The 72,089-nt window shown below is 42.2% G+C and overlaps 1 long non-coding RNA gene across 1 annotated transcript; it reads right to left on the bottom strand.

Moving 5' to 3' along the window:
- Positions 1-15,025: 15,025 nt before the first annotated feature.
- Positions 15,026-65,028, bottom strand: LOC126295295 (uncharacterized). Its single transcript, XR_007552452.1, has 3 exons — positions 64,941-65,028; positions 23,774-23,928; positions 15,026-15,530 (listed from the first exon to the last, which is right to left on the bottom strand). It is a non-coding gene; the product is annotated as an uncharacterized LOC126295295 (long non-coding RNA).
- Between the last annotated feature and the right edge of the window lie 7,061 nt (positions 65,029-72,089).

The raw sequence follows: 72,089 nt of genomic DNA, 5'->3' as shown, positions 1-72,089 counted from the left end.
CTGCGGGGGCCTTGTTTCGACTCAGGTCCTTCAGTGCTCTGTCAAACTCTTCACGCAGTATCGTATCTCCCATTTCATCTTCATCTACATCCTCTTCCATTTCCATAATATTGTCCTCAAGTACATCGCCCTTGTATAGACCATCTATATACTCCTTCCACCTTTCTGCTTTTCCTTCTTTGCTTAGAACTGGGTTTCCATCAAACCTCTTGATATTCATGCAAGTGGTTCTCCTTTCTCGAAAAGACTCTTTAATTTTCCTGTACGCAGTATCTATCTTACCCCTAGTGAGATAAGCCTCTACATCCTTACATTTGTCCTCTAGCCACTTGTGCTTAGCCATTTTGCTCTTCCTGTCGATCTCATTTTTGAGACGTTTGCATTCCTTTTTGCCTACTTCATTTACTACATTTTTTTAGTTTCTCCTTTCATCAATTAAATTAATTACATCTGCTGTTAGCCAAAAATTTCTACTAGCCTTCGTTTTTTTACCTATTTGATCCTCTGCTGCCTTCACTATTTCATCCCTCAAAGCTACCCACTCTTCTTATACTGTATTTCTTTCCCCCATACCTGTCAATTGTTCCCTTATGCTCTCCCTGAAACTCTGTACAACCTCTGATTCTTTCAGTTTATCCAGGTCCCATGTCCTTAAATTCCCACCATTTTGCAGTTTCTCCATTTTTAATCTACAGTTCATAACCAATAGATTGCGGTCAGAGTCCACATCTGCTCCACTCCTATGTGATTTTATATTTATAATCCTGTATTCACCTGACCAAAAGTCTTGTTCCTCCTGCCACCAAACTTCACTAATTCCCACTATAGCTAACTTTAACCTAGCCATGTCCCTTTTTAAATTTTCTAACCTATCTGCCCGATTAAGGGATCTGACATTCCACGCTCCGATCCGTAGAACGCCACTTTTCTTTCTCCTGATAACGACGTCCTCTTGAGTTGTCCCCGCGCGGAGATCCGAATGGGGGACTATTTTACCTATGGAATATTTTACCCAAAGCCTAGTCAAGACAAACTTTCTAGCGCGCTAAGTGTTAGCAGCCGCAATTCGATAACATTCGTGCCACCTCCGGCAGTTCGCGGTCCGACAACATGGGGGCAGTCGTCTATTAAATCTTTTACTTTCCAGATGTTGAAAAAATTTAAAAAAGCGAGAAATTTATCGGAAAACCCACTGCTTGGTCCACATACATTGCCGTTGCCTAATCATTTTTAATAATTTTAACTAAGAAATTCTGGCACCCAAATTAAAAGTATTGGAAAAACATATGTCGACACAATACTTCTATCTTGGCGAATATAGATATCTTAGTGAACCTAAAAAGGCCTCGAAGTTGTTAATGTGTTTGGGAGTTGGATACACTCGTAAACCATAAACTCTATGGCCCCTCTCTTTCTGTACATCTGCTCCTTGGGCAACACTAATTACACTTTCGCTCCGGCATCGCTGCAGGCGCGCAACTCTCCAGTGCGACCCGGCAACGTGAGAGTGTGGGCCGGTAACATTCTGAAACGGCACGTAACCGCTCGGAGGCGACGCTCCAAAGCACACCTGAGTTGCAGGCAGATGCCAAGACCTTGTAAGATCTGTAGGATCATGTTCTGTACTAACTTAATGATGACACCTTAGATGCATTACTTCAAATAAGCTTCGACGTTATTGTGGATAGTGGATATGGTGTTATGGGCGCTCAACAGTGTACTCTTTAGCGCCCGAACGGAAACAATAACGGACGAATGTCACTAAAATGCAGCAAGTGCAAAAATAAGACTAAAATTAAAGCGGACAGTGTACACAGGCAGTGTGCACGTGGACAGTAGCAATGTGGAAAGCAGCACGTAAAGAGGAGAACTGCAAGAGAACGTAGGGGAAGCGGTTAAAATGAAACACGTAGCACATGTTTGGAGCTGCCCTGTTACAAGAATAAAAAGGAGTGGCAACACACTAAAAATTCCAACCTAAAACTTCAGGATGATGACCAGAAACATCACAGTACCTTACACTCGCCTCGTCATCGGCTAAAATCGAGGGCAGATCCCCACTAATATTAACTTCCGCCCTGACACAATGATATCAATCACACTCAACTAAAATGTGGCGTACAGTGATTCGTACGCCACAGGCATCACACAGCGGGGGTTCCTCTCGCCTTAGTAAGAAGGCATGCGTAAGAGGACAGTGCCCTATGCGAAGGCGTGTAAAGCCGTCGTCACACGGGCCGTGCTGTCGAACGTTAACGCTGAGCGTGCCAAGTTTAACGTGCTGCTGAACGCTCAGGAACGATGCCACTTGTGCACACGGTACGTGGGCCCCAACGTGGTGTGCGCGATCGCAACGCACTCCAGCGGCAGTTGAGGGAAGTTTCTAGCTCGTGAATCACACTGTTTACTCAACGGGCGCGCGTAAAATTCCCACGTTAGCTGTATTAAAACGCACATTTCTTCCATCGTCTACGAAAAGGAAAGTACCATGTCCAATCAATAAGGACACAGGCTTATAAAAGTTCCATTACAAACAGTGCGGTACAAATTTGGAATCCTTCTGTGCATAAGATAAACATTATTTCATCATTCCCACATTTTAGTAAAACCCCAAGGTCAGTCTTACTTGATCACTGTTCCTACCCAGTAGCACAATCTTCGCAACATGTGAATTACGAAGCGTAAAAGAAAAAGGAGCAAAATATTTTTATACAAGTAGCGCAAGATTTGCTGTAGATTAAGCCAATCGGACAAAGTCATCCCTTAAAAAAAGGTGAACTTATATTTACATAGCATCAACTATTATAGTATATGCTTATACGAAAGAAATAGTAAAGTATCAGAACCTAATAAAAACGGACACTGGACTCGCATTCGGGAGGACGACGGTTCAATCCCGTCTCTGGCCATCCTGATTTAGGTTTTCCGTGATTTCCCTAAATCGTTTCAGGCACATGCCGGGATGGTTCCTTTGAAAGGGCACTGTCGATTTCCTTCCCAATCCTTCCCTAACCCGAGCTTGCGCTCTAATGACCTCGTTTTAGAGCGGACGTTAAACACTAACCACCACCACCACCACCATTAATAAAAACGAGAATGTTAGGAAAAAAAATTTGAAAGTGCCAAGAAACGAACCTCCGCCCCACCAAACATCTTCGTACAGGTCAATGACACTACTCAGTACGCTTTTTTTTTTCAAATCTCATTTTGTTCGTTTTCGTTCGTTTTCTGCTTGGGGCGGACGTCGTGAGACATCCGTTTAAGTTCGATGTCGATCGATGAACTCAGTTTTTTTTTATTGCAGAGGGCAGCTAACCCTATGACCGAACACGATGAGCTACCGTGCCGGCGACTGGAACAACACCATGGCACTTTTATCTAATCACATTCTGTTACAGCTTTCTGAACACCTTACTCGTAGATAACTTACCAATTGAATTTTAATTACAACAAATTGTACCAATAACAATGCGTTTTGGGCAGATCTTCCGTGTGTCACTGCCTTAAAATGGCCTACTCTCATAAAACGCAAGTTACAATAATTTGCTAGTGCTCTGAAACGACATATATACATATAGGCTTGAAATGAATGCCAATATGGCGCCTCACAACTCTACTGAAGGGAGACGGTGTGCGTGTGACGTAATGGCGTTCTGCCGACTCATTGATCAACGCTCAGAATATCTGACAGGCCAGATATTGCACTGCATGTTCGGAAAGACTCCCGAACGTGCTCTTCCACGCTGTGACGCCTGAAACTGGACACGCTCAACGCTCGAATGCACGGCCGTGTGCAGACGGCTTAAGGGTCCGTTCGTCCCGCCTAAGTGGCCGGCAGGAGCAACACCACGGCTGGATGGTGGGTTTCACCAACAGCAGCTTATTTTCCCTCACCGCCAGCTTTCCTCCTCCCACACTTGCAGAGACTTCCGCAGCAGCACAGAAACGACACCTTGCAAAGGAATAGAACATTGTGTCACCTCCGGTACTCTGCAGGCGCCCTTGACAGCTCGATCAGCTGGTTCATTTCCCCGTATGCCCACATGTCTTAGCACCCAGCAAAAGGACACTTGCTTGCCCTGTCGTCGGAGGATGTACAGTTGGTCGTAAATCAGCTGTTCCAACTTCTCCGCCGCTCAGTGAGTCAGAGCAAAATTAGAAAGTGTATGCCCTGAGTACACCGTATCTGCTCCAATGCCTTCAGGATCGCGTGAAGTTCTGCGGAAAAACAGCATATTCCTGGGGAAGGCGAACCCTGATGACACGTTCGGGGAACACTACTGACTAGAGAACCTCCCTATCGCACCCCCCTCAGATTTAGTTATAAGTTGGCGCAGTGGATAGGCCTTGAGAAACGGAACACAGATCAGTCGAGAAAACAGGAAGAAGTTGTGTGGAACTATGAAAAAAGCAAGTAAAATATACAAACTGAGTAGTACATGCGCAAGATAGGTAACATCAAGGACAGTGTGAGCTAACGAGCGCCGTGGTCCCGTTGTTAGCGTGAGCGGCTGCGGAACCAGAGGTCCTTGGTTCAAGTCCTCCCACGAGTGAAAAGTTTCAGACAATTACTATCTGTCCGTCCGTTATGTTTTCATCACGTTTTTGGGAGTGATTATCACATCTACAAGAAAACCTAAATCGGGCAAGGTAGAAGAATCTTTTCACCCATTCGCCAAGTGTACAAGTTACGTGGGTCAACAACATATTCCTGTCATGTGAAACACATGCCGTCACCAGTGTCGTAAGGAATATGTCAGACGAGTTTTCCTGTGGAGGAATCGGTTGACCTATGACCTTGCGATGAAATGTTTTCGGTTCCCATTGGAGAGGCACGTCCTTTCGCCTACTAATCGCTCGGTTTTGCGGTGCGGTCACAAATCACAGACACTAAACTTATTACAGTGAATAGAGATGTCAATGAACGAACGCACAGATCATAACTTTGCGAAGATAAAAAAAGTTTAATTTTCACTCGAGGGAAGGCTTGAACCAAGGACCTCTCGTACCGCAGCTGCTCACGCTAACCACGGGACCACGGCGCTCGTTAGCTCACTCTGTCCTTGATGTTGCCTGTCTTGCCCATGGTCTACTTAGTTTGTATATTTTGCTTATTTTTTTTTTTTCATAGTTCCACAAAACTTCTTCCTGTTTTCTCGATTGATCTGTGTTCCGTTTTTCGAGGCCTATCCACTGTGCCAACTTATAACTAAATCTGAGGGGGGGGGGGGGGGGGATGGAGAGGTTCCCTTGTGAGCAGCCAAGAAAATCCCCCTGTTGGGATCCATTAGTGTGAACTACTGTAAAATCATGATGCCTATCTAAAATATTAAAAAAACAAAAAAACAAAGCTTCGACGTTATTGTGGTCATGTGTTAAAGTCTGTTTGCAGTCGACACCTATAGGGGTCATAGGCGTCGATCAAATGTTCGGGATTTGTTAATAATGAACCAAAAAATACAGTTCAAACAAGCAAGAAATCCACTGCATTCAGGAAAAAATTTGGATTCCAAAACGCAAATTCTTAAGAAGGAAAACATGCAAATTTTTAAGATTGACTCTGGTAGAGGTCGTCAATTTAGTAGCATGTTTGCTCCTGGTATGATAGAATTAGCAGTCTACATTTATCATAGATACCCGGATGCGTAGAAACTGGTAAGCGAAATACACCCTATGTGGAGGCTTCTCTCGTGTCCCCTACACTCCAACTGTGGTGCTATTAAAACAAATTTATCACAACGAATTCTTTCGCGAAAAATTGAGATGAACGCTTTACAACGCAGTAAGAAATAAGTCGACTTAACACGAGAGAAAACCTCGTTTTCTGAGTACTCGTGAAAAAAAAGTTCTAACCTTTCACGTCATAAAAAGCAACCATGCAATGTGAAAAGAAGTAAAAGAAGTTGTCTTTGATATCCGGAATTTCCCCGATATTACCGCGTTTTTGCTACTTATGGGAAATTTACAGCAGCTGAAGCAGTGTCCAGGTTTCTGTGGCAGGTTACGCACTCGTGTGGGGTATCAGTGCCATTGCCTTGTTCCACGCACTTCTTGCACCACTTCCTCACAACTTGCTTCTTCCCTGCAGTAGCTTCCCGCTTTTGCACAACCTGTGTTTGTGATGTTTCTTGCTCACATTTCGTGGAACGTTCATTGGTGGAAGGAAGCCCTTTATAACGTTCATTCTGTAATCGTACGTCATTTTATTTACCGGGTATTTGTCGTACAGATATAGAGAATTGAAAACTAGCATGTCAATGACATGAAAGAATAGTTTTTTCCGGCAAGCGGATAGCCTTTCGTTCACATAAATAATACGATAACATCTGATCTTGTTTGTCAGTCCCAGACATACACACATTGTACCTAATAATAGGCAAAGGTTTCGTGGCTTTTTGCTGGCGCACACTCCGTCAGTTGCTCCGTAACATTTAGATGTTCTGTGGGTGGAATTGTAGGTGACCTCTCGTCGATCCTTCCATTTTCCAATCATTAGAATACCGCGCCATTTTCTCTCCTGTCCCAAGTTTTGCCGATAAAACGTCTTCGGGGGTATATTTCCAACTTAATTTCACAGTACCTGTGGAAAGTGTTTTTAGGTTCAACAGAGTTGTAGCTAAATGAAAACTGTTATAATAATTGTCCAACCTGCAGCTTTTCCGCCATCAAATGCAAAACTACCTTTTCAACGTAACCTCTCCCCTCCCCCCCCCCCCCCCCCCCAAAAAAAAATCTCCGCTACTTCCTGTGTACATGGCGCAAATGAAACCGTCTAGATTGTTGAGCACGTACATCTTAATGTCATTTATTACGTTTGCTTTTCATGTATTGTCTAAATGACAATCTTCCCCTCCAAAGAATCATTGATTCATCTATTAATAAATCTCTTCTCGGGTAATACACTAGACATTCTCGTGTTAAAATAATCCAATATTGGTAGTATCTTATTTAAACGATCGTCTGGTTTCGGGTTTTCTGGAAGTGGATTTTTTGCAAAATGCAGCGAGCGTAATATGATACTCATAAATCACTGGGCCAGAATCCACTTACTTCTTTTGTAAAGCGAAATTTTTTTATGGAAAGGCCGTGAGCTGTTCTTCCCTGTTTTTCGTTCATCGCCACCATGGCAAATTGGTATAACTGATCCACTCGTAAAATGTGTTCATTATTATTTAGATTACACGACTTCATTAACTTATACCTCTTCTTGCTATTACAAATTTCAGCCCTTGTATGGCTCCTATATTAGAATTCCCATATACTACTTTCATGTGGCTGTATGCATACAAGGCATATGGTATGTTGTATCTTTTGCATGAACATTAGAAGTAAGTTGCGATAGGTGCCTATTTGCATTTGTTGCCACATCTGACCGACTCTTAAGAATGTATGCATGAGATTATTGTGTAAATGGCGCTCCAACTTTATACCAAGGATAAAGTGGAGGTTTTACCTGGAGATGACTGAAGTAGTTGCATATCAGTCTGACGTCATTTGCGGTATTGGGATAAGGTATAATTTTATATAAGCCGAAATTTTCTGTTCATACCATTTGACAGAAAATGTGTTTTGAGACATAAAAATCCATCTGCTCATGGAGACTATAGTAAAAATGTTAGTTTTGAGGTGAGCTGTTTTACATAATTTGTAGGGCAACGGATTTCCGAAAGGATGCGAAAACTTGTATGTACAGGAAACACAAACTGTTAAGAGAATTATTTTTGCATTGATTGACGCTATTTCAAATGATCACCACCCAGTAACAATAAAAGCGTAGCGACAGAATGTACAGGAAACCTGATCGCGGACACTCAAATATCGATATCCTTAGCTGAAATAATTCCGTATATAAGTCCATATTTCTTCCCCTTTCAGAAAAAAATATACTACTACGACGAGCAGAAATAAATTTGGTTTATATGTGATGAGAATTAAGCCACCAGCCAGTGGAACCATGATAGGGTTCTCCAGAGCAGTGGGTAGACACTTCTCAGTGCGTATCATGTAACCAGGTTTTGTTGGTGGTAATTTTCACCACGTATGTCCAACAAAATTTACTGATCCTTCAAATTATGCACATATTGTGTGGGAAAGAATAGCAAACCCAATGACTAGTTATTGAACATACGTTCTGCATCTCTTAACACACACAATACTAATACGAAGGCTGCCCAGAAAGTAACAGTAATTCAGATGTTAGACACTCTTCATTACTGCTATTACTTTTACATTCTTATTGTCGGTACTTTTCTAACTTGGGTTACAATTCACCTATACCTGTGTAGAGTTCCGCGTGCGCCATTGTGAAATTCGTGTTTGTTTTTTGTTTCAAGTAGGTAATCTGCCTTCTACCTCAAACACAACTCCAAATACCTTTCTGGTTGTAATTTGATTGTATGAAGTGTATATGATGATAGGATAGAATGAGTTTTCTTTTTTCATGGCTTACCAACAATTTTGAACTGGATTACTGTCTCTTCTCATTACCTTTATTCTTATCAAAATGTGTCTGTTGCATTCCAAAACCAAGTAGTACACAATGAACCATCTCTCTATTCAACAGTAAAATAACGAAAGTTTCGAATAGGCATACGTTACATTGCCACTTTATCACAGCTTGTATGAGACTATAGCTACTGCAAAGTAGTCAGATGTCCCCTTTTTTGACCACTGAGACTGATGACATTGTTTTTACTTATTTTCGCGAATAGGGAAGTTCTATCTGCAAACTTATTTTTAAAATATTATTAGCAATATTGTATTTTCTACTTTCAGAGTGGAACGGCATGAGAACTTAGCCGCGGTGGCTCGAGCCCCAGTAGTTTCTCTGGCGTGTGTTCGACTTCCCAGTAGACAGGTTAAAGGGACACAACGCTTTGAGGACGATTCGCAGTGGTGCACGAGTCGTCGGTTCGTTGGCCGCCAGAAGCGAAAACTGCGCACTTCATGTCGGGCGGCGGTTGACACGTGGAGTCAGCAGGAATTGGCCGGCGCGCCAGATTCTCCGGCAACCTCGTGAGCTGTGGATGTGCCCGCTTCCTTGGAGGGACACGCTGTAATCGTCTTGCGAAGCGAGGGTCTGGCAACATCGCAAAATCGCCCCAGCATCAAGACACTCATTTTAGTTTGCTAATTACTAAGTGCAGTTAATTATTGTATTTACTGTTGATATAGTAACGCGTTGCAAGGTCTGTTTCTTTTTGTTCTGTTTCACTGGAGGCCTCTTACTACCCACAATTTTGATGTATTTACTGGTGTGTGTCAAAGCTTTAGTGCGTCGGTTCTCATGAGCCAGTTATTTCCCACTCTGGGTTTGTTTCGCGTACTGGTTCACTTAACGGAATCACTTGTTAGTAAAACCAGTTGTTATTTAGCCTTGATCTTACATTGTTATTTACCGGTTAATCTTACCCTTTGTACTCGAATCTAAGCCAAGTCAAGGAAAAAAAAAAAAATTTCCCGAATCTAAGCTGCACCTAAAATTTGAGACTCGAAATTCAAGGGGAGAGAAAAGTTTTAGACCCCACCTCCAAATCGAAACAAAGTTGGTCCATTGTAATGTGAGATACAGTTTAGGTCGAATGAATGACGATACAGCTACAGTAGTTTGGTAGTAAGCTTAGCAGTTAAGCTTTACCAGGTAGCCATTGCTATGCGTCAGGCGCTCCATCCGTATGTATACGGGTACCCCCTCCCTTTTCACGTGCTTCGTCTGGTTTGAATCGGTTGCTTATTGTTCTTTGAACTGATAAGTGTCGTTCTCTTTGTTATAGGTGTTTACGTAACTCTAGGCAGAAAATGCATTACTGTCCTGTGTCATGCATTGTTCGTCGCTTTCTGATTGTGCGTGTTTACGACCTGTCGCCGCTCGCGGCATGGCTTGCTTTTATGCGCGCTACCGCTGCTTACATGTTTTTTCTTAAAAAAAAAAGAGTCGTCTCATTAGCGAAACAATGGCAAAAGACTGCTATTTGTCATAGACTTACTAAATAAAAATTTGTTGTTACTTACACCGCTGCTTCCTTTGATAATGACTAACAAGAACCAAGTAACAGACTGCCTATGTTAGAAGATGTTCTGAACGAGAGTTTAGGGAAAGTTTTTCTCCGTTTGAAAATCACTGAAGGCGCCACTTTAGTACATTACATTCTGCACAGAAATAACAGTCATCTCAGATTTAAAAATCTAGTCCATTGCCGTGCTTCGTTTCTGACTATCACTATTAGAAATAAGAATAATACGAATATAAACATGACATGATACGTATATTCTTCCGCGTTTGCTGTTGCCTCACTCTAGTTTCGTAGTTTGATAGCCAGACAGGGTTTAAATGAGATACCTGCAAACACGAAACAATACATGGCAAAATGTTTATACTCGTATTATTCTTGTGGTAAAGAGAATACTGCATGTGATTCACAATTCATAAAAGTTCCTATTAGCAACCATCTCTTCTCACAAGTAGGGAAAAATTCAGAACGTAGAGTTGGCTATATTGACAAACATACCAAACACTCCTCCCAGTCGGGTTTTCGTAGTACATTGAAATGCTGCTACATTCGAAGATGAACAATACGGAATTTGTATTTACTTCGTTGGATAATGTGTGAAAAAGCAGTGGCCGAAACTCGGGGCGGAGAAAAAGGCTCATCTTCCACCTTTTTTTAAATTTATTTACTGACGCAGAGGTTTTGACGCCAGTATTTATCTTCGTGTCTGCAAAGCATGCCTGTGTAGCGCTACATATATTCGACGGCAGAAGTTAGTTGTGGCGGCACCTACCAACATTTTTCAGAACTTCCGATGCTTTGCACTCAATTCTAAACTGCAGGCGGTTTTTTGGAGAACAAATACCGGAAATAAAGTGCGGCTTAGATTCGAGTAAATACGGTAAATGTTAAGATTACCATTTTGTCTATCAAAGGAAGTACTTGTTAGCAAAATTTGTTGTTGATTTTGTAGTGTTATTTACTGGTTAATCTTAAAGGTTCTTCGGCCCCTGTTACGTGCTGTCTGTTCAGTGAGCTGAGGGAGCGGGCAACCACACTGCAGAGTTTCCCTTTAGATTGCAAGTTTGGCTGAAGGGCGGTGGACTTCGCCTGAGCTCGTGTCTTCCGCTTTGGTGGCGTTTGCTTGATTCACATTTTGGTGCGCTAATCTGCACGGCGTGGCGAACAGGGCCACGCTTTGAAATTAAGCATTACCTCCCTCAGTCGCTTCCACCATTCGTAGTTAAACTGCAGCCTCGCAAACTCTGGCCTTGTTTCTGTAATTACACATTTATTGTTGGTGTAACGTTTTATGTCCAAAAAAAGGATCCATCTCATATGTTCAAGTATTTGCCTTAAAATTGAGCCTGCATGTCTTTTTTTTTTTGTGTAAGCTTAAAATTTGAAATTGAAGGGTTTTCAAATAACAGCTTTGTTAAAGTTATGGTGATATTTTGCCTGGAGTTGCATTACTTAGTGTTTGCCAGAACATTTATTAACCTGCTTATAAATGAGTTTTTACATGTTGCGTGATTGGCCGTTTCCAGTGTTTGGGCTGGTCATTTATTAATGTATTTATGATTCTATGTTGTCGTTGTGGTCTTAAGTCCTGAGACTGGTTTGATGCAGCTCTCATTGCTACTCTATCCTGTGCAAGCCTCTTCATCTCCCACTACCTATTGCAGCCTACATCCTTCTCAATCATGATTCTATGTAATTAATTCTTTTTAACTAATCTTGCCTGAGTGGCATCTGTTAAACCTTGTGACATACCTTTAGTGATTGTTTATAAACCCAATGGAATTGTCATGTTCACTTTATTGGGTCAGCCCTTCCACCCCCTTTTAGATTAAAGAAGCAGGTATTAATTAGAACCGTTCCAAGAACATCTTGTAAAGTGACAGTGAATGTACATGTTACCTGATATACGGTAACGGATCTTTAACTGCACTGCAGTACAGCTGTGTGGCAAACGTAAGATCTGAGAATGTGCACCAGTTCTCTTTAGTGAAATGTGAACTAATTACACAGTCCCAGATGATAAGCACATAAGGTGGTCTGAATATTAATACTAAAGTTACATTGTAATTAAACACAGAAATTATTGCCCCATGTGGACTACAGACACAGAAGTCAAGTTAGATTGAGATCAGAGCAGAAAATTCTAATAAGAGTTCACTCAGTAGTAATCTGTCTATGGTACAACTGATGCTGGTTCTACCTAGTATCACGTAGACGAGTCTGAAATACAGGGTGAGTCAAAAAGGACTTGATAACTTTGGAATGATGTAGAAATTTATTGAGTAAGCTTACAGAATTGGTAGACGTAATTTTGTAGCGACCATACTGACGTTATACATAAAGGTGGAAAATGTCATTCTAATTTGATGTGGCTAGCATCCCTACGATGATCGATTTCTTCCCACATTCATTGAAGCACATTGGGCATAATTTGTGCAGAAGCAGCATAGGTTCTATTTTTCAGGTTGTTGAAAATGGTAGAGGAGCAGCTTACACATGCTGTTCCACGCCAGACAAAGAAATTCAGTGGTGTTAAGTCTGGAGAGCGAGGTGGCCATCTGATTTGCCCTTCACAGCCAATCCACCGACCCAGGAAGAGATTATTGAGGAAATCTTGAACCTCTGTGAGAAAATAAAGTGCTGCACAGTCTTGCTGGTAGCAAACCGTCCCATCGGTGACCCATTAATCAGTTTTGATGGAGAGTTCGTTTCCTGAAACCAAAATACACAGAGCACCTCCCCACCAGTGAAAGAAGCAGTTTTAACTGTACACTACACTGGCACTCCTGGTGTCCAAATGAGGTACTGATTTACCAAATGAATCAAACATGAGGTTGTTTTCTACAGAATGACACATCTACTGCATCTGTACGTTGCCTCAATACATTCCTATATCATCTCAAAGTTGTATAGTCCATTTTGACTCACACTGTACTTTCCACAGTTGACATAATAGTGTGGTTGACCTTAGCAGCAATGAAGTGACTTTCTGTTCTGCAAAGTTTGCTGCAGATACATGTTTGGGACATTTTTCTTCAGGGAGAGGTTGTCTCTTTACACTCAAATTAGTTTACTCATATCTCCTTTGATTCAGTTTTATATATCTAAAAACAAAGATGATGTAACTTACCAAACGAAAGCGTTGGTATGTTGATAGACACACAAACACAAAATTCAAGCTTTCACAACCCACGGTTGGTTCATCAGGAAAGAGGGAAGGACGAAAGGATGTGGGTTTTAAGGGAGAGGGTAAAGAAAGAGATGATGTTGAATGACAGGTGAGGTACAAGCGGCGGCAACTTGAAATTAGTGGAGGTTGAGGCCTGGTGGATAACGGGAAGAGAGGATATATTGAAGGGCAAGTTCCTATCTCTGGAGTTCTGATAGGTCGGTATTAGTGGGAAGTATCCAGATAACCCAGACGGTGTGACACTGTGCCAAGATGTGCTGGCCGTGCACCGAGGCATGTTTAGCCACAGGGTGATCCTCATTACCAACAAACACTGTCTGCCTGTGTCCATTCATGCGAATGACTTGCCCCCTTCTTCCAGCGGTGTACCGTAGGTCTCTAGAAGAGTGTAGTGTTCCAAAGGATTGGAAAAGGGCACAAGTCATCCCCGTTTTTGAGAAGGGACGTCGAACAGATGTGCAGAACTATAGACCTATATCTCTAAAGTAGATCAGTTGCAGAATTATGGAACACTTATTATGTTCGAGTATAGTGACTTTTCTGCAAACTAGAAATCTACTCTGTAGGAATCAGCATGCGTCCCGAAAAAGACTATCGTGTGAAACCCAGCTCACGCTATTCGTCCATGAGACTCAGAGGGCCATAGACACGGGTTCCCAGGTAGATGCCGTGTTTCTTGTCTTCCGCAAGGCGTTCGATACAGTTCCCCAGAGCCGTTTAATGAACAAAGTGACAGTATATGAACTATCAGACCAATTGTGTGATTGGATTGAACAGTTCCTAGATAACGGAACGCAACATGTCATTCTAAATGGAGAGGAGTCTTCCGAAGTAAGAGTGATTTCAGGTGTGCTGCAGGGGAGTGTCGTAGGACCGTTGCTATTCACAATATACATAAATGACCTTGTGGATGACATCGGAAGTTGACTGAGGTTTTTTGCAGGTGGTGCTGTGGTGTATCGAGAGGTTGTAACAATGGAACATTGTACTGAAATGCAGGAGGATCTGCAGCGAATTGACGCATTGTGCAGGGAATGGCAATTGAATCTCAATGTAGACAAGTGTAATGTGGTGCGAATACATAGAAAGATAGATCCTTTATCATTTCGCTACAAAACAGCAGGTCAGCAACTGGGAGTACGCACGCATTAGGATTGATTTAAAATGGAATGATCATATTAAGTTGATCGTCGGTAAAGCAGATGCCAGATAGATTCATTGGAAGAATCCTAAGGAAATGCAATCTGAAAACAAAGGAAGTAGGTTACAGTACGCTTGTTCGCCCATTGCTTGAGTACTGCTCGGCAGTGTGCGATCCGTACCAGTTAGGGTTGATAGAAGAGATAGAGAAGATCCAACGGAGAGCAGCGCACTTCGTTACAGGATCATTCAATAGTCGCGAAAGCAGTGGAAGACTCTGCAGGAGAGACGCTCAGTAGCTCGGTACGGACTTTTGTTAAAGTTTCGAGAACATACCTTCACCGAAGAGTGAAGCAGCATATTGCTGCCTCCTACGTATATCTCACAAAGAGACTGTGAGGATAAAATCGGAGAGATTAGAGCCCACACAGAAGCATACCGACAATCTTTCTTTCCACGAACAACACGAGACTGGAACAGAAGGGAGAACCGATGGAGGTACTCAGAGTACCCTCCGCCACACACCATCAGGTGGCTTGCAGAGTGTGGATGTAGATGTAGATGGACAGTTTGATTCAGTTTTGCTGCAGTGGTACTAGAGTGGTTATACATACTGTTTAAAGATAAGTACAAATGAGCGACTGTAGGTGTATTTAATGCATACCTTATTTACAATAAGACAAATACACAGTTAAAATATTTCAATTTTATTGCACAAAGCTTTGTTGATGAATTAGCTCTGTGTGAGTATGTCTATAGGCTGCTGTTTGCAGTACTGCCCAGGTAGATCCAGTGCGGTGTTCCTCCTCTTGTCATCCCTGGTCTCCCCGACAGCCCTTGCCACGAGAACCGCCGTTGCCACCCCTGTGCGGCCATAGCACACCACATAATGCAATGGCGTCCACACGACTGGTGTCGGGTGTCGGCAGAGGACGGCACCGGCTGCTGCTCCACAGGTGTGTACCCATTCGCTCCGGCCCAGTGCAGAAGTCCCTGGCGGCCACCTCCCCGCCGGACACCTCCCAGCTTCGCCGCCTCCGTCGGCTGCTGCACAGAGCAGGTCGGTCATCTCGTTTGCATCCCTCGCCCACAGACCTGCTCCAGCTGTCAGCAGTGTCCACAGCTCCTGCACTGCCCCTTCTTCAGCTGCCTAGACAAGCCTCCTGCCTCTCTCCTCACCAGAAAGCCTCCTGCGCAAAACAGAACATTTCTCAGATTTTACGACACCCGTACGTACCTTACCGAGAAAACTACAATACGTGAAACAATTCTGACAACACACCTATTCGGGAACGAGACCACTGTATCTCCCTGTCCACAAAGTGGGCCACAGACATACTAAGGTAGCGCCTTTTTGAAGTCTCCATAGACTTTCCGATAAGAATTCCTTTTTGCAGTATCTGAAGAAAGTGGTCAAGTTTTCTCACACTTGTTTCTCAAAGTAAATATCCTTTGACCTGAGGATGTTATTACTAACCAGTTGTTTATTGTCACTGAATTATATGGTTCACCTATTGCTAGTTCTCTGTATCCAGGAAACCCTCTCAAACCTTAAAAAGGTAACATAAAACAAATCCCATTTCTCGGAACTTAAATACGAGTACATTATCCTGACAAAGTGCAAAAATGTTCCATTAACTTACTGGCAGATCTTGTAAAATGTGTCACCAGGCTCATATTTGGGAAGATAATGCTTCAAATATGCAACCAGCCATCCAATTTAAGGCTTGCTGGGATTTTCCTGAATACCTCCAAGGCTAGTGCAGGAATGGTTCCCTTGAAGGAGCAGTTGACTTTCTTCCCCATCCTTGAAAAAATTCACAGCTGGTGCTTTACCTCTAATTACATTGATGCCGATGGGATATTAAATGCTAATCTTCATTCTTTCTTTTTCCTTCCTTCCTCACCCCATACATACTATTTCAGCGTGTGTGTGTGTGTGTGTGTGTGTGTGTGTGTGTGTGTGTGTGTGTGTGTGTAACTTAAACACTCACTAACTCGCTCTCTCTCTCTCTCTCTCTCTCTCTCTCTCTCTCTCTCTCTCTCTCTCTCTCACACACACACACACACACACACACACACACAACCTTCTTGTGGCTGCCCCATGTCTAATGGCTACCTAAAAATCTGAGAGACAAAAATTCGTGTTTCATGCAGTGTGCTATAAAATCATCCTGAAAGCAAACACTGACTTTCTGAACACACTCTGCTTCACATTGCTGATTTATGTACTGAAAAATGAATAGTACCACTTGTGTTTTCAACCTCACAACCATCACCCTACCTAGAACGAAATTTTCACTCTACAGCGGAGTGTGCACTGATATGAAACTTCCTGGCAGATAAACTCTGTGCCAGACCGAGACTCGAACTCGAGACCTTTGCCTATCGCGGCCAGGTGCTCTATCGACTGAGCTACCCGAGCACAACTCACGCCCTGTCCTCTGTCCGCAGGAGAGCTTCTGTAAAGTTTGGAATGTAGGGGATGAGGTACTGGTAGAAGTAAAGCTGTGAGGACGGGGTGTGAGTCGTTCTTGGGTAGCTCAGTCGGTAGAGCAGTTGCCCGCAAAAGGCAAAGGTCCCGAGTTAGAGTCTAGGTCCGGCACACAGTTTTAATCTGCCAGGAAGTTTCATCACCCTACCTATTTTCTCATATTAAAAACTCTGTGTTGCATGTTTGTCTCGCGAAAATGGAGCCATTTCTCTATAAACTAAATACAAATAAATACTAAGTACTTTTCCTATTCTGACAGAGCTATTAAACAGATCAATCTAAGTTCATCATCCAGAAACTCCAGTTTCTATACATTTTGATGCACATGGAATGCTAATACTGTTCCAACTAATAGTAATTACATGCAGGAAATCGAAAAATTTACATACGTTTCGTACACTCAAAAAGCTTATCATTCTGATAATTTGCATGAAGCGTTTCCTAATCTTCCCCATCCAATGGTGATATAGCACAGTATTTAACAGCCTGGAAGATGTTTTTGAACCCCATAGTGTTTCCCCAGGTGAGGTCATGGTGGAGCTGGTGCACCTCTGCATGTCTGTGGTGTCCATTGGTTCACACAGACCTGTTGTCTGACACGGAATAGTAACAATGATGATACTTCATTTTAAAACACAGATAGCACTGACTGAGCAGAAACTCAAGTTACATCATGATAGGGTTGTGTGTGAATCAAACACTCGTGTGTGGAACCTGATACTTAGCTATGGCGCAACAATGCCACTTCATGTGCACACATTTAAGTGTGTGTGTATCTATACAGACTAGTGTTTAACATCTGATCGACAATGAGGTCGTTAGAGCAGAAGCTCAGATTAGGGAAGAATGGAGAAGGAAAGCAGTCGTCCACTTTTGAAGGAACAATCCAGGCATTTGCCGAAGTGACTTAGGGAAATCACAAAAAACCTAAATCAGGATGGCGGGTTTGAACCATCATCCTTCCAAATTTGAGTCCACTGTGATAGTCACTGCACTTTCCCCTCCATTCTACAGAGAGTTATTTAGTGGTAATATTCATACCAATGAATAGGAAAAATAGTTATACTAGTATATGGTAATTGCACTCGTTTGTAGTGCTATATATATTTAACAATGTCACTTATAGGGTTAAGTAACAATTGTTTGGCTCCACACCAGTCCCTTTTGGAGGAACCCCCTTCTCCTTCCCAAATTACTTTCAGCATGGTGGGTGACGTATGTGAAAGTCTACATTCTGTGTGCTGGGACATTCGTAATAAGTGGAGTTACACACTTGGTAAAGACCTGGAGAGATGGGAAGAATTCAGCTGGATTTCATGACGATCAGACACATGACTGAAAATCAGATATTGAATTTTAAGTCATATACAGGAACAGATGTTTACTCAGATCACAATTTAGTGATGATGAGTACAATAAAGCTTAAGAGAATTGCCATGAAGAATCAGTGTGTAAATAAGAGGAATACTGAAGGAAAAGAAGGAAGAATTATTTGGGTTTTACATCTCATTCACATCAATGTGATTAGAGAAGAAGCATAAGCTTAGAATGTTTCGAGGGTGGGAAAAATGAATCTGCCATGACATTTTAAAAGCATTATCCAGCATTTGCCTGAAGCTACTTACATAAATCACAGAAAACCGAAATGTGTATGTCCAGTTGCAAATTTGAATCGTCATTGTACAAAATGCGAATTTAATGTTCTAACCACTGTGCCATATTGCTCAGTTAAATATACTGAAGTGCTGAGGAATGACAATATGTGTTGAAGTTCACAGAGACTGCGGGTAATGTGATAATGAATACCGTACTAGGAAGTTCAGTTGAACAGGAGTAAACTTGTTTAAAATGGCAATCACAAATATAGGTGCAAGGAAAGTAACAGCAAAAATCATTGTTAATGAAAAAATAGTTGAACTTATTGACGAAAGAAAGAAGGAAAAATACGCAAGAATAGAAAGGAACATGGCAGAAAAAAAAATCACGAAGGAATGAAATGAATAGAAAGAATACGAAAATCAAGTAAAATGGTTGCAGGGTACATTAGAAGAAGTTTAAGAGAAATGGGTCATCTGACTGGTTCAGTACATAGACAATTCAAAACAATCTTTGGTGAAATTTAATTAAGGATTGTAACATTACAAATGCAGAAGGAATTCTGCCACGATACACATGTGAGTGGGAAGAGTGTATTGAAGGTCTCTATATGGGAAATAAACTGTTTGATGGAGGAAGAAATGAAATTGATTTGGAAAACGTAAGGGATTCACCATTAGAGTATTAGAAAACTTTGGAAATAATGTGAACCAACAAGGCAGAATGGATAGATAGCATTCCTTTGGAGTTTTTAAAATTTTCGGGATACGTAGCAACCCAATGACTCAAGTTGGTGTGTTGATTCTATAGGACCAGAAATGTCAGAAATGTACCAGAAACTTCAGAAGAGAGCAACAGCTCGTGTATCCAAGCTGGTGACAATACACCCAACAACTGAAAAAAGAAATTGTGGGTCTGTTGGAGGATGGTAAGTGTGGATTCAGGAAAGCAAATTCTGATGCTGCTACTGATAATCAAGACTTCAGAAGACTCAAGACTTGGTAATAGAAGCTGTTTACTTGGAAAAAGTTTTTGACAAGATAAAATGGTGAAAGATATTCGAAAATATCAGATCAAGAGAAACAAGATACAGGCAAAGACATGCAACGTACAATATGTACAAGAATCAATAGGGGACAAATACAGGGATGCTGTCATTCTCTCCAATTTTCAACTGCAAATCTAAGAGTTGATGGTGAAAATAAATGAAAGTTTCAGGAAGAGGATTAAAGTTGAGGCTGGAGATTGATAGGATTTATTGATTACATTGCTATCAACAACAAAAATGAGATAGTATTTCTAGGGCTGCTGTATGACATTAACAGTCAAATGAGCACCGAATTTTGATTTATGGACAAAAGAATGACGAAGGTAATGACAAGTAACGAAAACAATATCAGTGCTATGCTAAATATTAGAATTAGGGACTAAAAAATAGAAACAAAAGAATTCTGGTACCTTAAAAGCAAAATTATAAAGTAATAAGGTAATTATAAGGAATAAACGATCACAGGCAAGGAAGTTTACTTATATCAAATACTGGCTTTAATTTGAGGATGAAACAACTCTGAATGTATGTTTGGAGTACAGTGTTTCATAAAGTGAATTATAGACTGTCAATGCTGGAAATGAAGATAAAGCATTTGAGAAGTAGTGTGATAGAAGAATGGTGAAAATTAAATTGGATGATAAACCAAGAAATAAGGATGTTATCCAGGTGATCGCCGAGGAAAGAAACATATGGAAATAATTGAGAAGAAGGTAGTGGATAACAGGCCTCGTGTTGAAATATAAGGAACTGACTTCTGTGGTGCTAGAGGGACCTGTAGAGGGTAACGGGTAACAGCTGAACAAGGATCAAAAGGAGGTGGGCATAAAAGAGGAAGTTGTGGAGTGCCTTGTCAATCCAATCACCTCTGCACCCTCCCCTCCCACCAGCCTACAAGAACTAAAAGGAAAGTCAGTCAGGGAACTCACAGACTGAATGTGTTGTTGAAAATACCACATACGTCATCTATTGAGGGTAAGGATTTAGCTTTGGTTGTTGTGTGGTTACCAGTGGTATCAGCAGCTCCACCTTATGGTAGTGGAGATCAGTTGCTCCACATACTGAGGATGTGTGGGAGAACAGGTTTTCTACACTGACAGAGTATTTTTTGTTAGTAGCAGAACTTTAATGCTAAACTCCTGGATTAATTCTCTCCTCTCATTACTCACACTATCACGCAACTCTTTCTGTATCCGTTCTCTCCACTGCAGCATTCTACTCGTTTTACATACATATGCTCACCCTCCCAGTCTCTTAATTTTTTGCATGTGACATTGACTCTCATATTTCATTTATTGTTGCCACTGATTTGCCACATCGTCCTAACCACAGATAACATTCTATGATGATACCACTCTCTGGTTCTGTGCATATGATCTCATATCTATGTGAGAAGATTTGTGATAAATGAGTGTAGCAATAAGCCTATGGACAAGTAATATCCAACACTTCGTGAACTATGAGGTAATGAAGAAGAGGATAGTCAGTAATATAAAAGAAAAGGGATGCGTCTGATTAAGAGCATTTTCAGGACATGCAAATACATTGAACTGTTACTGTTAACAGCAAAAGTTTAAAGCCCGAGTACCTGCGTCGTTTGATGGAGTATATAAAACGAGTGTGGCAGGCATAATGCAGAAAAATACCCTTTTGTGTAATGTGTCAAGATAATTTCTTTACAAGGAAATGTAGAGCTCTAGCAGTATCCTTTTTGTTTCAGCCATCGTATCTACATTGAATAAGAGGAAATCGAGCGGAATGGTTTACACTACAGGTCGTAAGTAAATTACAAATGGACTAAGAGGTGTAGACAATATTACAGTGAAGAAAAGTTTTCAGTATGTTAGAAGCATATAAGCTGTTACGTAAATATTTGAGTCTGCTTAAAAATGAACGATGATTTGTAAGTGTTATTTGCTACTCGACTGGCACGAGATGTCGTGCAACTGTTAAGTTGGCGTGTAACAAAGAAAAGCTGGATGCGAACATCTCTTTGTTACTGAAGTTATCATAGATGCAATGTCAACAGCGAGAGATAAAATAGGGAAGGGTAGTGACTATACCATAGACGCAACTAATGTGTGGTTACTCTGTCTGCTTTGAGACAACTGAAGATTTCCACAGATCAATATTTACTGCATGCCAACATCAGAATTGGGAAATTGTAAATATTTTGTTGCCCTCCATGCACCATGCTGCAACATGGCACATTGTTCCATATGTCAGTTGTGAGTGACACACCATCTTCATCTCATCTTCCCTTTAAGCTGTATGAAGCCTTTTATACATCTCATTACTAGTAGCAGCAGCAACAACAACAACAGCAACCGAGACACTAAGCAACTTTGAACACTATAGGCTTACAGCAACCTGCAATGTGCATATAACAGGATCTGATCACTAGCCACCCTTGGCTGCAAACTACAGACATCACTCTGTCCTATTATGTGGGCAGTGATGCCTCTGTGTGTCCTCTGTGCAGACATTTGATACAAAAATCTATGTAAGTACTTCTTGTACACATTCAATTTTAAACAAATTGTCACAAATAAGGATGCATTGACTAAAACATAGTTGATAGCAGTACTGTTTATATATAGGATTAAGTTCTAATAGGAAGGTACTCAAAACAATTTTAAGTTACAAGGATTGATCCAGAAGCAAGATTCCGTTTATTTTTGTAAGTAGAGAACATTGTTTATTCTCACAGATATTTACAATGTTGAAAAGAAGAATAATCACCATCATTTTATATGCATTTTTGTAGATGGTGCTCTAATCCCTGTGTGCCCATGTCACAGAACTCTGCTGCCAACACACTGAGAAAGCGTGTCACCTCTTCTTTGACTTCATCCTCGCTCCAGGAGTGCTGGCCCCCAAGTGTCCCTTTAGCTTGGGGAATGAATGACAATCACTTGGCCCAGCGGGTGGGGCATGAAGTCCAACCGTAGTTTTTTAGAAGTTCCTGGGTTTGGTGGGAGACGTGAGGTCAGGTGTTTTCGTGAAGCGGTGTTACACCTTCTGTGAGTTGTCCTTTGGTGGTTCTGGATAGCTCGCCTGAGTTTCCATAGTGTTTCACAATAACTGAGTTGACTGTTGTTCCAAGTTCCATGAAATTTATCACCAGTATCTCACTAAAAACAAACTCCACCTGAAGAGGCCAGTGAGGCCCAACGGTAGCTACCAGCCACGCCATCCTCAGCTCCCAGGCGTCACTGGGTGCAAATGTGGAGGGGCATGCGGTCAGCACACTGTTCTCCTGGCCGTTTTGTCAGTTTACTAGACCGGAGCTGCAGCTTCTCAACCAAGTAACTCCTCAGGTTGCCTCACAATGGCCGAGTGCGCCCTACACCAGTATCCCGTTATGATCCCATAACGCAGTGGTTGTGACTTTGCAAGCAGGAGTAGTTAGTTTAAACTTCTTTGTGACTGGTGATCCTGAGTTACACCAGTTTTCTTTCATTTCGGGAGTGAAACTGAAGCCTCACATTTTGTCTCCTGAAGCATTGAGTCCAACAATCCTTCCCTATCTTCATGAGACATTTGAAAACACTGGCGATCACGCTGAAGGCATTTTCCCTAGTGTTCTGCTTTCAGTATACACAGTACCCATTGAGCGAAATACCTGTGATACCCCAACTTTTCCTTCAAAGTTCCTTCAACTGTACCATAAGGGCTCCCAGGAATCCGAGACACATGTTCACAGACGGTGATCCTCCGACTTTGAAGCACCTCAGCTTGGACCATCTCGATAACTGCCTCCCAAACTGAAGGTGTTCTATTCTGTACTCGATTGTGGAGCAAGTGGCACTGAACTCTCTTCGCCATTTTCGGAAATGTCAGTGAACACACACTTGTCGCGATACACTATGGTCAACTGACGAATAGCCATGCGTGGTGTGACTTTCGTGTGCAAAAACACAATTACGTAACGAATCTCACACTCGGTGGGATCAATAATGGGCACCTACATCGCGGACGACTGCTGAGCGAATACTGGGCAGCGCAGCGAAGCGTTTGGTAGGAATGTAGAGTGGGGGAAACAGCCACGTACAGTGGTGTTGACAGACTTCGCGCAGCACCCTCATGTTGCTGGAGCTCTTTTGGAACTTCAATTTTGGATCAACCCTCGTTCCTGCATACGGCTGCTGCAGCTATTAATGAATATAAATTTGACAGCACAAGCTTCATTAAGGAGACCCAGAGGGAAGCACGCCTGAGTGTACTGAGTGTTGTACACTATAGAGCATATTCGTACTTAGAGCTGGGAAGTGAGCAGCTCGTCCCGTGCTTACCTGGTTTCTGCTGATGGCTCAGGAAGCTTTTGGCTCTTCAACCATGTCTTCAGGCCACACACACACTGCGTCAGACCAGTCCTCTAAGGCCATCACCTGGTGGGTGCCCACGTCCACGGCTGCGCTCTCCTCAACTGGTTCCACTGCAGATGATTCTGAAACATGGCATCACTGAGTAGCCCGCTGTCCTTTCTCAGAATCTGCGAACACTATGGGCGCTTCACTAATGTTGTTCACTGCACCACCTTCGTATCTTCGCTGTATCAAATTGATGTCACCGGCGAACAGCAGCAAATTCTTAACAATAAAATTTTAAAGAATTTCCTTCATGTTCCATCTACTCAACAAGCCCTAAAATGGGGGAAAACATCAGTTCCTCATTCGTCAGTGCAATGTTCCTGGATCGGTATGTCATTTAAAATTGAGACCTAGCACAATAAAATAAAAACTAGTGGGCGAGAAGCAACTACTGTTGCACTTTGGTAAACAGTTTTCCGTTCTAATCTCTCCTGATTCTGAAAACAACAAGTTAACAGCTAGTCAAAAAATGGCTCTGAGCACTATGGGACTCAACTGCTGTGGTCATTAGTCCCCTAGAACTTAGAACTACTTAAACCTAACTAACCTAAGGACATCACACACATCCATGCCCGAGGCAGGATTCGAACCTGCGACCGTAGCAGTCGCACGGTTCCGGACTGCGCGCCTAGAACCGCGAGACCACCGCGGCCGGCTAACAGCTAGTCCTCTAGGTTGACTTACAGGAGTTGGCTCACACAGTCGGCTGACAATCTGTTAGTAAAGTACGAGCTGCCTCACTGGGGGAAGATGCCACAGTCAGACTGCAGGTTCTCCTGTGCACTGCTGGCATTCCAACAGGGCAACGTCCACCAATGTGTAAGACGGAATGTTGAGCTACTAACAGAGAAAGGGCCAGCGATTCAACTAATATACACGCTATTGTTTTCCATCTGAGCTCGTACAATTACAGCAACTGAGATTATAATGATTACAAGATAGCTTTCACAATATAATTTGTTCATTGCAAGCTCTAATTCTGTATAAAGAAATTCCGCATTATAGTTCCTATAACGAAAAGGGAATATCTTCATTTATTGCAATTATTTTGTTTCAAACATAAGTCACCGCCCTCACCAAACATTTGATTGAGTCGTAACAGCACCACAAACTGTACTCGGCTATTAAGCAAATGAACTTCCAACATTTTACCTGTTATTGAATCATTAATCACTGCTGTGAACTGGTACATACATGCGCAGACTGGGCTGTAACGGTTACACGAAAGGATCTCAAAAACAAAAATGTATCATTTTCAGTTCCAAAAAACATGTGGTACTCCCAGAATCATCTTGCAGCATTAACCCATGCATTGCGAGTGCAGTTGCTGAGGTCCATCAAACAGCTTCCTTTTTTAATCCTGGTGTTTGCATTAGTTAACTTTTACACACTAATACTGAACATATTTTCAGTTTTGTTTTCTTTGAGAATGCACAGGTGAGTCCAGTTAATGGCTGCATTATTGCCTTGTATCATAGCCAGAGTTCTCCGTTGGATATATTTTCCTTACATAAGATGGAGAAGTTATAAAACAATTGGTAATGTGCACGACTGCAGCACACTATGGTCACAGATCCCTGCCATCCACCATGCCCAAAAATGTGTCACGAATCTAAAAAGAAACTATCAAAGATCAACTCATAATTATAATATCTGTTCAGCATAAAGTGTTATCTCCTTCACGCTGTTTTTGTGCTGTGAGGTGCTGATATCAACAAGAAATTAAATAAGCATTTCTTGAACTGTTCATTTTCTCACCCTATCATTTTGTAGATGGGCAGTTTCTACTGCAATAAAAAATGCTTAAGACACGAAAAGCTTGTGCATTTCTGTGTTTTATCACTCATACTGGAACAGGAGCAGGTCGTCGTCCTCTACGTCATTACCTCAAAACTTCCACTCATCTGTGAGGCCTGATCGGTAACAGTATTCCTGTAATGCATGGACCAGTTCTTTGACTGGTTCTCTCGATGTGTGTGATTTAACACCTAAACCCAGTGCAGCAGAGATTTCCAGGTGAATCTTCTACGTACATGTTCCACACAAACAACTCTTCTTATTAAACGTGGATACCAGCTGTTACATTAATTTATAATTCTGAAGTCTGTACGATACGAAGTGCTTAACTATGCCAGAGTTGCAGTATTGGCAAGTGGGAAGACGTTCCTCTTCACGTTTCTTTTCCGTTGTTCATTAATTAGCGTCTCGAACAAGGAATATCAAGAGATGATGTCTCTAGGTGTGGAACACTGTTGGAACTGATTCATTGTAATTACCAACGTAGAGCCCAATATAACACAGAGGCGCGAACGGAAACTGGAAAAGCGGATCCCGAACAGCTACTTTTAATACTGTGCCCTGGCTGTGACGTAATAACACACCATTTTCCTTTCGTATCGAAATGTCAAGAGTTAGATATAATTTAACCATCGAGTCAATGAGCTGCGCTGCAAGCCAGCGAATATGTACGCCCAGGATGATGAGATCATCGTTATTTCGTTCGGTGTAAGAATGTGCGCTCGTCTTTTCTCTCTCCTTCAGTCGCGCGCCTTTCCGACAGCATCTTACGCTATCAGACTCCTATTTTCTTCCATTCTGCTCAAATGAACGGAAATCGTATTCCTGTCAGGAATTTGTTTAATTGTGCCATTATTATCGCCAATTACAATTACTGGTACGACTTTACTGTGAATACTGTTTTCTTTCGCTACAGAGTCGGGTTAAGATTATTGTAATTTCTACGCATTTCGCCGAATACCGCAAAATTTCCTCATGTCCAAAATTGTAAAGTTAATGCACGACATGTTATATGTCTGTATAAAAACCTTCTTTCGTTAAGTAATAATTATTTAATTTGGCATTTTGCTTTCACTTCATAGTAATGATCATCAATCCCCAATTTGTAACTGTTACACATTTTGCTTTACATTTTTTCTTACGTTGCCAAAGCGATACCCATGAAATTGAAAGTATTCTGAATTCTCTCACTAGGCGAGGAGACAGTAATTTCCCTGAGATTATAGAAACCCAAATTAAACGTTTTTCAGCACGCCACGGGAAGAAACAAAAAAGGTAAAAAACAATCAGTATTAACTAAGGAGTGAGTGATAATATAGAGTGCATTTTCGGACAAAAAAAATTGTGTGTGTGTGTGTGTGTGTGTGTGTGTGTGTGTGTGTGTGTGTGTGTGTGTGTGTGTGCGAAATATTTATCAATTATAAATATTATATACCGTACACTTAACAGTCACAGTAGTATATTATATGCCTGTGTACAATCTCGGTGGCATTTGTGGTTGGATGCTACAGTGATTCATAACCCTAATACTGGAAGCAAAAATTAGTTTTTAACTAGGTACAGGAACATAGCTTTATGCTCAAGACCTTATCAAGTAGTCAGTATACAGCAGGCACGAAATTTCAACTCTCCCGATAAACAAAACCCGATACAGTACTTCTTCAACTCGTTCCCAGTATAGGGAGTTTAAAGGAGAAGAACTCCTAAAATAGTTACATAAAACAAACTGGAAACTACTTTGAAATGAAGTGCTGTCTTTGCTAACACGTTTTCTAATAAAGCCAAATAGATCTTTTAAGAATACTATTAGTTGTCCCTCAAATGTTTAAAATTACTACAGAATATATCGGTTTATAAGTCAACAATAGAATTTAAGTTACGAAACAATTACTGATTTCACCCTCTAACAAAAGTTGCTAACTAGGAATAGTCAAAATAAATTAGAAAATCAATTACATACATAAAACTAAGCAAAAAATTAGACCAGGTGTTATATGCTTTAAAACTGAGGGCCAACCTTTCTCTTTTATGGAAATGGTAATTAATCAGACTTGAAAAATTGAATTTTAAGGAGGCAGATCGCAAAACAAGAGGGGAAGTAAAAATATCCCGGCTTGCTTCGTCACAGTACACATAATACGATGTCTGTTTAGAACATTCCGGAACTTCGCCCGGAAAATTTTGTACTCTTACCTTTTACTTGCTGTGCACGGGCTCCTTCGAACTACCCTCCCCCACAGCTTGATACATCGCTGCCAACGCCGTTTGCAGTTCTGGAAGCAGTCTTGGTACGTTTCTTGCTCGAGTCCGCGAATCGCCTTCCGCCGAATTTTCTTTTATCACGTCTATCGTTACAATTCTTGGTCCTTTCGAAGGATTTTCAACTTTGGGAATAAAAAAATGTGCTCAGGGGCAGGTATGAGGAGCACGAAATATGAGGCAGTACACTGATTTCGTTTTTTGTGCAACAGTCACACACGAACAGGGATGAATGTGCGAGTGTGTTGTGATGCAAGCGCAAAGAATTGTCTCGCCACATTTCATGCCGTTTCCTTCTCCCATTTTCTCGCAGGCATCGCGACACGCTCCGATTTATATCATCGACTGACAGTTTGCCCTGTGGCACGAATTCATGATGAATTAATATTTCAAAGTCAAAGGAAACTGCGTTTGACCTGAACTGGCAAGCTTTTTTTGGTCTTTGAGAATGTTTCCCGACCCACCGTGAACCTGTAACCTTGGTCTGAACATCATAACCATAAACCCACGTCTCTTCACACGAGTTGCGATTCTCTTAAGGAACATCTCGTTCTCATTTGCGGAAACCAAAAGCTCTTCAGAAATTGTGAGACGAAGGTCTTTCTGTTCCTGACTCAATAAACGTGGGACGAACATAGGTACACGATGCATTCCAAGATGCCTCGTCACGATTTCACGACAGGATCCAACTGAAATGTTACGTTCTTCTGCAGTCTCTCCGACACTCAGTTTTCGATTGGCACGCACAATTTTGTTGACGTTCCTGAACGCGGGTAACCTTCAACTTCTTTTTTTTACTATTAAAAAGTCTTGATCACGATTTATATTTATTGAGGTGACCGGTTTCGACCACTGCTGCGGTATCTTCAGACCTACCAGTAGCATACAAAGCTTTAACTAGAGGGCTACATACATTAAAGAAAATACATAAAGTTATAAAACGATGAATTACCATTGAGTAGGAATCACTAGGCTGGAGAAACCGCTGCACGTCTTACTATATATAATGGAGGCTCCTCTCACTTGTGACGGCATGTGTCATTACTAACCAATGAGTTGTAAGTCGAATAACAATGTAAAAATTCGTAGTTAAAATCGTTTCAATAAAGACATGCTGCTCAATAATATATCGTCTGACGTGACAGAAAGAAGCCTGTTGCCTCATCTTTGGAACGGCGTCCAACTTCACCAGGGCAACCAGTGGTTCCAAATGGTTCACTAACGGGCCTTGAGCGGGAAACGCATGTATTGCCAAATCGAACTTCATTTATCCTACATATTTAAATATTTTTAATGCTTCTTAATTGACAATAGCTGTTTAGTGTGTGTTTATTTTTATTTCTTGACAACGTTCTTTTGTAGTGATTCTCCAGCCTAGGGGCTCCTACTCAATGGTAACTCATCGTTTTATAACTATGTATTTTTTAATGTATGTAGCCCTCTAATTAAAGCTTTGTATGCTACTTGTACGTCTGAAGATACCGCAGCAGTGGTCGAAACCGGTCACCTTAATAAATACAAATCGTGATCAAAACTGTTTTTAATGGTAAATATTTGTAACACACTGATCACTGCCACTCCCATAATATATTCAAAAGTAACCTTGAACTTCTGTGTGGCCATTTGTAAACCGTGTGAACCTATTTTAGCTCCGAGTACGGCTTAAGCCCTGATCGCCATAGGCTTCCTGCATCATTTGGTGTGTGTCTGTAAAGGTTTTCTTGAGTTTCACGTAAAATTTAATGCAAAAGCGTTGCTTCTCAAATTGAGCCATCTCGAAAATCCCCAACTGTGTGACAACGTTCTACCAAATACAGCACTGAACCATAACACACGTACATCAATAAAACTTTCCGATTTTGCACGATAAACACAGACGTGTGCAGGGATGCCAACCGCATCTCGCTCCAACACAACAACATTGGGACGAAATTACGAATGTTCCAGATATTTCTGAACAGACATTGCGCCCCCCTCCCCCCCCCCCCCCACACACACACACACACACAGAGAGAGAGAGAGAGAGAGAGAGAGAGAGAGAGAGAGAGAGAGCGCAAGCATCACACACAGCTTGGGCTGGCCAGTTCGCTATCTGCCAGCACCGCTGGTTCCGCGTCCTTCATTGCCATGACATTATCGGCAGGGGCGGATACGGAAAGCGCCTCGCTAGTTATTACTCCTACAAGGCGCCAGAAAAATTGCGTACGTGAAGTTCGGCTAAAATAAGGCACCATTTTGTTTTGAGATCATTATTGCTTCATAAACCATTACGGGGGTAGGACGTCAAACGGGCCGACTTGGAGCAGGAGAGGCACCACAGGACATTTCAATTTCCACTGTTTATACTTTTACAAATAAATTCATAAAACTCTGTCAGCATGACCAGGACGGATACAGAATTCACACTCATAGCAGTGCAAGTTCGAAAACATAACGAAATAATTTTCTTTACATGTGAAATATTTTTTTCACTTACTAATGCTGGAAACAAGAATCTCCAGTTTTGGATGGTTCCCCCAAGGTACCCGGCCGGGATGACCGAGCGGTTCTAGGCGCTACAGTCTGGAACCGCGCGACCGCTATGATCGCAGGTTCGAATCTTGCCTCGGTCATGGATGTGTGTGATGTCCTTAGGTTAGTTAGGTTTAAGTAGCTCTAAGTTCTAGGGGACTGATGACCTCAGACAATGTTTTGAGGGCGACCATAATCCATCAGTTATTCCCAGCAAGTCTTGTGAAAGCATTGCTGCTCAGGTGCCCCGACATTTCTCAAACAATTTACTTACCATAGTCGAAACAAGATGGCAAAATACATCGATTCAGAAAGATGATTTTTTTACAAAAAAAGAAATTTTAGTAAATATGTCTCAGTTACATCATTAGTAAGAAAACCCTGATTACTTTACTGCTCGCTATAAATCCGGTACCTTATTTGTACGACAAATGTTTGCTTTGCGACATGAATAGCAGTAACATACCATTCAGTTTCCATTTTGGTAATTTTATAGTAATTTTGTTTTATATCGCTGCACGCTTTAGGTCAATCCAATTCAATGAAGCTATGGCAAGCGACTTTCACACACATACAGAAAATACACTCTGTGAAGTATTGCGGCGACGCGGTTCTTTCCGTCCCTTTACGACGGACCTGCACCTACCTTTAAACATTGTCTCAGCTGATCAGCAGGAAAGCAGAGTGAAACCTACTGTACTTAGGCGTCAACCACGCTGCAATTTAAGTCACTAATATACGTTTCGTGAGAAAGTTTTCATATGAAATGAAAAGTTGGAAATTTTGTCCTCAATTAATATATTGTGGAACTTGGGTGAACAAGTGTCACTGCCAGCCCCGTGCCACCCTTAACACAGTCACTCAACAATCCCTTTCACTCGCGTTAGCACGTTTATGGTGTTGCATTTCCCGAAAACGTAAGAGCTAAAAAAATACTGATTGTTTTAGATCGAGAACGCTCGGTAAATATTAAGTCTGTCGGTACCTAATGCAGTCAGTTTTTAGCCACCGACCTGCTCAATATGCCACGCGGAATGTATGTCTATTCTCGTCACAAAATTCACTTAAACACTGCGAAATTTACACACACACACACATCGGAATAATTATGCCATCACTTTCCAACACTTTTGATGTATGAAACACTGCTAGATCCGGCAACTTATCGTTTCCATCGGAACTACTATTATACACGTCCGGACCGTTTCATGGTTAGGTTTAGTGGTGTGCAGGAAATCGCGTATCTGTTAGAAATCTCAGTGATTGAGAAGTCACAGATATCACAATAACAACTTTACAAAATCTAACTGCGATTTCAGTCACAGTTAGCAGTCGCAAGTAGCATTTCACATTCAACGCCGTGAGCCATCTGTTGGCCAAATTCCGTACTGGTTTCTGCGATTTCAGTGACAAGTCGCGGCTAGAAGTCTCAAGTAGCAACTAAAATGCGCAGGTAACAGTGCCATCTGTTGGCCAAAGGTCGTACTACGCTCATCTCTGCGACACGCTATGTAGTCTAACTGCGATTTCCGTGACAAGTCGCAGCTAAGAGTTGCAAGTAGCAATTACAAAGCGCAGTTAACATTCTTTTCCTAGTGCCATCTGTTGAACGACGTACGTACTTCGTCATGGAGAGCCTTGTGCCTCACGAGATCGGTGTGCTGTGTGTGAATGAATTATTTCATTAGTGGTACAAGTCCATTTTTGTTCATTTAGAGATACGGAGTCGTAAAGTTAAATGAGCGCTGAAAAATCTACAGTTGAGATACCAGAAATATTCAAGCATATGGCTTCTTGCTAGAAATGAACCTTTATTAATGTTTGTTTGGATCATTAATTTCAGAAATTTATAGACAGAAAAGTGGTGGTAATGGACTTGTGCCACTATTGAAATAAGCCCTTCACATTTTATGACGACATGCACATTCAGCATGTTATGGTTGGTCAAACAGATCTGACTCTGAATGTATTATATTAATAAGATGCAACATTGCCTTTTTCTCCTGAAAATATCAAGTAACGTAACAAATGTGATTCTGCTTCCAATATGACAGTTTCAGTTAATACTCCACATGCCTACAGGACTTTGCAATGTTAACACAGCAGAACTCAGACGTCTGTATAAGTGCAGTGAAATGAAAACAGCATTATTGAGTCATATGAATGCCTCACTTTTATTCCAACACAGCTCAAGACTCGGGATAAAAGTTTTACACCTGATGTTCTACATGGCAACTTCACACACACGAACTTTTTGCCGACACTACAACCACCTACATAAGTAAGCTTTTCCTGTGTTACTTTCAAGTAATGCACTTAAGCTATTACTGATTTAACTGGAAGATCTGTACTTCCCACTTTTATATCAACAGCCTCAAAATGTATGTTACAGGTCAGTGTCACGCCAAGGTTGTGGAGAAGGGGAAGAGGGAGGGGGAGGGGGGGGGGGGAAAGCGGCATGTCACTCTCCAACTAGTGTTCACCAGTAAATAAGTGGCGGAAAATTACGGGTATAGGACAGCTTAAACATGTGGAAAATGAGATTTTCATTACTCACTCACTGTATTTAACATTTATTATTCCTTTAAAATTGCATAACAACTTCAATAAAACACAGTTTAATCACTCATCTGCACACTTATTTCACAATTATGTCACTTTTAAACTGCATATCCTCTAAGAGCTGTCTTGAATCTTCACGAGTCTCTCTCAACAGCCTTGATGTGGATAGATACGCGCAGCAACCAGTAATCAAGAGTCAGAACTGTGTCTGCAAAATCACAAGGATTATTAAACAATTTTTGCTCTCACTAATTACAAGAAATATAATTGACAGAGTAGATTGCTAATATTTGCTGTAATGAAAGCCACTCAATGGGGTATATTTCACATGTGCAAGAACGATCTCACTGAAGTAATTAAGTCCATCGAAACAGAAACTAACCTCTCGTCTGACGAAAACGGTCTAAACACGCAGTGGCAATTTCTCCAGATCTGTTGACAATGATATTTTGAGTTATCAATTGACTGAGTGACTGAAATGTAGTTCGGGTACCTGTTAACATAAGATGTTAGAATTCATTTTCTAAACACGAACTATTACGCTACTGTATGGCTACTTACATATTAATGACACTATTAATATTTTCACGGTTGTTTCTTTAATACATAATTAAAGCCAACGAAAGAACAAACGTAAAACTTATTTACCAATAACAGATTTGTTGAGATGCAATTTTCTGTGTGGGCAGATGTTAACTTTTTCATTCGGTGGTAAGTCGCAGAAATCGCAGGAGTCACAGAAATCGCAGAAGTAGCAGAAGTCACAGAAATCGCGGAAGTAGCAGAAATAGCAGTGGCGGAGGGATACACGATCTACGTTTCTTAACTGCGACAAATCACAGTTAAGAATAACAGTTACTGAAAAGTAGCATTCACAGAAATCACTGATATCGGAAAATCGCAGTTCAGCCCATCACTAGTTAGGTTCCCACTCTGGAATGCTCTAAGTCTTCTCTACCAGCAGAGAAAGGCGCGCGAAGAATATTGCTTTACCATTGGTCAGCTTACTCGACAGCCAATAGCAAAACAACATTCTTCCGCGTCAATCCGCGCTTTTGATCAATAACCAATAGCAAAATTGTAAACCTAACGACAGCACCTTTCACCGACGTAATTATCTAATGTGCTCAAGTTTTGTTTATACAGTTATTTATATCTGAATTAACTTTCCCTTTACCATAAACTTACTTTACAAATCTATTCTACAAAAATCCCCTTTGTCATATCCATACGTCTTCGAAATGTTCCCACACTAAATCCTACCAGGTAACTCGTTATCTTCATATTAACATTAATCCACACTCACGCATCATTCATACTGCTAAAACACATTTATAACATTTTACATACAAAAAAAGACATAACACTGTAAAAACATTCTATTACTTCAGTGCACTCTAGTGGGCACAATCTGAACTAAATCAGCCCCCTGTTCACTACTGTCCTCTATCGGCTGATACGTAAACTACGTGCGCGTCCAGTCTCGTATCACCATCTGTTAGGCCGGTTGGACACACGGCGGATTTTTCGGCAGCGGTCAACCGACCGTCGCTGCCGCTCCCGCAGTGCTGCACAGCAGTAAGTCAGAGGTTGCACATTAAGCGGCAGAAAAAACGAGCGGTGAATCTGCCGTCGGCGGTTGCTGCGTGACCGCCGGCTGCCACTGGCGCCGACGGCAATTCTACAGGCACGGCCAGAGTAGTGGGGCACTTGACCAAATGCACGCTTACACACACGTACCGGTTTTTCTGCCGTTGACAGCTTTTTTGTTCAGTGTGAATAGAGTCGAATCGTGGTGTTCACAGTTGTTAACTGGTTTCTTCTTTCAGACGTGCGTAATCTAGACATGGATAATGAAATTTTAATTTCATTAATTGAAGGAAGGCCTGTTCTGTGGGACGAAACCCTCGACATACACAAAGACTGAGATGTTACCAGAAACGCTTGGCATGAAGTTTGCAAAGGGAATTTGTAGCGATTTTGATGTGTCGGACGAAAGGGAGAGGAATGATTTTGGTGAGTACATGCTTTCTCACACATATATACAAGGAGGAACTAGATGTATAGATTCTAGAAGCGACGGCGCTCACTCTTTGCAGTGGAACAGGATCTTCACTTCACATTGCAGGCGTTTCTTGACTTAAATTATTTTTTTTTATTATCGTGACAACCATGGCGGGCTATTATTAACAAATGTTTTATTTGTAAAAACGAATATTATTGAAAAACAGTAACAACGTCTCACTTTTTAAAAGTATTATTTTTGCATCTTACTTCTAGCAACAATAACGAAAAATAAGTTGTGTACTGGAATACTTGTGTTCAATGTGAAGGCGGTCTATACCAATTCCAACAACAGACCAATCCACTGCCACCTCAACATTTCATTGCTATCACTTCACAGTACGCAACCACCGTATGTCCCACATTATGCCCCACCAACGATTCCCACAGTTTCAACTCAAAATGCACTGCGTACTCCAGTATCCCAGCCAGGGCGAACGCATTCTGCATTCAGAACTCTGGCTTTGTATCTCTCACATGTTCTACATCTTGTAACATTACAGGACATATTGGGACATATTGAAGTATTCGATACTGTAGACTTTTAGGGGATGTCGATACAGATATGCAAAATGTAAAGGGAAACTTTGCTGATGTTTAAATATTGTACTGTGTCAATATTAGGACATTTTGCACAGAAAGAACAAAAATAGAATTAATGTAAATATATTTTAGTGTTAGTAACCTATTTTCATTCAATTTTGTAATTATATTTCATTTTGAAAAAGAAAGACTCACTGTTTGCTGTAGCTCTGATTAATTGTATAAATTATCAGTTTTGAGCTAAATTATTTCGTATAATATGGACAAGATACTTTAAAAAACTCACCAGCTAAAGAGAAAGTCTGTAAATGAACGTTTAATGCACACTTCTGGAACTTTCTATGGAGAAATTCTGTATTGTGATCGCAAAAATGCGAAGGCTTGTGAAAGCTGTTTCATGGCCTAGTTTCGAAAGACGATTTGTATCAGGAGGTATTGCTGAAAGGATTTATTTATGTTTTGAAACACGATTTAAATCATTTTACATATAAATAGTTGTTCTAAATCACTCAAGAAATATCCAGAATCAAATGTAAAGATATTTCTGGAAACATCGGTACAAATCTGGTGAAGGTTATCTAGAAGCTGGTAGAAAAATGTTATAAAATCTATTTGGAAATTATGCTTGTAAGAATTTATATGTACTGATCCTTTTACTTACTTTAATCTGTACTAAAATTCTGTAATGTCTAATTTAGTTTTAAGTCGTGAATTGCTATCGTATTGTAAACAAAACATTGTCAAAGACTCTCATTGTTTGGAAAGATATTAATACACCTAGGAGTTATCAGTTGCCAGTTCGGATAGGCAGTGCGGTTAGCTCTGAGAGTCAGTTGTTGAGTCTGTGAAGTCTGTCAGTTCTGTTTTGTAAATAAACGTCTGTAATGAAGAATTACTTGTTGTCGTCAATATGAACTCAAGACCTTTTGCACGAAGCAGACACCTCCTAATGCAACGTTTTAATTTGGTTGAGGAATCTGGGATCGCTATAAGTGCAAACAAATTTAAGTGGAACGTTTTAATATGGTGTTGAGGAGCTGGGATGTTACAATCTCCCAAATTACGACCCACCATCGATTCCCTCGGTGTCTACCGTAGATCAACTGCCTACTCCACCTTCCCAACCCACAAAGCAAAAAAAGTCTGCACCTAAACATCATGAAAATTTTCCTGTGTGTGTTGAAGGAGATTTTGAAAGTAGTTCTTCAGTAAATTCGAATTCGTCCGCTACAATGGAAATCAATTTCTAATACTATATTGTGTACTACGTGTGTGTGTGTGTGTGTGTGTGTGTGTGTGTGTGTGTGTGTGTGTGTGTGTGTGTGTTTTTAAACTTTTGGCAATGTAGGTATTTTGTATCTTTCTTCGGAACTTTATCAATAAATACCGTTACTTTAAAACTAGTCTGAAAATGATTATCCCAGACTTACCTCACTATTACTGCCAGCATTTCTACAGGCTGAATACAATTCCTCATTTCGGTATTTTTCCACGGAATAGTATCTTCCAACCGTCGATGGAGACTGTCAAAGGTAGAAACCGACATTCTGAAATAATTTAAGAATTTCGTGACCTCCTGCCTCAACTCTTCAAACAACGCGCTAAGCTACTGATCCAGCTCTGAGACATCTTCCACTTAGACATCTCCTCACTGCCCGCACAACTGAACCACGCAGAACATCCGCACTCATCTGCAAACACGTAGCATCATAATAGACTGTACGACAGAGGGCACAAGCCCCGACACGAGGAGAGTCAGCCTCAGCGTGCTGGGGTGGTGCGTGTAAGGCAGCACGGAGGGGAGCCCCGTGTCGGCGGCGATGTTCAGACACGACACACTGCTCGCTCCCAGGCTGTCGTGTCGGAACATCGCCGCCGCCACACGGCTCTTCGGCGCGCCATCGGTCACGTGTCTGCTGCTTCCAGCGTCCCGGGCGTCCAGTGGGGTGCCCAATTCCATGGCGGCAGGCACCCATTAACCTCCTTAACGTCTTCCATTGTGGATGATTCTGAAACACAATGACAAGTGGGCAGCGCATAGGACGCCAAACAGCCGGACTTGGAGCAGGAGAGGCACCGCAGGACATTTCAATTTCCACCGTCTGTACTTTTACAAGTAAATTCATACAACTTTGTCAGCACCACCAAGGAGGACTCAGCATTCACACTCGTAGCGGCGGAAGTTCAAAAACATAACAAAATATTTTTTTTACAACGAAATATTTTTTCACTTACTATTGGCTGCATTTGTTGCTATAGGTACACTTTTCCTCGTAAGTAAGAGAGACTGTTCGATGAATTTTGCACAGCATACAAGCCATACTTACAGGTGTCTGAAACTTTAGAATCTATTTAATTTATGAAAATATGAATGAGCCGTTACGTTTTAAACTTTATGTTTAGAAAAAATCATTCTGTAGTTAATTACCTCAATTTTTACCACAGTTTAATAGATTTGGAAAATTCTAGAGTTTCATACACCTGTAAGTATGGTTTGTATGCTGCGCAAAATTCAACAAAGAATCTCTGTCACTTGTGTAGAAAAATGTACCTACAGCTACAAATGCAGCCAACAGTAAGTGAAAAAACTGTGAAATTTCATATCTAAAAAAAATTATTTTGTTATGTTTTTTGCACTTCCACTGCTATGAGTGTGAATCCTGAATCCTTGCTGGTCATGCTGACAAAGTTTTACGAATTTATTTGTAAAAGTATAGACAGTGGAAAATAAAATGTCCTGTGGTGCCTCTCCTGCTCCAAGTCGGTCCGTTTGACATCCCACCCCCCTTAGTAGTTGTGCACTGACGAGTCAAAGAAACTGGTAAACCTGCCTAATATAGTGTAGGACCTCCACAAGCAACATGACGTGGCGTGGACTCGAATAATGTCTGAAGTAGTTCTGGAGGGAAATGACTCCCTGAGTCCTGCAGGGCTGTCCATAAATCTGTAAGAGTACAAGGGGTGCAGGTCTCTTCTGAACGGAGCGTTGCAACATATCCCGGATATGCTGAATAATATTCATATCTGTGGAGTTTGGTGGCCAGCTAGTGTTTAAGCTCAGCAGTGTGTTCCTGGAGCCACTATAGCAATGCACGATGTGTGGCGGTGTCGCATTGTCCTGCTGGAATTGGCCATCAGAATGCAGGAAAGGATGCAGGCGATCAGACAGTTACGTACGTGTCACCTGTCACGAGTCATATTTAGATGCATCAGGGGTCCCATATCACAAACTGCATACGCTCCACACCATTATTGAGCCTCCACCCGCTTGGACAGTCCCCTGCTGACATGCAGGGTCCATGGATTCGTGAGGTTGACTCCATACCCGTACACGTCCACCCACTCGATACTATTTGAAGGGAGACTGGTCTGAGCCGCTACGTTTCCAGCCAACAGCAGCCCAGTGTCGGTGCTGGTGGCCCCAGGCGAGGCGTAAAGCTTTGCGTCGTGCAGCCATGCCAGGTACACGGGTTCGGTTTCGGCTCCGAAAGCCCAAAGCAATGTTTCACTGAATGGTCAGCACGCTGACACTCGTTCCTGACCTTGCATCGAGATCTGCAGAAGCGTTGCGCTCCTGTCACGCTGAACGACTCTCTTCAGTCGCCGCTGGTCCCGTTCCCGCAGGATCTTTTTCCGACCACGAAGATGTCACTTTCAATGTTTTACCCGATTCTTGATGTTCACGGCGCACTAGTGAAATTGTCGCATGGCAAAATGCTCACCTCATCGCTACCTCGGATATGCTGTCCCCTATCGCTCTGTAACACCTCGTTGAAACTAACCAATCCTGATAAGCGGTCTAACAAGTGCGCCGGACCTTTTTTTGTCTTGTACAGCCGTTGCCGACCGCGCCGTCGTATTCGTTCTGTTTGAATACACGCATGCCTATACCAGTCTCTTTGGCACATCAGTGTAGGATCTACATTACGAGAGAGGTCATCAGTAAGATGTAGAGCTGCAACAATCTGGAGCTGTACCACAGACGTCACACAAGTCCGTACGCCAGAAGAGTGTCCCAGGCGTGTGGGGGCGGTGCGGAGGAGCGCCCAGTGACAGCCGCAATGTTCCGGCACGATAGGCTGCCGACCTCCAGCCTGGCGTGCCGAGACATCGCAGCCGGCGTAGGGCTGTCGGGTGAACAGTATGGACCTGCGCGCCAGCGCCTCAGGCGTCCAGTAGAGAGTGCAATTCCCAGGCTGCACAACCCTACAGCCACCTCAAACTGGTTCCATTGAGGACGATCCTGAAAAACAGCGACAGTTGGGCAGCCCTTTGCCCTTCCTCAATAGCTGTGTAAGCCACTGGCAGATGTGCGTCAAGCAACACACGGCAAAAGTAGATCACAAGACAAATACAACACCACGATATCTTTTCCCGATTGACGATACAGGTCAATCGCAGTATTTTAATGAACTACCTATTATCACCACACTTTGCTTTCATGACAAGTAAGTTTCATATTTTTAAAAATATCCAGAGTTTTACGGTTCAAATAGCTCTGAGAACTATGGGACTAACTTCTGAGGTCATCAGTCCCGTAGAACTTAGAACTACTTAAACCTAACTAACCTAAGAACATCACACACATCCATGCCCGAGGCAGGATTCGAACCTCCGACGGTAGCGGTCTCGCGGTTCCAGACTGTAGCGCCTAGAACAGCTCGGCCACCGCGGGCGGCGTGCTTGAGCATTGTCCTGAAAATGATGGTCAGGTGCTGCAGAACGTGTCACCACTTCTATCTGTATCCTGGTCGTAGGCCGTGTTCCAAAAAATGAAGGGACACAAGGGATGACACTTTCTGCAGGGCCCGACCATCATTTGACAGGGCAGTGCTCAAGCACGTACAGTGCAAGCTGTAACTCATTTGTTTGACTGATGCGGCTGCTAAGTGCCGTACCGCCTACTGCACTGCTGTGACTTAAGGTCTCGTGAGTTCAACTCGATTTCGAAACTGAAGGGAACACTTCACGCCATTCGCTTCAGAGCTGCTACAAATTCGTCGGGCAATAAACCGCGCCGCGCGAACTGCCAACACAACTGGCACTGCTAAGAGTATCCTACGACTTCCACGTCGTTGGCAACGTGCTACACACAATGCTGTAGCTACTTAGAAACACGTATCTATTTTGTACGAGCTGTAAATAGATAGTTGCCACTATTACATTTCCCATAGTCGTATTTATCGAGATTTGTGAAAAACATAAGATAAAAATTTCGGCAATCTACACTCCTGGAAATAGAAAAAAGAACACATTGACACCGGTGTGTCAGACTCACCATACTTGCTCCGGACACTGCGAGAGGGCTGTACAGGCAATGATCACACGCACGGCACAGCGGACACACCAGGAACCGCGGCGTTGGCCGTCGAATGGCACTAGCTGCGCAGCATTTGTGCACCGCCGCCGTCAGTGTCAGCCAGTTTGCCGTGGCATACGGAGCTCCATCGCAGTCTTTAGCACTGGTAGCATGCCGCGACAGCGTGGACGTGAACCGTATGTGCAGTTGACGGACTTTGAGCGAGGGCGTATAGTGGGCATGCGGGAGGCCGGGTGGACGTACCGCCGAATTGCTCAACACGTGGGGCGTGAGGTCTCCACAGTACATCGATGCTGTCGCCAGTGGTCGGCGGAAGGTGCACGTGCCCGTCGACCTGGGACCGGACCGCAGCGACGCACGGATGCACGCCAAGACCGTAGGATCCTACGCAGTGCCATAGGGGACCGCAACGCCACTTCCCAGCAAATTAGGAACACTGTTGATCCTGGGGTATCGGCGAGGACCGTTCGCAACCGTCTCCATGAAGCTGGGCTACGGTCCCGCACACCGTTAGGCCGTCTTCCGCTCACGCCCCAACATCGTGCAGCCCGCCTCCAGTGGTGTCGCGACAGGCGTGAATGGAGGGACGAATGGAGACGTGTCGTCTTCAGCGATGAGAGTCGCTTCTGCCTTGGTGCCAATGATGGTCGTATGCGTGTTTGGCGCCGTGCAGGTGAGCGCCACAATCAGGTCTGCATACGACCGAGGCACACAGGGCCAACACCCGGCATCATGGTGTGGGGAGCGATCTCCTACACTGGCCGCACACCTCTGGTGATCGTCGAGGGGACACTGAATAGTGCACGGTACATCCAAACCGTCATCGAACCCGTCGTTCTACCATTCCTAGACCGGCAAGGGAACTTGCTGTTCCAACAGGACAATGCACGTCCGCATGTATCCTGTGCCACCCAACGTGCTCTAGAAGGTGTAAGTCAACTACCCTGGCCAGCAAGATCTCCAGATTTGTCCCCCATTGAGCATGTTTGGGACTGGATGAAGCGTCGTCTCACGCGGTCTGCACGTCCAGCACGAACGCTGGTCCAACTGAGGCGCCAGGTGGAAATGGCATGGCAAGCCGTTCCACAGGACTACATCCACAATCTCTACGATCGTCTCCATGGGGGAATAGCAGCCTGCATTGCTGCGAAAGGTGGATATACACTGTACTAGTGCCGACATTGTGCATGCTCTGTTGCCTGTGTCTATGTGCCTGTGGTTCTGTCAGTGTGATCATGTGATGTATCTGACCCCAGAAATGTGTCAATAATGTTTCCCCTTCCTGGGACAATGAATTCACGGTGTTATTATTTCAATTTCCAGGAGTGTATATTGCCGTTTCGATGAAGATACATCGGTGAGAAATTATCGCCCGTTTATATCGATATTCTTTTGAAGGGAATGTCGATAAATCGATATTTTGTAAAGTCATAATGACATGCCCCGGAAGGGGCATTTTCAGTCCGATGTTACTTCACCAGGTCATCAGGAAGTCATTCGAAATGTTAAGCCTAGTGGACTTCTGCAAATTATGGAAACTACTACAGCTATACTTTACAAAAGAACTGTCAGTGAGGGGTGGGGTGGGGTGGGAGGAGGGGCGGATCGGAATTGGAGGCTGAACAGAACGAAGTGAGCTACCCCCGGAACAATTTCCGTCTTCCGATCCGGCGCAGTTCGGAAAGTTCACCTTCACAAGAATGAAGATTTGGGCCAGGGAGCGGGATGTAACTATAAAGGAAGGGCAGAGCTGCGCATGCGCATCATAGTTACGGAAAGCGAGAACTAAAGAAAGACCGTGCCAGACAGTTCCTTTCCCACAGCAGTTCATTCAAACAAGAAGGAACTTAAGGCAGGATACCAAACGCCGCACGTCAGCTGGGCTGTCACCCAATCCACAGCGTGGCAATTACCGAACTATATGAGAAAAGTTACAAACTACGCCGTGCACACGCTTTATTCAACATCTACGTCACTACCGATTCGCGGATTTAGGTTATGCCACGTTCGATAAGCCTGACATCATTGCCGATGATGTGGCGCAGATTAATAGCTGAATTCTGCTTCCAGCTCTGCAGTGATTTTGGGGTTATTGCTATATACCGTGTCTTTAATACAGCCGCACTAAAATCGCATGTGTTCGGATCCGGTGAATATGACAGCCAAACGAGGCCCATACCAGTGGCCTCTGGGTACCTCAGAGCCAGAACGCGCTCCTCAAGGGCTCCTCCAGCACATCAAACTCCTACTTCGATGGGATCGACCTCCGTCTTGCACGAACCAGATCTGCTGGAGCAGAAAGAGGTTTCTACTCAATGGTAATTCATCGTTTTATAGCTTTATGTATTTTCTTTAATGTATGTAGCCTTCTAATTAAAGCTTTGTATACGACAGGCAGGTCTGAAGATGACCGCAGTACTGGTCGAAACCGGTCACCTTAATACATAAAGACTGTTTTTAGTAGTAAATAGTTCACATTTCTAAACACAGTAAATCACAGAAATTACTAGGTGACCAACACAACTTCCAACCGAAAAATGATACGGCAGTATACTTCGATAGCGAGCTTCATCTGCACGGAAAACTTAAGTGCCCGAAGGGACACGAGATATTGTTTGAGGCACGAGCCGTTGCGATGTCCTTTTGGAAATTAATAATTGGCAACCAATGCTGTACGATCGCAATAAAGTCATGAGATGTTCAATGAACTCTAATTAGAACATGCTACGCGTTTCGAGATTACACCGATCTTTAGACATCTGCTACAAAAAAAGTAAAAAACATAAGAGAACAGCACATTACAGAAAATGAGATCGGGTCGTATGAATTATATACCACAAACTTCAACTCCTTCCTGTCCAACCAGGCGTGCAGCGTTGACAACTCAAAGAAAGTGTCCAATAACGTATGACTATAACTGCGACAAGCAGAGCTTATGCTGACACTTCGCATGTCAACTAGCAACGAAGCGCCTACGGTACCGGGCGCTGCACGGTCATGTGCTCTAGAGAGCCTGTATACAGAGAGAGTGGCATAGCTGATTGGTTGATTACTTTTGGCGCCATTTTTCTGCCAAACGTCTCTCGCGCTTCCTATGCTCGCCGTACTTTTGGGTTGAAGTTCAGAGGACTTTTGCGAACGATTAAAAGGTATTTGAACTATTGAGAGACTTGTTACGCGTTGTGCATGCATGTTCGATTTAGTTGTATATCGTTTTTATCACGTAATTAGCGTTTGCGATCTTAAATACGAGTTGAAATAATGAAGCGTTTTGTGATGCAGTCGGTAGGCCTACATGTTTGAAGTAAACACGTTAGTAATTGTACAGCACTGTTTTTGACATCTGTAATTCCTTCTGCAGACGTTCCTATACGATGCCGGGTTGTGCTGCATTTGGTTGTTCGAATTTTTAAGCTCTTATTTCTTTAACAGTTCGTGCATACTGGTGGCATCACAACCTTTTCTGAAGCCAATATCTGACAGTCCTTGCTGGAAACGGAAAGTTCCTGTAATTGTTGTGCCATGCTCATTCGACTTTATTCCGTTCCCAATCAGAACACTAGGCATTATTTTGGTTTCAGTATTGTAGCCTGGCTGTTGACGCAGGCAAGTTGTAAGCACGTTTTCCGCAGTTGTCGTGTTTGCTGAAACATCATTCTTAGTAAATAATTGTAGGTACTCCTGAAGACAGTTTTTAATAGGCCTACTTATTGTGGGGTAGAAGGGATACGGTAGTTTTCTTCTTATATTTGGTCACAACTAACTTTCATTCATCTGGCGTAATACACGTAGTTTAAATCTTAAGCGTTATGCACTTCTGATACAAAACAAATGCTATACAGTATATTTTTTTTATTTACGTTACTTTCATTGCCATATGTCTAGTAAACTAACTTTAAAAGAGATAAATCCAAGTAACGAATCATTTTTACAGCCACTGTATCACATTTTCCTGTGCTGTACTTAGTAGGCTGCTATGAGTATATTATAACTGTGAAGAAAGGCATTTAAAGAATTATTTCGCCATATTGTCTTGTGCTTTTGATTCAGTGAGTGTACACTATTCCGTACACGTTAATCCCCAAAGGATTCTTTAAAATGTTTCAAACTTTTACATTGCCATTCTGTACCCGTAGCCAATAGTGGCACTAAGCACAACTCAAACCGCCGCCTATCGAATTATGAGCCAAGCGATACTCATGGGCCATGTCTGCCCGAATAGAAGCCTCCAAACAACAATTTACACCCCTCTACCATATGGAGGAAAGTTTAATCGTGAGAGGAAGAGCATTTTCATAAAATCCCAAATCACACGCACGAGGCTTATACCTCATACATTCCTTATATAAACTACTGGCACGGCAATTGCCCGAGTCCTACCTATGCTATTTGGATACTGGAGAGCTCCAGATTTTTAAGAAATAAGAACATTAAAAGTGTTGAAACTATAAAGTCTAAAATCAATAAAGTGAACCATTGCGTCACCAAGGACAACCCAAAGCGTACTGTGGTGAACACTCCATATATGCCAACCTATCTAACCATCTAACTTCCCCCTTATGATGTTAATCTAGACAAACCACTCAGCAGAAAACACACAGCCTATCATAACGGTACATGCACAGGGACACGGCCAACTCCTATAAAATACACTATCGTAACTTCTTATGGGGGGCTAACACACACCAAACTCAAAATAGTATCCGTTCAAACAAGCCAAAAAAACCAGTTGTTCCCACCGGAAGCCTGTTCATTAAAAACTGGGTGGGCAGCGTGCTGTATACACACGTAGATCTCCAGATCTTCAAGGTTATCTAAAATCTTCCCTTTTGGTTCTGAACGCAGAATCCTTAGGCTACATCCTACTGGGGCCAGCTTATAGCCAGTCTCCCTCATATGGCACCCAATCCCAATATTATTACTACAGTTATGTTCTCTAAACCTTGTGGCGAAATGCCTACTCGAATGGCCAATGTATGTCCCAGCGCATTTTCCACATTTAATTTCGTACACACTGGATCGTTTAAAGTTATCTGTTTTTCCTTCTTCATTATATCGTAATATTCACCCCAGCTTCTTCCTTGTATGGAAGCCTACACGAACGCCAGCCTTCCTGAAGGTTCTTGTTATTTTTTGGCAACAAGGTCCAGCATATTCCACTGACACAAGCTTACCACCGTATTTACTCGAATCTAACCAGCACCTGAAATTTGAGACTCGAAATTCCAGGGGAGAGAAAGGTTTTAGGCCGCACCTCCAAATCGAAACAAAGTTGGTCCATATTACAGGTGCTCCGTCCGTATTTATACAGTTACCCCTCCTTTTTCACGTGCTTCGTCTGGTTTGAATCGGTTGCTTATTTTTCTTTGAACTGATAAGTGCCGTTCTCTTTGTTATAGGTGTTTACGTCACTCTAGGCAGAAAATGCATTACTGTCCTGTGTCATGCATTGTTTGTCGCTTTCTGATTGTGCGTGTTTACGACCTGTCGCCGCTCGCGGCATGGCTTGCTTTTATGCGCCCTACCGCCGCTTACATGTTTTTTCTTTTAAAAAAAAGTCGTCTCACTAGCGAAACAATGGCAAAAGACTGCTATTTGTCATAGACTTACTAAATAAAAATTTGTTGTTACTTACACCGCTGCTTCCTTTGATAATGACTAACAAGAACCAAGTAACAGACTCCATATGTTAGAAGATGTTCTGAACGAGAGTTTAGGGAAAGTTTTACTCCGTTTGAAAATCACTGAAGGCGCCACTTTAGTACATTACGTTCTGCACAGAAATAACAGTAATCTCAGATTTAAAAATCTAGCCCATTGCCGTGCTTCGTTTCTGACTGTATCACTATTAGAAATAAGAATAATACGAATATAAACATGACATGATACGTATATTCTTCCGCGTTTGCTGTTGCCTCACTCTAGTTTCGTAGTTTGATAGCCAGACAGGGTTTAAATGAGATAGCTGCAAACACGAAACAATACATGGCAAAATTTTTATACTCGTATTATTCTCATGTGAAGAGAATACTGCATGTGATTCACAATTCATAAAAGTTCCTATTAGCAACCATCTCTTCTCACAGGTAGGAAAAAATTCAGAACGTAGAGTTGGCCATATTGACAAACATACCAAACTGTCCTGCCAGTCGGGTTTTCGTAGTACATTGAAGTGCTGCTACATTCGAAGATGAACAATACGGAATTTGTATTTACTTCGTTGGATAATGTGTGAAAAAGCAGTGGCCGAAACTCGGGGCGAAGAAAAAAAGCTCATCTTCCACCTTTTTTATCTTCGTGTCTGCAAAGCATGCCTGTGTAGCGCTACATATATTCCACGGCAGAAGTTAGTTGTGGCGGCATCTGCCAACATTTTTTTCGGAACTTCCGCTTACTTTGCACTCCGTTCTAAGCCCCAGGCGGTTTTTTGGATTACAAAAACGGGAAAAAAATGCGGCTTAGATTCGAGTAAATGCGGTATTTAATTTTTGGCGGGCCGGCTGCCGCGTCTTGCTAAGAAGTTTGGCTGCCAACTCTCGTATAAATTTTTCCGAGTACCTGTTAGCCCGTTCTATCCTTAGCATCATTTCACTCTCCCTGTCAGTGGCTTCTTTGCTCAAATTAAATCTGTATAACTTGTTAAACACTGACGAAAACAACGCCCTTTTATGTGCGGGGGATGGCGTGAATCCGCCGCAATTATTGTGTCTGTTGTCGTTCGCTTCCGAAATATGCTTATTGCCAACCTATTCCTATTCTTATTAACTCGTAGCTCGAGACAGCTGAGGGAATTTTCGACTTCTACCTCACCTGTGAACTTAATTTTCCCACGCATACTACTAAACTGAGTCAAGTTTCTCAAATGAGCATAAGCATTAACACTTGTGCTATGGAATAAATTTGCAAATATTTTCCAGATGGAGACGATCAAAACACACCGCCCCAGTTTGGTGCTTTTTTTTCAAATGATGAAGCTTTTAGTAGAATTACGGTTTGAAGCTTTTTCTAACGTTTTTATGCAGCGACAGCAACTGATATTGTTTATATAAGAATATACAGCCTACTAATCCCGGGTAATTTTTAGTGAACATCTTTTATGCGAGATACGTGGATGACATTCTTCTACTGGTTAATAATTCTCCAGAAGGAATAGAGCAAATTTTCGCAACGTTTAACAGTCTACATGAAAAAAAAATTCACACAAAAATTGGAATCAGCTGATAGATCACTAAATTATCTTGATTTAACGGTGACTATTAAATATGCTAAAACAGAGTTCAACATATTCCGAAAGAGAACATTCAGACATCATCCCGGCCGATTCAACCCACCCCCAAGCGGATAAAACGGCGTTTTTCTGTTCTAGTATCCATCGGGCGATTTCTATTCCGTTGTCAGATGTCAACCTCGAAAAAGAATTACAAATTCTCGAGAGTATTGCACAGAATAATGGCTATGATCCAAAAATAGTGAGGCAGTTATATCATAAAAAAGCGCCTCCTACAAGACAGGGCACCTGTTGAAAAAAATCATCATCATCATCTAAGACTGGTTATGTCTCTCAGCGTTCAGTCTGGAGCATATTCCCCTTTATAAAATTCCTCCGTGATCCCCTACTCCGTGCTAACATTGGTTCCTCTTCTGATGTTAAGCCTATTACTTCAAAATCTTTCTTAACCGAATCCAGGTACCTTCTCCTTGGTCTGCCCCGACTCCTCCTACCCTCTACTGCTGAACCCATGAGTCTCTTGGGTAACCTTCCTTCTCCCATGCGTGTAACATGACCCTACCATCTAAGCCTGTTCGCCCTGACTGCTACATCTATAGATTTCATTCCCAGTTTTTCTTTGATTTCCTCATTGTGGACACCCTCCTGCCATTGTTCCCTTCTACTAGTACCTGATATCATCCTAGCTACTTTCATATCCGTAACCACAACCTTGTTGATAAGGTAACCTGAATCCACCCAGCTTTCACTCCCATGATGTTGAGAAAGTCAGGTTAAAAAATTTCCTACTCGACGAGTAATAGTTGAAAGCAAAAGTGCTTCATTCCCTTGAGAAAGACTGTGACAAGTCAACGAAATCAGGCGTATATAAGATTATGTGTGATCACTGTCCATGTTAGCGCATAGGTCAAACAGGCAGAGCTATAGCAGTAAGGTTCGAAGAACATCTTCCAATAAAGGGCGTAGAAACGCAGGGGTCAGCCTTTGCGGAACATCTGGTGCAAATGGCTCATAGACCAAAACCTTTACGTGACAGAGCTACTACAACATGAAGCTAATGGCTATAGACTCGACACGGTTGAGGAACTACAAATTATGCACACCTAATTACAGATAGAGGCAATTTACTGACGATCTAAAAAATAGGGCATACTTCGAAGGCTTCCAGCCTATACTAGGTTTACAATAATAATGCAATTTTCTGTAATAATAGATCCTTTCCTACAGATGTTCATACGAGATTTGTTGGTCAGTTTATAAGGCTCTGTAGTAGAATGTAAAACGTAGTCATGCTGGATACTGTAATTAACTTACAATAGTAAAATATATAACTCATGGCAAAAAGGTTATCTGCCGCGTGCGTAACAAGTTTGATTGTATGCGCGCCGCCCTCTGTGAGGCAGACCGCGAAGCCCTCGCGGTCAGCAGTCTCTACTCACACGACGAGGCCCATACAACGGGCTTAAAGTCAATTTTCTACAGTTGGTTTAATAGAAGTGACTAAACCTTACCGTTATGCATCAAGTTTTATAAAGTTGACTTAGGGCATGGCCTGTAGGGTGACCATATCTAATATAATTTACTAGCGCACTATGATGTTAACTTGTTGCAGGTTCTGAAGACATTACTAACGTTGAAACCTAGGTAAACGATAAAGTTAACCTGAAACTGTAGGTTTGAAACTTCTTAGTGTTTTCTTATTTTTATGATTTCAAACACTTACCTACAGAATTTTCCCTGACAAAGACAACTCAAAACTTAACCTACTCATTTATTACCCACAATATACAAGCCCAACGCAAACTGCTATACTATGACATCATGGCTTCAGATGTTGTGTTGTTGTCTTCAGTACTGAGACTGGTTTGATGCAGCTCTCCATGCTGCTCTATCCTGTGCAAGCTTCTTCATCTCCCAATACGTACTGCAGCCTACATCCTTCTGAATCTGCTTAGTTAATTCATCTCTTGGTCTCCCTCTGCGATTTTTATCCTCCACGCTGCCCTCCGATACTAAATTGGTGACCCATTGATGCCTCAGAACATGTCCTACCAACCGATCCCTTCTTCTAGTCAAGTTGTGCCACAAACTTCTCTTCTCCCCAATCCTATTCAATACCTCCTCATTAGTTACGTGATCTATCCACCTTATCTTCAGTATTCTTCTGTAGCACCACATTTCGAAAGCTTCTATTCTCTTCTTGTCCAAACTATTTATCGTCCATGTTTCTCTTCCATACATGGCTACACTCCAAACAAATACTTTCAGAAACGACTTCCTGATACATAAATCTATATTCGATGTTAACAAATTTCTCTTCTTCAGAAACGCTTTCCTTGCCATTGCCAGTCTACACTTTATATCCTCTCTACTTCGACCATCATCAGTTATTTTACTTCCTAAATAGCAAAACTCCTTTACTACTTTATGTGTCTCATTTCCTAATCTAATTCCCTCAGCATCACCCGACTTTATTCGACAACATTCCATTATCCTCGTTTTGCTTTTGTTAATGTTCATCTTATATCCTCCTTTCAAGACACTGTCCATTCCGTTCAACTGCTCTTCCAAGTCCTTTGCCGTCTCTGACAGAATTACAATGTCATCGGAGAACCTCAAAGTTTTTAATTCGTCTCCATGAATTTTAAGTCTGAACCGCAAGAAATCCTAACAATAACCAACACTTTTTCATAAATCACTTGGCTCATAGGAAAGCTTCGTAACACAGGCTACTGCAATTACAGCAAGCATCAACTACAGCCAGCTTAATAAAAAGATTCTAATTACTATAGACTACAGTAACTACTGGGAGGAATAAGGTTAGGAAACGAAACATTTTGTTGGAGAGCAAACAATGTATTTAGCGGATTTTACCTTATTCATGTAACGTCTAGTTCCAAAAATTATGTAGTAGTCAACAACTAGACTTCCCACACACTGCCAACTACACACATTCTCATTTTACAGTGCAACACCGAGTCCCCGCTAAGAGATCGTGTCCAAACCCGTCACTTTCTGGTCGCCCCCCGAACCTCAGGGCCTCTTACCGAGGGCGCACAGAGCTGTCAGCGACATAAAGACAGTCTACAGCGCTGCCAACAGAAACATGAACAGGCTACTTACAAGTTCAATGACATGTGGCAGAATTTACGTGGTTGAACTTTCGTGGAATACACTCTACACGTTCATATGAATAAGCTGGAAAATCACGCCCAATTGTTTATGCTTGTAAGTTTGGTCCACAGTTGGGTTCCACCTCCCGTAGTGTTATGTCTATGACCTTGTCATGCCACCTCTGGTTCCAGTTATATCCAGCTAGAACGGGCCGGAACAGAAATTACTCCAGCCAATCGAGTAAAAAGAGATTTGGGAATTTCTAGGCACTAGGAGAATAAAAAGTAAAATTGTCTGTTCTATTCCGAAAGCAATTTGAGGAAACCAGAAGAAAACGAGCACTTTGAGACGCCATTCATGTAACAATGCATGGAAAAATAATGGTTATGATAAAACTGATGTACTTTTTAATGCTGTCACGATCAGCTGTAAGTTTCAGCAGTGAGTTTAACAACGGGATAAATTTGCCACATGTTATCTTCACATCATTTAGATCCGACGTCATTTTAACGAAAGCAGTTCTTCAGTAATTGAGCAGCCAATGGGACAAAATTCTTCAGGGAAATAAAAGATGTAGGATTCGAAAGCAGTCTGCCTACGTAACCACTCACAAGGGATGTGGGCGAACGTAACTCTTCTTTTGCTGACAGCGCTTTTCATAAAAATTCAGACCCACAAAATTTTTATATCTGCAAACATCATCGCTGGTGAAAGTAATCCCTCTGCTAAAGACAGAACACACTGACAGTTACCAAGGAGCATTTGAATATTTTTTTTTACGAAAAAGGACTACTCTGTTTTGATAATAAAGTTCAGTCATCTCCCACTTGAGCATATTACGTTCTCCGAGTTGCCACTACCATCCATCAGCAATAGATCTTCTCATTTTCCGTCTGTTATTGTAGAAATTCTATTATATTCTGTTGGAAACCATATGGATGTTCATTGACATACGTTTAACAAAGGCGGACTTCAGTTAAACAGGGTCTTGAAACTGGGAAATATAACTAAGAAAATCAAGCGTGTTGCAGATGGCTCCACATATGCTCAGTTATATTGCCAACCTATGCTGCAGATTCTTGAAAGCCACGCAACGAAGAGCTGTTGGGCTTATCTGGGAGATTACGCAGCCTCAAGCAAACAGATAAGATGGCTGCAGTTTTTGTGCGTTACGAACACTGCTTGCGTGTATTAGAGAATATGGCTGGAGTACAGGTCAGATACTGATCACGTAACCGTCGAATGGCGTTTTCAGTGTTCTGCAAGTCCACAATTCATAAGGCGACGTATTTTGTGAAATTCTGAAGAAGCTGGATTACATTACTACTGAAGTTACCATCTTAAGATGCTGGGAAGATCACGTAACGGAACTCGGCACTCGTTCCACTTCTTTATAAGCGGATAAGCCTGTTCTTCATGGGTACTAAACGAATCCAGAGAGACGTAAAGTCCTTAAGAATATTCTAGTTTGCTCAGAGACTATTTAAGGAGACCTGGACGAAATGTCTATTTTTTTACTATTAATTTGAAATACCGGGTGATCAAAACATCAGTATCTACATCTACATTCATACTCCGCAAGCCACCCAACGGTGTGTGGCGGAGGGCACTTTACGTGCCACTGTCATTACCTCCCTTCTCTGTTCCTGTCACGTACGGTTTGCGGGAAGAACGACTGTCTGAAAGCCTCCATGCACGCTCGTATCTCTCTAATTTTACATTCGTTATCTCCACGGGAGGTATAAGTAGTGGGAAGCAGTATATTCGATACCTCATCCAGAAACGCACCCTCTCGAAACCTGGACAGCAAGCTACACTGCGATGCAGAGCGCCTCTCTTGCAGAGTCTGCCATTTGAGTTTGCTAAACATCTTCGTAACGCTACGGTTACCAAATAACCCTGTGACGAATCGCGCCGCTCTTCTTTGGATCTTCTCTATCTCCTCCGTCAACCCGTTCTGGTACGGATCCCACACTGATAAGCAATACTCAAGTATAGGTCGAACGAGTGTTTTGTAAGCCACCTCCTTTGTTGATGGACTACATTTTGTAAGGAAAACTGAATAAACCGCGGAATAATGTAGATAGAGAGGTACAGATTGACACACATGCTTGGAATGACATTGGGTTTTATTAGAACCAAATAAATACAAACGTTCCAAAAATGTCCGGCAGATGGCGCTTCATCTGATTAGAATAGCAATAATGAGCATAACAAAGTAAGACAAAGCAAAGATGACGTTCTTTACAGTAAATGCTCAATATGTCCACCATCATTCCTCAACAATAGCTGTAGTCTAGGAATTATGTTGTGAACAGCACTGTAAAGCATGTCCGGAGTTATGGTGAGGCATTGGCGTCGGATGTTGTCTTTCAGCATCCCTAGAGACGTCGGTCGATCACGATACACTTGTGACTTCAGGCAACCCCAAAGCCAATAATGGCACGGACTGAGGTCTCGGGACCTGGGAGGCCAAGCATGACGAAAGTGGCGGCTGAGCACACGATCATCACCAAACGACGGGCGCAAGAGATCTTTCACGCGCCTAGGAATGTGGGGTGGAGCGCCATAAACATGGTACGTTCCAGCAGGTGTTTATCAGCCAGGCCGGGGATGATGCGATTCTGTAACATATCGGCGTACCTCTCACCCGTGATGGTACCAGTTTTGCTGTCCAGCTCCATCTGTCTGACATTTTCTGAACTGTTTTTTTGTGTTCTAATAAAACCCCTGTCATTCCAAGTATGTGTGTCGATTTTTACCCCACTAGCTACATTATTCCGTGGTTTATTAAGTTTTCAAATTTATACTGAATTTTTGATCACCCAGTATAATAAAACGAAAACTGTAATAGATATTTATCGAAATAATTGGTATATTGTGATCTCCATGTGACAAAAAAAAAAAAAATTAAATACTCTGGAACTCGTAACTGAGTGAAAATTGATATTTATCTGACATATTCACTTGAACGTAATTTTTACACTCCTGGAAATGGAAAAAAGAACACATTGACACTGGTGTGTCAGACCCACCATACTTGCTCCGGACACTGCGAGAGGGCTGTACAAGCAATGATCACGCGCACGACACAGCGGACACACCAGGAACCGCGGTGTTGGCCGTCGAATGGCGCTAGCTGCGCAGCATTTGTGTACCGCCGCCGTCAGTGTCAGCCAGTTTGCCGTGGCATACGGAGCTCCATCGCAGTCTTTAACACTGGTAGCATGCCGCGACAGCGTGGACGTGAACCGTATGTGCAGTTGACGGACTTTGAGCGAGGGCGTATAGTGGGCATGCGGGAGGCCGGGTGGACGTACCGGCGAATTGCTCAACACGTGGGATGTGAGGTCTCCACAGTACATCGATGTTGTCGCCAGTGGTCGGCGGAAGGTGCACGTGCCCGTCGACCTGGGACCGGACCGCAGCGACGCACGGATGCACGCAAAGACCGTAGGATCCTACGCAGTGCCGTACGGGACCGCACCGCCACTTCCCAGCAAATTAGGGACACTGTTGCTCCTGCGGTATCGGCGAGGACCATTCGCAACCGTCTCCATGAAGCTGGGCTACGGTCCCGCACACCGTTAGGCCGTCTTCCGCTCACGCCCCAACATCGTGCAGCCCGCCTCCAGTGGTGTCGCGACAGGCGTGAATGGAGGGACGAATGGAGACGTGTCGTCTTCAGCGATGAGAGTCGCTTCTGCATTGGTGCCAATGATGGTCGTATGCGTGTTTGGCGCCGTGCAGGTGAGTGCCACAATCAGGACTGCATACGACCGAGGCACACAGGGCCAACACCCGGCATCATGGTGTGGGCAGCGACCTCCTACACTGGCCGTACACCTCTGGTGATCGTCGAGGGGACACTGAATAGTGCACGGTACATCCAAACCGTCATCGAACCCGTCGTTCTACCATTCCTAGACCGGCAAGGGAACTTGCTGTTTCAACAGGACAATACACGTCCGCATGTATCCCGTGCCACCCAACGTGCTCTAGAAGGTGTGAGTCAAGTATCCTGGCCAGCAAGATCTCCGGATCTGTCCCCCATTGAGCATGTTTGGGACTGGATGAAGCGTCGTCTCACGCGGTCTGCATGTCCAGCACGAACGCTGGTCCAACTGAGGTGCCAGGTGGAAATGGCATGGCAAGCCGTTCCACAGGACTACATCCAGCATCTCTACGATCGTCTCCATGGGAGAATAGCAGCCTGCATTGCTGCGAAAGGTGGATATACACTGTACTAGTGCCGACATTGTGCATGCTCTGTTGCCTGTGTCTATGTGCCTGTGGTTCTGTCAGTGTGATCATGTGATGTATCTGACCCCAGGAATGTGTCAATAAAGTTTCCCCTTCCTGGGACAATGAATTCACGGTGTTCTTATTTCAATTTCCAGGAGTGTATTTTAGGTACACTGTAGGTGCACACTATTCAAATAAAAGGTCAAAAATTATTCTTCTATTATTAACTTGTTAAAACAATAAAGCAGGAAATTTACACTTTTGCCTGCGCATTTAAAATTTTTTTTTACAAGTAGTTTTTTTCTCCTAATAACTGAATAAGGTATAATAGGCTCAGACTTAAATTTTTAAAACACTGCCCAATAAAGCTGGTTCAATGTTTAGGCGAGCACTGTATGATCATTCAAGCAAAATTTTGTTTGAAGCATTAATATTTTAGGAAATAATGCTAGCTAAGTATGCAGGAAGGTTGGTTACGGGAAATTGAAATTAAAGATTTGCCAGCAGTTTCTTTCTCACCGCTAATATGTCAGTACACTGTGTCTCCATGGTCTTGCTGCTGCCCAGTATAGTTTTGATCTTTTTTAGTTTTCTTTGCTATTCCGGTGTCCATTGTCATGCTTACAGCAGCCGTTTTAGTTTCCGCGATACGTCGTTTGTCCACTCGTATGTTTTCATGTTCGCACCAGCTTTCATGCCTGCTCTGCTCGTGGTTGTTGATCTGTTTGCTATTCCAACTTCAAAACATATTGTGGCATACGTATAACAGCCTGAAAAGCTGACAGGTCGATAAACAGTTTGCGGCATGTTGTCCCAAGTACAATCTGAACTTTCACTTTGTTTCTGCGGTTCGTCAAGCAAAAATTTTTCTTAGTGCTTAGAATCTGTATATATTGGCTTTAGTTCTCCCGTAACTGTGAGTGCGTACGTTTGCTTTTCTCCATTTGCTTCAGAGCTATTGTAATTGCGCCACGAAAGTGTTTCCTTTTGGGGAGAGAGTATTTCTGATACCATTTTGAACAACACTCTAGTGTATTATTGTAAAATATACAACAGCTATTAAAACATCTTTTCGGTTTTTCGCTGCAAAATCTTTGACGTACGCCTAAAAAAACTCAGGACAACAAGTGTATAACACGAACGCGCGCGAAAAACATAAGTAAACTGAAGTGAACTATTAGAAAGCTCTCGCGTGGAACTATAGGACAGCATGTGCCAACGAAAATCCGCCTCTAATACAAAGAGCCGGCCGCTATGACCGACCAGTTCTAGGCGCTTCAGTCCGGAACCGCGCAACTCCTAGGGTCGCAGGTTCGAATCCTGCCTCGGGCATGGATGTGTGTGTTGTCCTTAGGTTAGTTAGGTTTAAGTAGTTCTAAGTCTAGGGAACTGATGACCTCAGATGTTAAGTCTCATAGTGCTCAGAGCCATTTTAATGATTTTTTTTTTTAAGTACGAAGAGCAGATGATGTGTACCCAGCCTTTAATACCTCCATGCCCGTGACAGCTGGTTCGTCTCGGGTTGGCCGCATTACGGCGGTCAGCAGTTACCTATGAGGGATGCTCAACTACCTGACCTACCGATAGATGGCTCTAGCGTCAAGCTACCATGTTGCTTCACGAGTCCAGGTGTCTCGGGCCACGCTTAACGACAGGATCAAACGATAGATGACTCTACGGTCACGTTACCATGATCCTTTGCGACGGCTGTAATACGGAGCGACAAAGAAATTCCAACTCCTGCTTATTCTATAGATCTATAGTCTGATCTGTGACTTGCAGCGAGCGTATACAGCAGCGTCCATCGGACCATCGCCAAACGCCGCCCCCCCCCCCCCCCCCCCCCGTCAGGTTGTCAGACCAACCGTCTGAGGTCTGGCGGGAGGTGGGCGGGTTAGAGGAGGGGAAATGGAGCGGGGGGGGGGGGGGGGAAGAGGGCATCAACCTGGGCCACCAGCCGCCTCGGAACACATCCAGACCTACAGCGCTGATGGCAAAGTATTTGGGATAAATAGGAAGTATTTGCAAGTTTCTCAACGCCAATAACTACGCTGCACAATTGAGGACTCGTTTTAGATTACAATGTAGTGATGAGGACTTTCTGAAACAGAAGACATTCAAGCCTCACTTCAGACACAGTAGTTGCAACCTTAAAAAGTTATTAACTAGTGTTCAAACTTCTCTGATAAAGAAGTTTCTAGGCGAAAGAAATATAAGAAAAGAGGTTAGTGCACACCACAGGCTCATCCAGATGGGAAAAGTTTTTGTATTTGCTTCAGAATAGCCAGGTATTGCTTTAACCTAATCACCTTACTACTACTGACACTGAATTGAAGACAGTCTAAGAATTACAATCGATTACCTTAAGATTTCCAACAGAACATAATACAGTGATAAAACTGTATTCTGGAAACTGTCTTAAATGATTACGTCATTGTATGCTCCCAACGTGCTTTCTTCCTCTTGAATTTCAGTATTACTCTACAAAAAACCGAAATTAAATTAATACAATTTGTATGCCCGCTAGAAAGCTCCACAGGAGTCGTGTGATGCCTGTCACGTCACTGACTATCTCGCTGTTCCTTGTGTCACAATGCTGATTCAGGGTGAGGTCTCGTTTTGGAATTTATGCTTCGGAAAATGGGTTACAAATGGTGTGTAGTAACATACTCTACAATTACATCTATAAAAACGCCTAAAAAGTTGTTTTTGAATGTTCCAGAGAATGAGAAGATGTAAAATGTGGTTGCATTATACTGGCAAATTGCCACCACGTCGACGCACAAGTTCACTGACTTACCTAAAATTGTGCTGAACTGTGGAGTTAAGATTAACTGATCTCCGAGTTATCCTCTCGCACTGTTACAACAAAGGATAACGTCATTCGGCGAAACTGAACTAGTGAAAATTGTCGCAATAATGATATTCAAAACATGATTCGACAAGTTAAATTACAGTGTGTGCTAACCGCCATATTGGTTCTCTTTGACGATGTAAAGAAGCTCAGGGGTCTCGAAACTACCGCCCTCCAGCCGAAACCGGCCCGCAAAGGCTGGCGTTGGCTGGCCGGACATCCCCGGTATACGGCCCGGTACCTCTACTGTGTCTTCGAATCCAAACTTTGAACTGTCCCACACTTCGTCGTCTCACTTACTAGTACAGCGCATAAAACACGAAAAAACTCGTGAGACACTCGCAACATAGATACAATCACGCAACAGAACTACCAAATATATGCTGTGGCTCTGCTACAACACTACGTAACTAAACTGATTGTTGCGCAGCTTGAAAAAAACAATGCGTTGACATACTCTACCTCTGCTACGTCTTGCAGTAATAGTGTTGCTAACAACGATTTTGAGATTTCGTTAAATTTGCAGGACGCTTTCGTGAAGAATGTGCAGTGACATACTTTTTTGTCGGTGAAATTCGTCAGAATAAAATACGCCCGACTTTCGATCAGGTACGTCCTGGTGAAGTGTTCTCGCTCTGCTCGGATGTTTACAACTTGAACAGGTCTCATGGCACCAAACTGATGCCCCACAGGCCGCCTCAGTTCTGAACGCCTGCACTTCTGAACGGAGCAAGCGCAATGATCTGGACTAAATTATTCGGGCCGTGTAAACTTTTGCCTCACATTGCACCTGAAGTCTGTAACGCGAAAGAATCTGCAATCAGAGTAAAGTCTGCTGCACTATCTTGCGGTCGCCTGCAACCGTCATGTTTTCGCTAACGTTACGGTGCCAAAAGGTTTACTGAATTATTGGTTGACACATCTACGTCGATAGAGGTTGCTTTATGAGGGAATTTTATTCGCTCAAAGTATGGTAACTACTACATCAGCATTGCTTTCAGTTCTTGTTTCCTTGCTACACATTGAAAAACGTTTGATACGCGAGAGTACAATCCCGAGGCAAACTGTAATTTTCTTTCGTGTCTACTCTTTCACTTAGTATCAAACTGATTAATTCGACTTAAGTGACGTCAATACAAGAATGCAGCAATTCTTCTACCTTTTGATATCACAAAAAGAGTCAAAAAAGATTCTGTTCCTCTTAAATTAAACAGAAAATATTGAAAAATTACGACATACATCTGTAGCTGGTCTCTCTATAAAAAGTCATCCGCATATTACAAAAAAAAAAAAAAAAAAAAATGGTTCAAATGGCTCTGAGCACTATGGGACTTAACATCTGTGGTCATCAGTCCCCTAATACTTAGAACTACTTAAACCTAACTAATATAAGGTCATCACACACATCCATGCCCGAGGCAGGATTCGAACCTGCGACCATAGCGGTCACGCAGTTCCAGACTGAAGCGTCTAGAAGCGCTAGGCCGCATAATTACACCCAGTAACAGTTAACAGATGTTAGGTAAAGTTAATAATAAACGTTATCTAATTAAAGTCTACATATTCCAGACAACAAGACGAAACACAGACTAAACTTAAATATGCCATTGGGCTTACAGTATTCTGTGTCATGCAGCCTCGAGCATATCGCGTCTATAGACTGGGAAGAGATGACTCAGACTGAACCATTGAAGTGGGACCATTACGGAATACAGGGAGTAGCTCACTATCGGTTCACCTCTTACTTGAACAGAGAGCGAAAGGTCATTATTCACATTGTTGGGAATGGCTGTGATGTGCGATCCGAGTGCGGTACTGTCAAATTACGGATGGGGCAAGGGATCAGTGTAGGGGCCTCTTCTGTATCTTATTTATGCAAATGATATGCCCTTTTCTATTATGAGTAACTCTTAAAATATTTCTGTTTGCTCATGGCACTAGCTTGGTAGTAAAGGATGTTGTGTGCAACATTGGCTCTGTTTCGGATAGTGCAGTTTACAAGTTCATAGCTTGTAGAAAATCACAGTAAAACTCAGTTTTTACAGTTTATAACAATTCAACAAAACTACGTTATAATTTCACAAAATGGACACATGATTAGTGAAATTGAACAGTTCAAATTTCTAGCTCTTCGGATACATAGGAAACGGTCGTGGAAAACCATCGTTCATGATCTTGTTCAAAGACTTATGCATTCATTTTTACTATTCCAACGGTATCTGAAGTAAGTGATCGTTCGACACGAAAATGTGTCTACTTTGCATATTTTCATTCGCTTACGTCGTATGGTGTAATATTTTGGGGTAACTCCCGACTAAAATGATGTTTTTTGCCTCAGAAACTGCCAATTCGAGCAATAAGTGCTAAGTTTTCGAACAATTTGTCGACCCCTATTCGCTAGTCTGGGTATTTTGACATTGGCACATTATATATCTTTAGCAGCTGTCACTGAGTTAGTACTAGGCAGAAATCCAATCTGCATTTGGATCGCACTTCCTTAACTCTTGTGCAGTATACGGCTGCATCCATTTTCAGTAAGCTAAAAAAAGAATTCAAAAATCTTAGCAGTAATGCACGCGCTTCCAAATCGAAACTGAGGAGTTTCCTCATGTGTCACTCGTGTCGTGGAGTTCCTTGACAAATTAAGCCCATTCTTATGCTGTATTGTTGATTCAGTTAAACTTAAGTTGAATATTTGGGTTCAGAGACATTTTATTTTATCTGTTCTTACTTTTATGTTGAAATTAGAAGTACTGACATGTTCAACGAACATTTAGATTTGCTCCTCAATTGGGCCCTACTGAACGGGCTCGGCGTGTAAATAAATAAATAAAATCCGGCTTTGGAAACAATATCAATGCGACAGCAACAACCAAACATCATGGTATCAGCCGAGGTGTATCACATGCGAGGCAACCAGCAACTACGTTCTTAAAGCACTCTGGGAATTAAGTTCGGTACATTAGTTTAAGTCTAACTATATGAAAAAAAGACCAATACTGGTAAGGTAATTCAGCCATCGAAAAGTAATGATGCGAAGCTAAGACATTATTACTTTATTGAAACAGTTTCCTGGAAATCTAGGTTGGTCTAGACATTAATACTGCACACGAAACGTACTCGCAATTACGAATATGAACAACGATGAACTGTATAATGGAAAGACGACAATGAAAATTTGTGTCGGACCGGGAGGCGAAGACGGATTTCCCGCCTATTGCGAGTGGTCGCTTTGCTATTGGCTGTTTGAGCTCGGCTCACAACCACACCCAAACCTCCATATGTCGCAACCATATGTCAACAATCTCTACTCTTTCATTGCGGCACATGCTAATTGAAAGTAGTTTGCCAGGTGTCTGTGTATCAATGCGTCACTGCAGTGCCTTTGTTATTCAGGAATGAGATGCAATGTTTCTTCGGTCAGGCATGCCCGAAGAACATAGGCTCTGCAATATCGCATTAATACTGCACGTCCTTCATGGCTTAAACTGATAGCTTGTAAGGTACCTAGAGAAAGCTACGCGAGAGAAACTTAAGAAGCCATCACTGCTGCATTCCTGTCGTTTAAGGGGAGTTAAGAACGAAAATTTTTTTTCACATTCTCGGATTTTTATTTCATCATAAAATTTGCAATTTTTCGAATAAAATTATAATCTCACGTGGGAAGAATTGTCTTTTAATACAATCTACACCGGCTGAAAATGCTAAAATTTTTACGTGCATTACTTCAAGATCTAATAAAATCGGTAATTTTTATTATGTAGAAGCCTGTGAGTTGCCGTTTTATAAAGGTGAACAGTGTTGGTCATTTCCGTAAGAGGATGGGCATCAAGTTGAGGAAGTTGACAATGTTTGAGAAACAAACTTCCTGACGGTAAAACCGTACGAGGCAGGGTGACAGGCAAAGTAATTGATGAACTACAGCAGTATTATGGGATGTCCATTAAAAATAATACTGAGGATTTGTTGAAAATGAAGCAGGAAGTACGGGCTACCTTCTTTCACAGACTGTCAACTGATTAAAACTTAATTCATGGTGCAATTACCGCAATGTCCAGTACTCAAACAGTTCATACGGCCATAAACATTCCATCCCAGAAGCAGTCATGGATATCATAAAACCTATTTACAGAGTCCTGCCAAATCATGAGTTACTGAAGAAGTGTCTGTATGGTCACACTCAAAATCCCAATGAGGCGTTCAATAATCTTATATGGACTCGGTTACCAAGAAACGTTTTTGTTGGAATAGAGACACTAAAGTGGGGGAGGGGTGTCTGTGATGCTGTTATTGCTTTTAATGGTGGCAACATTGGGAGGGTGAAAGTTCTACAGCACTGCAATAGGAGTTAATCCTGGAGTAAACTGCATCAGAGAACTTTAACGGACGGGCAACATTCGCATTGATAAAGCAGAGTATGGAGCACAGTTGTCCACTAAGGAGCCCAGAAAGAAGAAAAAGAAACTTGGAAAAAGATGAAGAAAATGACACAGATTATGGTGCAGGGTGCTTCTGAGCGACTAAAAAATTAAGCATGTATTGAGTTACAGTCTTTTGAAACTTTAGAAGCCGTTACTAAAAAATTTCTTTTTTATTTTTTCTCTCAGAAACCACTTAAAGTCGAGTACTTAAATTTTCATTGAGTAATAAAATACATATCCTGAGTCTACTGAACTAAAAGAAAAACATGTTACGTATAATTAAAATTATTTAGAATAGTGTACAAAGAAGTACACAGAATTTTATATCTTTGTTGGACAAAGGTCTATTTTCGTTCTTCGTCATAAGTTACTATGCTGCACGAAATTGAGTACATTGCTGCACATTTTTAAGAACTAGCAGAGGTAAAAATCACATTGCGTAGACTTTCCGTATAGTTCAATTAAGGCCGTATATTATTGCGTATCAAATGTAATCAATATATCTAAATTGTATTTAAAGTTCAGACCGGGATGACGTCTCTCTTCATTCTCAGATACTGGTTGTATCTGCGGACGGGTTGCTCGCGGCAAGTCCGAACCTTTCCTGCACTTCGGGAATCAAGCGGTCGTAAAAATCTTATCTCGAACGGTTCAAGATATCGAAACGACGATTTTTGTAAATGACAGCAATCAGAAATGACTATTTTATATCGTGTGATTAACGCTCGATACGTGTTTGTAAACGCGTGAGCAGTGCGGAAACACTTCCTATGAATTACACCCGAGAGGTTTTGTCCGAATTTTCATACAAAGAAAAGAGAGAGAAACAGGTAAACGGCGAATCAAAGTGACCAGCGTCAGATCTAGTTTTGCATGAAAATATTTAACTGCTTGAAAGTAATCAGAGCAACGAAAACTTAACGAGTTCACGAAAAATTGAAATATTTCACGAAAAGCTGCTGCCAACCTACACGTAAATGAAGTGTCAAATTTCATCTGGTGAAGGCTTACCTATACACTGGTGCTGTATTTAAATGTCGAAAAGACTTCCTTGGAATCAAGTATCAAAGTTCGAATTTTCGAGAACAGGAAAACGTTAGGAAGGCTTTGTGAATAACACTTGGAAATAAAAAAATGAAAGAAATCGGTCAAATATTTTATGAAATTATTTGTGTAAGAGAAACAAGTACAGTAGAGAAAAGTTCTTCGTTTCTTTGAATGATGCTCGAAATAATGAACAGAAAATGAGGTGCACCCAAAGTTTCCCTCATTTTTCTTTTCATACTTTCGGGCAAATCATTCCACACAACGTTCGTCTTCCTTTTCAAAACTTTTGTACACTTTACTTTTACAGACTATTTAGATTAATTGAAACACTTGGTCTAACACTAACTGCTGATGAATTACGTTCGCAACATCAAAAATCTGTAAAATTTCATGGTTCGTTGTAATTTATTAGGAATTTAATGAGATATACGGGGATAGGTGCGTATACACTTAAAGGTGTTCTTTGGCAACACCTTCAAAATATGGTTAGCGATGCAGTGTAAACAGTATATATAAAAATAGTATACGGAATCGTAACTGAGTCAGTTAAAATATAGAAAGTACGTGGTACGCCGCTGCAAAGATAGCGCAGCTAGCTGTTAGTTGCTGTAGCCATTTTGTGTATCTGCGTATTTAGGGTACTTCGTACAGCGTATTTAGGGTACTTCGTCATTCTTCCGCATTTATCGGCTTTTAAAACTTCTTGATCGTGTAAAAACCATTCGTCTTTCATTTGTTGATGAGATAATCGAATGCTCCTCTGTTCATTCACGGTTATTCGAAGAATATGATTATCTTCGTACTTGATATTTATGAAACTATCCATGGGGATTCCTCTGGTTGTAAATTTCATGCACACCATTCCTTTTCGCTTTATTTTCTGAAGTAAACCTAATTCAGGTGCGGTATTCTACAGTTTAGGAGCGCTCTTTTACAGAAACAGCTGGCCGGCTAAAGCAGCCATCTTGTGGCGCGACATGCCCGCTCGCACACAGGACACCCGAGCGTTATTCGCCCTATGCTGCTGCTTGTCCACCAGTACTAAGTACTTCTAAATTTCACTTGGTAATGCGGCACATTGCAAAATGTGCACAAAAGAGGGTTAGCCAGCTCAGCGCTCCTACCTGCTGTGTCTTCACACGTCCTGCTGGGCAGAGATGAAACGCAGCGCTGACTGCGGTTAACACTACCTATCGCTACCACGTCTTTCGAGCAACTGTTCCACGACAGGCAACGCCGCAGTTGGAACGTCACGTGATTCCCCTCCCCTCCCGTGCCATACCCTTCCTCACGCGATCTGCGCGAGGCGTGACCTTCGTACCCGATCCGACACTTCTGCATAGGCATGGGCTAAACTGCGGTTTTGCGGTATCAGCGATATCTGTAAATTCTACTTTTCGGTAGCTGCGCTTCTTAACTGTGATTTGTTGCAGTTAAGAATGGCAGTTAACGAAGTCACAATTCGTATTCCCTCCGCACTCCACTAATGCTATTTCTGCGATTCTTGCTACTTTTGCTATGTACGCGATTTCTGTGACATATGCGCTTTGCGAGACTTAGCACTGGTAGATCTTGCACCGTCATTAGTCGCAAGTAATGTTGACTGGAATACTCTCTTTCGATTTCTAAAGGTGGCAGGGGTAAAATACAGGGAGCGAAAGGCCATTTACAATTTGTACAGAAACCGGGTGGCAGTTATACAAGAGTCAAGGGACATGAAAGGGAAGGGAGTGAGGCAGGGTTGTAACCTCTCTACGATGTTATTCAATCTGTATACTGAGCAAGCAGTAAAGGAAACAAAAGAAAAATTCGGAGTAGGTATTAAAATCCATGCAGAAAAAATAAAAACTTTGACGTTCGCCGATGACATTGTAATTCTGTCAGAGACAGCAAAGGACTCGGAAGAGCAGTTGAACGGAATGGACAGTGTCTTGAAAGGAGGATATAAGACGAACATCAACAAAAGCAAAACGTGGATAATGGAATGTAGTCGAATTAAGTCGGGTGATGCTGAGTGAATTAGATTAAGAAATGAGACACTTAAAGTATTTAAGGAGTTTTGCGATTTGGAGAGCAAAATAACCAATGATGGTTGAAGTAGAGAGGATATAAAATGTAGACTGGCAATGGCCAGAAAAGCGTTTCAGAAGAAGAGAAATGTGTTAACATCCAGTATAGATTTAACTGTCAGGAAGTCGTTTCTGAAAGCATTTGTATGGAGTGTAGCCATGTATGGAAGTGAAACATGGACGATAACTAGTTTGGACAAGAAGAGAATAGAAGCTTTCGAAATGTGGTGCTACAGAAGAATGCTGAAGATTAGATGGGTAAATCACATAACTAATGAGGAGGTATTGAATAGAATTGGGGAGGAGTTTGTGGCACAACTTGACAAGAAAAAGGGACCGATTTGGTAGGACATGTTCTGAGGCATCAGGGGATTACAAATTTAGTATTGGAGGGCAGCCTGGAAGGTAAAAATCGTAGAGGGAGACCAAGAGATTAATACACTAACCAGATTCAGAAGGATGCAGGTTGCAGTAAGTACTGGGAGATGAAGAAGCTTGCACAGGATAGAGTAGCATGAAGAGCTGCATCAAACCAGTCTCACGACTGAAGACCACAACGACAACAACAACAGGAACTGTAGTTCTATAGATACGATCAAGAAATATGTTCTCGCGTGTGTTGGCGATTACTTGTCAGGATTTAAGGTTAGCATGTCAGTAACCCAATTGACAAGAAGTTCCGTGAAATTGTATTATTAATGTTTCTAACTATTCTTTCTCAGCTGTTGCACGATATATGAGAGGTGCGCTTGCTTACAAACAAAATTTCATATCAACAAAACAGTCGGTTGTTGTTGTTGTTGTTGTTGTCTTCAGTCCTGAGACTGGTTTGATGCAGCTCTCCATGCTACTCTATCCTGTGCAAGCTGCTTCATCTCCCAGTACCTACTGCAACCTACATCCTTCTGAATCTGCATAGTGTACTCATCTCTCGGTCTCCCTCTACGATTTTTACCCTCCACGCTGCCCTCCAATGCTAAATTTGTGATCCCTTGATGCCTCAAAACATGTCCTACCAATCGATCCCTTCTTCTAGTCAAGTTGTGCCACAAACTTCTCTTCTCCCCAATCCTATTCAATACCTCCTCATTAGTTACGTGATCTATCCACCTTATCTTCAGTATTCTTCTGTAGCACCACATTTCGAAAGCTTCTATTCTCTTCTTGTCCAAACTAGTTATCGTCCATGTTTCACTTCCATACATGGCTACACTCCAAACAAATACTTTCAGAAAGGACTTCCTGATACATAAATCTATATTAGATGTTAACAAATTTCTCTTTTTCAGAAACGCTTTCCTTGCCATTGCCAGTCTACATTTTATATCCTCTCTACTTCGACCATCATCAGTTATTTTACTTCCTAAATAGCAAAACTCCTTTACTACTTTAAGTGTCTCATTTCCTAATCTAATTCCCTCAGCATCACCCGATTTAATTTGACTACATTCCATTATCCTCGTTTTGCTTTTGTTAATGTTCATCTTATATCCTCCTTTCAAGACACTGTCCATTCCGTTCAACTGCTCTTCCAAGTCCTTTGCCGTCTCTGACAGAATTACAATGTCATCGGCGAACCTCAAAGTTTTTACTTCGTCTCCATGAATTTTAATACCTACTCCAAATTTTTCTTTTGTTTCCTTTACTGCTTGCTCAATATACAGATTGAATAACATCGGGGAGAGGCTACAACCCTGTCTCACTCCTTTCCCAACCACTGCTTCCCTTTCATGCCCCTCGACTCTTATTACTGCCATCTGGTTTCTGTACAAATTATAAATAGCCTTTCGCTCCCTGTATTTTACCCCTGCCACCTTTAGAATTTGAAAAAGAGTATTCCAGTCAACATTGTCAAAAGCTTTCTCTAAGTCCACAAATGCTAGAAACGTAGGTTTGCCTTTTCTTAATCTTTCTTCTAAGATAAGTCGTAAGGTCAGTATTGCCTCACGTGTTCCAACATTTCTACGGAATCCAAACTGATCTTCCCCGAGGTCTGCATCTACCAGTTTTTCCATTCGTCTGTAAAGAATTCGCGTTAGTATTTTGCAGCCGTGGCTTATTAAACTGATAGTTCGGTAATTTTCACATCTGTCAGCACCTGCTTTCTTTGGGATTGGAATTATTATATTCTTCTTGAAGTCTGAGGGTATTTCGCCTGTCTCATACATCTTGCTCACCAGCTGGTAGAGTTTTGTCATTACTGGCTCTCCCAAGGCCGTCAGTAGTTCTAATGGAATGTTGTCTACTCCGGGGGCCTTGTTTCGACTCAGGTCTTTCAGTGCTCTGTCAAACTCTTCACGCAGTATCGTATCTCCCATTTCGTCTTCATCTACATCCTCTTCTATTTCCATAATATTGTCCTCAAGTACATCGCCCTTGTATAAACCTTCTATATACTCCTTCCACCTTTCTGCCTTCCCTTCTTTGCTTAGAACTGGGCTGCCATCTGAGCTCTTGATATTCATACACGTGGTTCTCTTCTCTCCAAAGGTCTCTTTAATTTTCCTGTAGGCAGTATCTATCTTACCCCTAGTGAGATAAGCTTCTACATCCTTACATTTGTCCTCTAGCCATCCCTGTTTAGCCATTTTGCACTTCCTGTCGATCTCATTTTTGAGACGTTTGTATTCCTTTTTGCCTGCTTCATTTACTGCATTTTTATATTTTCTCCTTTCATCAATTAAATTCAATATTTCTTCTGTTACCCAAGGATTTCTAGCAGCCCTCGTCTTTGTACCTACTTTATCCTCTGCTGCCTTCACTACTACATCCCTCAGAGCTACCCATTCTTCTTCTACTGTATTTCTTTCCCCTATTCCTGTCAATTGTTCCCTTATGCTCTCTCTGAAACTCTGTACAACCTCTGGTTCTTTCAGTTTATCCAGGTCCCATCTCCTTAATTTCCCACATTTTTGCAGTTTCTTCAGTTTTAATCTCGGTAGCAAATGGGAACTCCGCCGTATGCAAGACACCTCTTCTTTCTGTTTTGTTTCAGCGATACATCTTTCAGCACTTTCGTGCTATCTTAGGTGGGTGATTTTGAATTTTCTGACTTACATGATGCTGTTGGACATTTATTTTGGTAGCTATTCTACTACACAATCTACAACTGCTCATGGTTTTGATATCGTGGTATTTTCGGAGCAAGCACGGACATAGCAAGAACTACTGCAACACCACATGATGATTAGTCACTAGCAAGTGTGTTTTACTTATGTTCTTTCTTTGGATTTAATTTTCAATTAATGGAATAAGTGTGAAAGCATTGATAGAGTGATGTTCAGAATCACAAGACAAATTACCACACAGCGCCATAAGAGTTGATGTTTAGAGTACGTATTCTAACCACGCCGTTACGTTCACCGGCGTCAGAGCCACATTTTCAGTCGCTTGATATAGCAATGATTCAAAATATCATTGACAACAGAACTGGAGAAGTTGGCACAGGCTCTTTACGCCATCTTCGGTAGAAGTAAGCTTAGTTTCTAAGTTTGTGAGTGATCGTAGTGACATCGTTCATGGAAAGCGTGAAAGCTCCTGATCTACGACATTTCCGAACTGGGGCAAAAACTTGATAGTTGCACCGCCCCCTCCCCCCCCCCCCCCCCTTTCGAACGTTTCAGATAGGACGTCAAAAATTTTTAAAAATCGATTTCTCAAAAATATGTTGATTTTGTAGCGCACGTCCTTCCGAACAGTTTGATACATAAAACATACATTTTGGAGGAAATGTAAGACATGTTATTCGGTCTTATGTGTGCCAAAGTGCAGTGCCACCACTTTTTAAGGCATTCTTCTGTTGCACGCCACTGTATTTCGCTCTGTGGATCTCAAACGTGTACATTTTGTAATGGACGCCATCGAACCTATATTCAGGACAGTGGAAACTGAAATGTCCTGTGTGTCCTGTGGTGCCTCTCCTGCTCTCAGTCGACCGGTTTGACTCACAGTTAATACACGGTGGGATCGTTTGTGACCGAGAGAATATTCAGGAAATCTGCACTTCTTGTTGCCCATTAACTAATAACTCTGTCTTTTGCGTGACATCAAATTAAATATCGGAAACGCAAAAGCGCTAAAGACAAGAGACAAATACGACAGTATCTATTTCTTCAATTCTTAGGCCCGAGCATTTTTTTCCTGTCTTGTTTTGCTACGAAACAAGCAACTACCTCATCAAAGGTTTTGCTGCATGAAAAATAAAAATGTCGTTGAGCAATACAGGAAAAGCTGTTAATACGAATAGCAGCCAAGACTCGTCTGATTTTCCGATTTCGATTACGTCTATTTTGTAACTGTCTGCTACAGAAAACGAAATAGACCTTTCTCATATTGCAGCAGTTGTAATACACGCGGAACAAGCCAGACTGTTTTGGCGCAAATGGTCACGTTTATCTATCTGATTCACATAAATAACAGTACTGAATATAATTCACCAAGTATTAGTATTAAATGCCTATTAGCTTACTACAAGCAAGAAGTTTTATGTTAAATGTTTTTATTCCAGTCTTTGATCACAGTATCAGTTCTTTAGACGATGACCGGTTTCTGTCCGTAATGACCATCTTCCGATATTTTTTACATCATGTCCTAAAGTGAAAAGGCCATAATGGCATCGTCAAAACATATAAATATAATCAACATTTCATGATAGTAAAAAGTTTCACATTTTATTTATACAGTCCAGTTACTCAAGCACGGGATCGAAAAATGGTAGTACGAAATGTTACTATAAATTTGGAATCATATTCATCCATATAATCCTTTCCTCGTTCTAACAAACAATCTTGTCGCCACTAATTCTGTAACTATTCCCGCCATTATCAAAACTTAATCTCTGGTTAACTTCCCTAGCCCTGCCAGAATCACCGGTTCATTATCTCGCGTTTATTCTGCGGTTAGGCGTTATTTATGTGTTCGTATAAAGCTTTTTTCCCGGCTATTTCGAGTATAGAACTTAAGTCGGCTGCTAACTGTGGACTGAACAACTTGTGGTTAACAGTGTAGCTAAATTTAAAGTCGTCCCGAACACGCCACGAAGGCCCAACGGTACCTCAGCCCATAGGCGTCACTGGATGCGGATTGGAGGGGCCTGTCGAGACGGAACGCAGCCTGGCCTGAGGCCTTGAACAGCAGCCGGCAGGCCGCGCTCCTGAATGGCTCGTCTTCGTGTGGCGGCGGTCACAGAGCGTGCGGCTCTGACGCAGCGGCCGCCGCCGGGTTGTCGCACATCACAGATTCGCCGCCAGCCGGAGCGGCTGCTTGCCTCTATGGCGGCACTCAGCTGCGATCCTGATTTGGAGGTAGAATGCCCTTGCCCTCGATATACTCTTGATAGAAAGCTGAATTCTCAGAAACAGTGTTGTCACTGTGAAGTCCATAACTTCCAATGTCAACTACTGTAAACTCGTACTATGGATCAACGACCGCCAGGAGAACTAGCTAAAAGAACTGTTTGTAACAGAAGAACTGGCATCCACTATCTTTCGGGCATTTTAACCATCTTTACCGTCTATGCTTCCAAGGCAGTTCGGAAACCCCAAAAGCTCTAGAATCTTTCTTCAGATTTCTTCCACATCTCCGTTGCAGGGGTAGGTAAATACTTGGGCTGTGGAACAGTACATATTGCCTGCCACACTTGTTTCGCAATTTCTGAGGCTGTTGAACATCCTGACACAAAAGAAAGAGCTATGGTCTGGTGACTGTCGCCTGCAGTCAGGTATCTGGAAAAGATTACAATCAGTTGTGCCGATAGAACGAACAGATAAGTTAACGACCAAACATACGTTTGTTTAAATTCAATGACAATGTTATGAATACAATGAAACGAAACAATCTATTAAGTAGAAAGTTCTCTCTAGCGGGACATACGGAACTAGATGTTAGAATCGTTTGCTGTATTTGTAAACACTGCAGATAAATTTATCACTCCACTCGTAACTACGTTGTGGGATAACACTTCCTTCCACCGAACCTTTCATACGATACAGCAAAACTGAAATGGAATAATTTATATGACTACTATTTGAAGCACAAAGAGGCCACAAACGGCATAACGTACCTCAAACAAATGGCTAGTCTGTGCCTTGTATCAATTGGCTTTCTCCAGTTCGTTGTGCACTTCTCGCTGCTACCTTTTTACCAGGCGATGCATGTTGTCCAAACATTCTCGCCACATACGAAAATATTTAAAGAACCTATCTT

This window comes from Schistocerca gregaria, chromosome 11 (genome assembly GCF_023897955.1).
Source record: "Schistocerca gregaria isolate iqSchGreg1 chromosome 11, iqSchGreg1.2, whole genome shotgun sequence".
NCBI classification, from domain to species: domain Eukaryota; kingdom Metazoa; phylum Arthropoda; class Insecta; order Orthoptera; family Acrididae; genus Schistocerca; species Schistocerca gregaria.
The sequence above is the reverse complement of the archived record's forward strand: the minus strand, read 5'-3'. Positions and strand labels throughout refer to the sequence as shown.